General features: G+C 33.2%; 2 protein-coding genes and 1 long non-coding RNA gene across 5 annotated transcripts; all 3 read right to left on the bottom strand.

Annotated features, from left to right (window-relative positions):
• Positions 1–41,498: 41,498 nt before the first annotated feature.
• Positions 41,499–42,058, bottom strand: LOC145094873 (proteinase inhibitor-like). The gene is made up of 2 exons (XM_079032863.1): positions 41,954–42,058; positions 41,499–41,833 (listed from the first exon to the last, which is right to left on the bottom strand). The coding sequence occupies exons 1-2, from the start codon at positions 41,982–41,984 to the stop codon at positions 41,640–41,642; spliced, it is 225 nt and encodes a 74-aa protein (XP_078888989.1). The 5' UTR covers positions 41,985–42,058; the 3' UTR covers positions 41,499–41,639.
• A 1,062-nt stretch (positions 42,059–43,120) lies between these two features.
• LOC145093928 (uncharacterized) lies at positions 43,121–46,643 on the bottom strand. Of its 3 annotated transcripts, XR_013703139.1 has the most exons (6): positions 46,372–46,643; positions 45,884–46,294; positions 45,110–45,805; positions 44,943–45,011; positions 43,464–44,829; positions 43,121–43,380 (listed from the first exon to the last, which is right to left on the bottom strand). It is a non-coding gene; the product is annotated as an uncharacterized LOC145093928 (long non-coding RNA). The 3 variants fall into 3 exon arrangements; XR_013703138.1 differs by having other exon boundaries at positions 43,464–43,783; positions 45,884–46,643; XR_013703137.1 differs by having other exon boundaries at positions 45,884–46,643.
• Positions 46,644–66,477: 19,834 nt separating this feature from the next.
• Positions 66,478–69,702, bottom strand: LOC145096209 (protein FAR1-RELATED SEQUENCE 5-like). The gene is made up of 6 exons (XM_079033969.1): positions 69,615–69,702; positions 68,326–69,130; positions 68,004–68,216; positions 67,800–67,840; positions 67,487–67,740; positions 66,478–67,098 (listed from the first exon to the last, which is right to left on the bottom strand). The coding sequence occupies exons 1-6, from the start codon at positions 69,700–69,702 to the stop codon at positions 66,478–66,480; spliced, it is 2,022 nt and encodes a 673-aa protein (XP_078890095.1).
• Between the last annotated feature and the right edge of the window lie 2,387 nt (positions 69,703–72,089).

A 72,089-nucleotide genomic window follows, 5' to 3' on the forward strand; every position in this document is an offset into this window, starting at 1 on the left:
GCTAAGATTAGTGCCTCACACAATCTCTGTCTCAATGTCTCAAATGCAGCCTGCTGCTCAGGCCCCAAATGAAAGACTACGACCTTCTTCGTCAACTGTGTCAAGGGTACGACTATCTTGGAGAAATCCTGGATTAATCTCCGATAATAGCCGGCTAATCCCAGGAAACTCTGAATCTCAGATGGAGACTTCGGAACCTCCCATCTCATCATGGCCTCTACCTTTGCCGATTCGACCAGAATATCGTCCTGGTTGACAAGATGCCCAAGAAACTGCACCTCGTGCAGCCAGAACTCATACTTGGAGAACTTGGCGTACAAGCTCTCCCTCCGTAGGGTCTCCAAAACCTCTCACAAATTCTCCTCGTGCTCCTCCTGCGTCTTGGTGTAAACCAAGATATCGTCGATGAATACTATCACGGACCAATCCATACACGGTTCATGAGATCCATGAACACACCAGGAGCATTGGTGAGCCCGAAAGGCATCACCACATACTCATAGTGACCATAACGCATCCGAAAGGCAATCTTCAAGACATCCTCCTCTCTGACCCTCATCTGATGATAACCTGAATGCAAATCAATCTTGGAGAACCAAGATACTCCTTGTAGCTGGTCAAAGAGGTCATCGATCCTCGGGAGTGGGTAACGGTTCTTCACCGTTACCTTATTCAGCTCCCGATAATCTATACACATCCGATGCGACCTATCCTTCTTCTTTACAAAAAGAATCGGGGCTCCCCAGGGCGAACTGCTCGGCCTAATGAATCCCTTGTCTAACAGCTCCTATAGTTGTGTAGACAGCTCCTGCATCTCAGGAGGAGCCAACCGATACGGTGCCTTGGCTATCAGAGCTGCACCAGGGACTAGGTCGATCCAGAACTCCACCTGCCTCTCCGGAGGTAGCCCGGGAAACTCCTCAGCGAATACCTCCGAAAACTCTCGCACTACTAGCAAATCACTCACCGTCGCCCCTCCCGCCTCCTGGGTGTCCATAACATAGGCGACGTATCATGCGCAACTCTGCTGAAGGTAGCGCCTAGCTTTCCTTACTGAACATAAAGCTGGTCTGCATTGTGGCCTCTCGACCTAAATCACTAGCTCTCCCCCACATGGGGTCCTGATCCAAACCAACTGCTGCACACATTCAATCACTGCCCCAATGGGGCTTAGCCAATCCATACCAATAATAACCTTATTCCCCCTCTGATGCTCGCACAGACCGGTCGTCCGCAATCTCGACCTCTAGAGGGCAATCCAGCATGCCTGAAGACTCAGGAAACTTCTTGCTAGGATCAATAGAAACAAACGATCGGGTAGCACCCGAGCCAAATAACACTTGGTATACCATTCACATGGAACGATCGTAAACATATATATACAAAGAGTATATCAATATCAAAAACATCATATAAATAAATCAGAGGAGAAGAATCATACCCGTCACCACATCAGGTGCGGCGCGTGCCTCCTCGGTAGTCAACTGGAAGGCCCGGATCCTCACCACTGGAGCCTCTGACTTGCCCTGCCGGCCATAAGTAATCCGTAGGGTAGTTGGGGATGGCGCCTTCACTGGCGCTGCTGCTGTCAACTGGGGGCAATTGGCCTTCTTATGGCCCCTCTGGTTGTAGTGGAAACAAATCAACTCGGATGTCTGAATAGTGGGTGCAGGGCAGTACAATCCTTGCTTAAATGCCCCAACTTGCTACACTTATAACAGTCCGACGATCCCAACCTGCACGCTCCTTCATGTGACTTGCCGCATTTCCTACAGCCTCCTCAGCCCTGTTGGCCTTTTGGCCCAACGTCTGGTCCCTTGGGCTTCATCCCCAAAGCCCCAGTCATCTGTCCTTCCTTGGCCTTCCTCTTCCGGATGTGCTCCAGGTCAATCTCCCTCTCCTTTACCCTGGAAATCATGGAATCCAGGGTAGGGGTAAGCTGAAAAACTGACATGCTCCTGAAAATCGGCTCGTAGCTGATGGGTTTTAGCCATAAGAACATCCTATGTGCTCATACAAACCCTAATGCTTGGATCTAGGTTTCTCTATTGTACATGCAACGTATCCAAGACTTACAATCTTAGATCTAACATATTATAAACTGGAATTAGGGTTTAGAGAATCACCTTTGATTGTTATGTAGCAATAACAATCTCAAATCCTCCTTGTAATGACTTTAGAAAGCTTAGAGTCACAATTGTCACTCCTCTAATGGCTCACAAACACCAAGAGCAAGAGGATGAAGAATAAGGAGAGAGGAGGCTGCCCAAAACGTACAGAAACCTTAGCGAAACTCTTAGCCACATTTTTGGGGCTTAACGGTACTATATATACATGTAGGCTATTAGGGTTTTCAACTAAGATACCCTAATCTGACTGCTTAAGCCCTAAGCAACCCATGGACCCTTTTAGAATATCCCTTGGACGATTTCTAATGGGTTTCCCCGTAGAATTCGTCCAACCTATTATTCCAAGGTGATCCATAGCCCAAATGCAATTATCTTATAATTACAGTTCCACTCCCTTAAGTTTAATTAATCTCTTTTAGCCACAAAATTAATTATCAATTAACTCTTGATTACTATTAATTAAACAATATGATTTCTCCTTTAATCTATTATTCTCATAATATATTAATAAATCATAATTAATTTTCTCTCTCCATAATTCATCCTAACAAGTTGCTTTGGTGAAGGCAATCCAAAAGGACCATGCACCATCGGGTCAAGTACATACCAAAATAGTTATGGACTTAGACACTAATCCAACAGTCTCCCACTTGGATAAGTCTAATAACTATTCTGCGTATGACTTCAGATCCTGATCTACAATTGTAGCTTTCAAAAACCGCTATCAACTCTGATCCTATCAGAAGCGTGTCCTTTAGATAAGGGATCATATACTCCTCCATTCTAGATATCGTATAGACTGAGACATGGATTTAAATCATTCTCTCTGTCTATGTGTTGTTTCTCGATTTCCGATTTATGATGACTGACAACAGACTACAATTTAACACATCAAATTAGTCCCGGCTTGGCCAAGCACTTAGTGTCATCACTAAATCATCGAGGGGCCCACATATATCGCTTTCATCATACTTTAGATAAAAGGAACGGATAAACTTTGATCCAATGCTTTCTTGCACTCACTCACCGAATCACACACAACAATATGTTTTATGACACCATGTTACTGGTGCGTTTACATATTATCAATGTGTAACCGACTCACAAGATACAACTCACACATCTCGGTTTCAAGAATATAAGATATTATAGTCTCACCAATCACTCGTGATAAAATCCATGAAGTGATCCAAGTAAGCATGGCTTTAATCCAATGCTCAAATCGTATTCATAAACGCTCATGAACGTTGCAGCAAACATTTGCTTATGTCTAATACACTTTAGACAATCCACACACCAATTCACGACAGTCTTCATTCATACCTACTTCCAACATATGAACGACTGTGGTCCGTTCGAATAATTTGATTGTTCTGAACCAATTTAATTATTCAGGAACCAAAACATGCAAAGTGAAACACAAGAATAATACTAATCCCATATGGCCCCAAACTCTGGGTATAAATAAAACATTTTATTTAATCACCATATTGATTACTTATTATTTGTTGTTTCATGTAATCAACTTCTTACTTGAATTATAACTACACTTGTCTCATGCTCTCATCATGCACACAATGTTTATCTATGGTCCTTACTTTGTGAAATAGATCAAATGAACACATTTCCAATCATACTCATTTCACAATTCCCAATCCTTATCATAAGTATAAGAATATCAAATTCTTGTTACTTATGCTAGATTCTAACACTTTATGCAATGATTTTTTCATAAATTCATAGCTCAAAATCATCAAGACATGGCCAATCTCTATCAGAAACAATTGTATAGATATGATGTCTCTCATTCAAAGTATATTCCTTTGAACATCCTTCTTGCGTAATAGTTTCTAATCCAGATATAGATTCTCAATATCCAACTCCCAATATGGAAACATTTCCATATTTTCCATATGACAATTCATTCTTAATAGAATCTTATCTATTCATAATAATGTTGATATGGTCCATCCAATACCATACTTCCAACTACTCACAAGCGACTAATCCTCAGCGAGCTTTGGATTGTCCTTTGATAGCTGTTTAATTATCTTAGTCAAAACCAATTCTTTTCCTTTTTCCCTCTTAATGTTCTAGACATTTGGAAAATTTTAGAATGGTCAAATATTATAGCACTTGCAATTGATCCTTTACCCGAAGCGTATGGGACACGATGCATAATGTCTTACGTAAAGATCTGATACTTTATCAATCTTTTGCCATAATTTTATGTGTCATGTTCTCACAATTCAAACTATGAAGAGGTGTGCCATAATCATAATCGAAATTTTGAGAACACACTATGTATCTTTGACTAAATTTATTACCATCTCACAACCTAAGCCTTTAGATTTGAAATGAAGCATAATATTCTCTCCCTTAATTATAGCAAAACAACTTTTCAACCCTTACGAATTTGCAAAGTATAACTCTTGTTTTCTATAATTAATATTGCTAACTTGCAATACTTGCCTTAATAATCATACAAGCACAACATTTATGCTCCCACTATCATGATGATTATTATCATATAAGCATAACACTTATGCTCCCACTAGCTTTGACATGATAATCCTTTATCTAAGATTCTTAAACTTATACATCTTTGCCTTAGATAGCTCATATGTGTGTCTAAACAATTCGGACTAATTGCCAAATCTCACAATTTGAATTATGTAAAGGGATACCTTAACCATAATCGAATTTAAGAATACAATTTTCACAATCACTATCTTCTTAAACTCTCTTTTAGTGAAAGCATTTCCTCACAGTCATCTTCATGAAGGAGGGAATCTTATGACACTTAGATTTTAATGGTGTATGTGTTCCTATCAATGCGAATTTGTCAAAACCAAAGTTTGCGACAAATCCAAACTCATATGGACCACACTTTCTCAATCATGATTTCTTGCCTTATGGTAACACGAGTGCCCCCCATTTTTTTCAAGTAGTTAAGCAGCTCACATTTTCCTATCAATGTACTTTCCATTGATCAAGGTGCTTGCCTTTTATGCGTTCAAATGAGAACTCATAGAACTCACATGCATAGTTAACTCAATTGGAACAGCACAGAAACAAGATAGTGTCAACGCGATAGGTTGTGAACCTCAAGTCGTGTGCTAGTGATGATCGATAAGGTTGATTCTTGATTAGTTCTTGAAACTTTTCGAGACCATTAAGACTCCCACTGACTCCTTGACATATAAGATTCTCTTGTCAATAAACATTTCTCGACAAACAAATATTCAAGAGTTAGTGTTGCTTTTATCAAGACAAAACACTTCACAAAATTGGTCCTAGTTGGTCTTTGTCTTATCCAAGACATCATAACTTACCAATTTCAAATGTGCAAGAATAAGAAAACCTTTTTCCAAATTCTACATTTGATGAATGTTATAAACCTTCTTAAGACTTGTCACTCAATGTCACAATTTTACTCTAAGACTTGTTTTGGAACGAAGTATGATTGACTTCTTGATTTAACCATTTCTTCAATTCTTGATTCCTCTTCTCAGACATACAGTTGTACTAAGACTCACTTAAAGGATCAATTGAGATATGGTTCTTAATCATTAAGACCTATCATAAAACATAATAAAAGGTACTCTCCCTTCTTCTTAGAATAGAGAAACTTTTATCTTTCTGCCTACTTGATTATTCTTATTCGTTCTGCCATTGATTTAAACTCTTTTAATCAATTCAAAATTACACTTAATCTTATAAGTATAATCATAGTTACTAAACCTTTAGTAAATCATGACGAATATCTTTGTCACTCTTGTGGCGGACTTGATCAACACACAACTTTGTGTACTCGATCTCCTAGTCCTTCACTTGACACTTTGTCAATGAATTAGTCTGATTTCCAAATATGAAATTTCTCATTCATCATGCAACCAAGTTGTATGATTCCAAGTTTCTGTCTAATTGAAACTTGGGTGATGAGAAACATTCCCTATTTAATTGGTAAATTCTTGACATTTCCACAAATAACATAATTAAGAAACAAATCCATTATTGCTAATAACAGAAACATTCAAACATCAATTTTTTCATACATGCCATTGCAAGGATAAATATAAAATCAAAATCTATTTTATTGCGGAAAACTTTGTCCTTACAATGCAATTCATTGAAAAACTATGTTAATACATATTTCTTAGCAATCTATTCTAACTCTAAGTAGTAGCTCAAGAATCCAATCTTCCAGCAATGCGATCGAAATCCATTTCTTCGCGATTAGATTCTTCTCACTTCTTCCCTTAAGTTTCCTTTCCTTTCTTCGATCCTACAAAACATCAATTGTAATCTTATCATATCATGTATCAAGAATCTAGAATACGAACTTAAAAGAGTTAGTTAATGGATTTTACCTAAAGCATAGCCATACGTTTTGACTCTCCCATCTCTTAGATCTCTTAGGTAAATAGGGCAACTTCGTCTCCAATGCCCCTTCTCTTGGCAATAAAAGCAAATTGACTCTTTTGGAACAACACATGGAACTACTTTTGACTTTGCCTTTCTCTTATGATCAAACCCTTCGATCATGGCATGCCTTTAGTTGCCTATATCCACAGAAGTCTGGAAGTCAGAGCCACCAATCAACTTTGCTTTTCCAGTGCGCCAAATCATTGTTGATTCAGCAGCAATAAGCATATAGGTGAGATCAATGTGGGTTATGTCGTGGTTCATCATATAGTACTCTCTTACGAACTCACTATATGAGTCAGGAAGTGACTGAAGAACCCAGTCAACAGTCAGCTCCTCACAGACAACAGAACCCAACATTCTTAACCTATCAATGTGTGACTTCATCGATCTCTAGGATGTGTGCACAAACTGACTTTCCTTCTTCATGTTTACTTGCCAAAAGGGCTTGAGTGAGTTTGAACTTTTCAATCTTTTGAACTTGTGGGTTAGGGAGAATAATAGGAGGAGGTGGAGGAAGTGAAGCATGATCTCGTGTTCCTCGATCGAATCGTGGACTATCATCTTCATGTGAAAATCTTGTTCCACGAGATTTGGGAAGACCACAGTTCCCATACTTTGACATCTACAAAACGGGAGAAAAATTAAATTCAAGTTAGTTGATTGATTGAGTCCTTAATAAATCACCCAAATGAGATATTAAGGCTAGGACCCAACATAATACTCTACAACCTAGAAAAGGGACGACGTAATTTAATTGCAAAATATTTGAAGGTAAGTGAATGACGATTCACTAATTTCCACCATGAAAAACGAAAAAGAATTTTAAGTTTTAAATATATTGAAAATTCCTAGATCTTTTGAGATTCATTGAACTTTTCAATGGCATGTTTAAATCTCGATATGCCCCTCTAGTTTGTGACTGGGATACCGAGGATCACAAAGCGGGTGTGAATAACCATGCAGACTTACATGGTGCCCCCACATGTTACAGTCACCTATTCGATGTGCCGGTTAACCACACACACTCCACCGAACTATGAAAAACATTGAGTCACCCTTTGCTACCCTTGCTTAGAACCATTTAGTGTGCCGGTTAACCACACACGCTCCACTAACGTCTTCGCAAGGGCACAAAGTGTAATTTCATGGAATTGCATCAATTCACTTTTGCCTAAAGTAACTAAGATTGGGAATTTGTAAAAGCATTTAGTTACTTTTGTACTTCATTACACTTATAATGGAAGGTTTATGTCCTATCCTACCCATTCGGCTAACGACCCTCCACTAGTCAAGAGTGCGGTGGGTAAGAGTAGATACCCATTCAATCGCCATTTTATAGGCAATTTCCTTAAACATCCCTTATAGACCAGCTTCGTGAATGAGGTCTACTAACAGTAAGACTGACTTTTACTCATACATATATATTATACTTTTAATGTTATATATAGTATAGGGTGTATTTTACACTTTTAAAATACTTGGTGGTCAAATTTAATAATTATACACTTTAATAAATTAATAAAACCATAAGGGTGTGATTTGAACTTTTCAAAACAATACTAGGGTTTTAGAATTTAACATTTCTAAATTAAACTTTTAATCAACTTTTAAATTCCAAAACTCGAAGGCAATTTTTGAAACATTTCAAAACATTAGGGTTTCAACTATTTAAATTTCAAAACAAAACCTTTAAGTTCAAATTTAAACCATAAAACTTACATGGGCACAAATGAAACTTTTTCACAACACAAGGATCAAATAATAAATTATATAAATTAAACAATTAATTTTGTCATCATCTATATTTGACCTAATTTCAATTTCTTGCAAGATAAGTTACCCAATTAATACAAATAATCAATCTTTAATCATATAAGGAAGTTATTATCTAATCAATTGGTAATTATCTTGTGTTTTGGAAAGGATAATCTTTTAGAAACATTAAAAATCGTATTTTATAAGTTTAAAACGAATATGGTAATTATCCTTAAGCAAAAACAGCAATAAAATTCGAAATTTCCTTTGTCTGACGCTCCGACTCGCCGAGTCCATGTAGTGACTCACCGAGTCAGTTCGAACAGAAGGCCAGAATTCGATTTTCAGTTAATAATTCAACATAGCATCACATACAACAGAAACCAATCAAGGCTCTGATACCACTGATGGGTTTTAGCCATAAGAATATCCTATGTGCTCATGCAAACCCTAATTTTGGATCTAGGTTTCTCTATTCCACATGCAACGTATCTAAGACTTACAATCTTATATCTAACATATTATAAACTGAAATTAGGGTTTAGAGAATTACCTTTGATTGTTATGTAGCAATAACAATCTCAAATCCTCCTTGTAATGACTTTAGAAAGCTTAGAGTCACAATGGTCACTCCTCTAATGGCTCATAAACACCAAGAGCAAGAGGATGAAGAATAAGGCAAGAGGAGGCTGCCCAAAATGTCCAGAAACCCTAGTGAAACTCTTAGACACGTTTTTGGGGCTTAAGGGTACTATATATACATGTAGGCTATTAGGGTTTTCAACTAGGAAACCCTAATCTGACTGCTTAAGCCCTAAGCAGCCCATGGACCCTTTTAGAATATCCCTTGGATGATTTCTAATGGGTTTCCCCATAGAATTCGTCCAACCTATTATTCCAAGGTGATCCATAGCCCAAATGCAGTTATCTTATAATTACAGTTCCAGTCCCTTAAGTTTAATTAATCTCTTTTAGCCACAAAATAAATTATCAACTAATTCTTGACTAATATTAATTAAACAATATGATTTCTCCTTTAATATATTATTCTCATAATATATTAATAAATCATAATTAATCTTCTCCCTCCATAATTCATCCTATCAAGTTGCTTTGGTGAAGGCAACCCAAAAGGACCATGCACCATCGAGTCAAGTACATACCAAAATAGTTATGGACTTAGAAATTAATCCAACAGTAGCATGTCGTGATAGCGGGTCCTCCTCATATCCTCGTCTCCCGTATACTGGGGCACCAGTAACGCCCTCTCCCAAAACATGGTGGTGATCTCCGCCACTGTCTCAGTCGTCTGTCTTATATCTAGGAACTCCCGGGCCAACTGCTGGAGTTCCACCGCAGGTGCAAACTCAGCCCTGAATCGGGTCACAAAATCCGGCCATGTCATAGCCCCAATAGTCGAGGCTCCCAGAGAGTCACCAACCCACTCCCACCAATTTCTGGCTCTGTCTCTCAAGCACCTTGCTACATATCTCACATTCGACCCCTAGGGGCAAAAGTCGGTCAACTGTGCAAACTCAATGTCTGCAATCCACCACCTGGACACGATGGGGTCCTTCACCCCATGGAAGTCTGTGTGCACCACTTCCCCTGAAGTCCTTAAAGGATAGTGTGCGTGATCCTGACTAGTTGTTCGCCATGTCACTCCTAAACGCCCTGAGGCGATCCTCCATCAGTTCGATAATCCCTTCCTTGATCGACCCAAGGATGATCAGGGTCACATCAAGGATGCCTCTAGTGATCTCGGACGCGATAAACTTGCGTAGCTTCTCATCCACTGGTTTGAAACCTGAACCCGAACCCGATCCCTCTCCTGAACTGCCAACTACTGGCCTCGGACGTAGCACCACCATTCTGTAATACATAATGACAACTATCAGTGATACTGGTACATCTAGAGGGATCACATCTATCACAAGTTTCCTGGTCTCGTCTCGGCCTTCCTCGACTCAAGTACGGAGTCTCTGCTTTCTGTAGTATGGGCCCACACTACCTTCCACATCTATCTGTACATTCCTTAAGAACTGGCTTGACTCCACCAAGTCCCTTCTACTGCTACTGATCTCTGCTACTATCATCCTAGGCTTGCTGTGGCATACCTCTAACTTCACCCAAACCAGCCCTCAGGTGTTGAAGGCCTCTTTGCAATGCCAATTAGCCACCATACGGATAAAGTCACATGCCAGGAGGCTCAGATAATCCTTCGAGTAAGGGACTCATCCCTACAACGGTTAGCACTCAAACAAGATCTACGCAGTAGGATCAAAACCAACACTTTGAGATTATTCAACCCTGATAGCATGTGACCTGACGTACCCACTTAATAGCTAACTCTGATCACTCTGAGCCCCACATAGCACGAAGCAAGCAACATTTAGACAAAAAGGAAACAAGCTCAAGCAATTATGTCCACATAACAGGAATATGTACTAGCATGCGATATAAGCTCATGTAATCAAGCATAACCTAAGCAGGTTGTCCTATCTCAGTCTAATCAACATTATCATGCAGCTCAAAAGCACATATAACAGGCACATAAGGCATTCTTCCTAGATCCTTAGTCTTAATCTAGCATGTTGTTCTACTGAAACTGATAATCATAACATTAACTTGTATGGGTACTTTGGGGAAAAACTTACTTGAGCTCGTCCGGTCGCGCACATCACACACCTTGTTCTTTCTTAAAACTTTTTAACTTAGCTTTTAGAAAACCATTTTCTTTGTAAAACTCTTTTAATCCCTCGGTTTGAGTCCAGACATCCCCGAGGGTGTGTCTGAATCCCTCAAACCAGGGCTCTGATACCAACTTGTTACATCCCAATTTTCGAGTCCAAAAATTTCATTTTTTAATTAATTGATTTATAAAACTTCCATAAGAAAACATAGCGAAGACATATCATTTCATAAAACTAATATATCATGTCTTAAAACCAAATCATAAATGTAACAATGTCAGAGTAAAATCCCAAGAATCTCATAATGCCGAAATCCAACGTGTGTGTATATGATGTGTAGCTACCGTGCCAGCTCCTTCCCCTTCGCTGAAGAGGTACCTGAAACAAAACTGAAAACCGTAAGCATGAAGCTTATTGAGTTCCCCCATCGTATCACATACCATATAATCACATAACATGCATATATTGTCAGGCATATCTGGGTGCCCAACCTACCCCTTCGGCCCTCTTGACCGGATATTGCCTAGCATGTATGGGTGTTGGCCTCCCCTTCGGTCCTCTCAACTGGATACTGCCTAGCATATCTAGGTGTTGGCCTCCCCTTCGGTCCTCTCGACCGGATACTTCCTAGCATATTTGGGTGTTGGCCTCCCCTTCGGTCCTCTCGACTGGATACTGGGGGCTATTTAACCTGAAACATCCTAAAAATACAACCCAAAATTTTTTGTTTTCACATTACTAAAAACCACAACGTCAAATGTTATATAATAAAACCATGCATCATATGTCTCAAAATTCCATAGTAAATGTATCAAATCAAAACTGAAGTCAATATAATATCAAAATGTCTGAGTAAAACTCCCAGGATAAAATTGTAACTGTGGTGTGTGCCATGCCATCATCCCGAGCTCTTCCCCTTGCTAGCGGAAGTACCTGAAACCAAAACTGAAAACCATACAGTAACATACAATAACATATAAAGCAACTACTGGGCCTCGCCCACTACATCAGAACGAAGTCTAGAAATAACCAGGGCCTTGCCCTCTGAATCAGACCGAAGTCCGGAAACTGCATCGGTCCAAAGTCCAGAACTAACCAGGGCCTTGCCCTCTGCATCGGACCGAAGTCCAGAAAAAAACTGAACATAGCAGAGCATAACCATAACTACTAGCATAAACACATATATTGTATACTTCATCGAACGAAAGTCTGGAACACATAACATAAAGACATGCTTGAATCACAAAGACATCAAGCACACTGAACTACTGAATCGGACCGAAATCCGGAACTACCGCTAACTAAATGGGTCGGCATTATGGTCATAGACCCGTTCCTACTAGAAGGAAACTCACCTAGTAACACTGGCTGCTGAGATGCTAAATCTAAAATTGGCTGACTGTTGCTCCGGAACTCCCCGCTACAAATCCCACAAACACTAAATCAGATACTGATAACTGTTCTCAGGGTAAAATGACTATTTTACCCTTGGTCAAAGTCAACATCCTGGTCAAAGTCAACTTTCAGTTGACCAGACTCGCCGAGTTGGGCCGCCAACTCGCCGTGTCCCTAACACCTTTTCTAATCCTCTACCTGATTCAACTCGTCGAGTTTGGCAAAAACTCGATGTGTTCTTCTTCCATACTAACATCGAATCTAACTTCATCTGAATCGCCGAGTTGTATGAACAACTCATCGAGTTCTCCTTCATCATATGAACACGTCCAGACTGTGACTTGACGAGTTGTATGAACAACTCGTCGAGTTCCATGCATGCCATTAGCATACAATCGATTCTAGTCAATTTCATTGCATTCAATTCAAAGATTTGGGCTTCTAGAGCTGGTTTTACACGTAAAGTTTCCAAATTTACGTGCATGCACACGAGAATGCGGCTAAAACACCAAAATCATCCAACAACAAGAACTTAGGGTTTGGAACAAGGCTAAATTTGCATGAAGGTAGCTACATTGAGCTCCTAGACCTCAATAACATCCAGATCTATGGTTTCCATGCTAAGGAGAGTTCAATTCTTGAGTTTGAATCATATAAAGTTCCAAGAGAACCATAAACAAGAATAAAAGAGGGTTTAATGTAAGAATAAGCAAGGTAATAACTTTATTACCAGAATGTGTAGCAAATGGAAGCTAGATTTTGGATCTCCTTTCTCTTCTATTGGTCTTCTTTCGTCCCTTCTCTTCTACAAATTCTAAGCTATCATAAAACACTAAAGCTTAACAATAGGGACTAGGGTTTACAGAGACATGCTCTAGAGGTGCTGGAGGCTGGGCTGGGAGGCTATAATGACGTTTAAATAGGGTACAAATCCTGGGATTTAGGGTTTCATCCAGACTGGCGGACTCGCCGATATCGGGATACAAACTCGTCGAGTCGCCCACTAAAGAAGCATGCAAATCCTGTCTCTACTAGACGAGTCGGGCTACTGACTCGTCGAGTTCCTCTTAAGAAAGGGAAAATACTATATTTAATTTACATACCAGAAATGGGGCGTTACATCACCCCTCTACTACTATCACGTAACATGTAACACATAATCGTATTTTATCTATCATGACTGGGTATGACGACCCCCTTTGGCCCTATCGACCGAAAATCTTGGGGACTGTCTCCCCTACTGCTACTAGCATATAACATCATATCATACTAGCACATAACATATCAGGTAGTAGCAAACCTAGATGAATATCACAAAGACAGTCATCTAACATACGACTCCTACTGGTGGGTCGGCATTGGTGGCTTAGACCCACCGCTACTGGAAGGTAACTCACCTCGTAAGGCTGACTGCTGAAAAGCTGATCGGCAGATGTCTGACTGCTGCTCCGCTGATCCTCCGACTATAAATCTATAAATCACTTAATCAGACATTGATAACTACTCTTAGGGTAAAATGACTATTTTACCCCTAACCAAGTCAAAGTCAAAGTCAACTTTCAGTTGACCTGACTCGTCGAGTTGGGTCGCCAACTCGTCGAGTCCCTATCCTTTCATCTGACCTTCTTCACGTTTCTACTCGTCGAGTTTAGCAACGACTCGATGAGTCCTCCTTCTAAAATAACCTCGAATGAATCTTCATCTGACTCTCCAAGTTGTATGACCAACTCGTCGAGTTCATCCCGATCCTATGAACACGTCCTAACCTTGACTCGCCCAGTTGTATGAACAACTTGTCGAGTTCATCTTCAATGGGTGGTAGATTGCCTTGGACTTGCCGAGTCTGCTCATGCACTCATCGAGTCCTATGAACTCCAGGTCTATGGCTAAGTCCAATACGTTGGGCCACTCCCTTGGACCCTATAAGACCCTTCTAACACTCAACTGGGTCCCCTCGACCCTCAACAGATTTGGGGACATCAAGCCTTGGGCTCGCCGAGTCGGGGTCGTCCAACACTCATTTATCGATTACTGGTGTACAACACTTGACCAAATGATAGATCTAGGATCCTAAGATTGATCTAGCACGTAAAGTTACGAACTTTACGTACATGCATGGGACTATGAGCTAAAAAGACCCTAAAACAAACTCTTAAGTTGCATGGGGTTACCATGGGTGCAAAGGCAGTCCCTTTCTGCCTTCTAACTCCTTAAGGAGCCTGGATCTGAAGCCTCAACCCCCAACCATGCTTGCAATCATGGTTGGTCACCAAGAATGGCTTATAAAAGCCCTAAATCTCCCCCAAAAGGGATCTAATGCAAGAAGGACCAAGGTGTCAACTTTATACTTTCCAAGGACTGTAGATGATGCACAAGCTTGACTCTTTTTGGTCTCCACTTGATTCCTCTTGGTTTTTTCCTTCCTTCTTGTCACCACAAAGCACTAAAACCACCAAAAATCCCTTAGATCTTTCACAACACAGTTAGGGTTCGAAATTGAGTGTTCTAGGAGCTAAAGGGGCGATGGAGGCTATATAAGGTCTTTTAAATAAGATGCAAACCCTCAGATTAGGGTTTTGCCCAGCCAGAGCCTACTCGTCGAGTCTTGTCAACGACTCAACGAGTCCGCCACTTAACCCCCGGGTCCAACCGCTACTACTCGACGAGTTGGGCCATCAACTCGCCAAGTCTCAGTCCAAATTGCAAAAAATACTTGAATTAAATACATACCAGGAACCGGGTGCTACAGTATGTAGTTGAAAAAGAACATTATGAAGCTTGTAATGCCATACAAACAACATGTTATGAACACAATATATCAACAAACTTCATAAAAATAAGAAATGTTTGTATCTTCCCCCAAAAATCATAAAATTGTAAAATAGGGCTATAAAGACTCCTCATTGATGCGTGATCTCGATTTAGACTCGGAAGGTGGTATGGTTTTGCAAGGCTTTACGTGAGAAATCGCAAACCAACAACTCTTGAGCAAAAACAAACCATAAGGAATGTTTTTATCAAAAGAAAAGGAAAGGGGTGTTTTGATTAATTTTTACAAACTAAAGGTGGTGGACGGTGATCTCAAGGTGATTAGGAATTGGGTGATGACGGGACGACCACTGGTGCTTTGGTGGGGAAAGAAAAAGAAGGAAAAAAATACAACAAAGCTACCGTCGACTGCCATAGCAATAAGGGCTACTACAATAGCTCTTGGCTGTTCTTCTTATGTCTGGAAGGAAACATGATAGGAGGAAGGCCAGAGCAGTAGATAATCATAACAATAGGTTGGGTATTTTGGATGTAGTGTCGAAGGGAAACAAGAAAAGGAAAAAGAGGTTGTCGCCTTTTAGTTTTCACTAGAAAAACCCTCTTTGGTGGTGTGTTTCTTGGCAACAACAAAGAAGAAATAGCTAGAGACAAAGAGGAGAGTTTGAGTGATTTTCCTTTTTTGAAGTGATTAAAATTAGTTTTCCAATTAAATAGTATTGGTACTTCAATGATCAAGAGATGAATTGATGGAAGTTGAAGTGGGCAAGTAGGCCTAGGAAAGACGGTGGACTTTTTAGACCAAAATAATGATTGTACTTGGAAGAAATATGTGATAGAAGGGTAGAGAACGTAGGGGAAAGAAACAATGTGTAATGTCCCAAAAATAGAAGAAATTTTTTCAGTTTTAAAACATTAAACCCGTACAATCATTTGTTCCAAACCCAATCAGAGTAAAATGTATGTTTTTAAAAGATTAGAGTAAACATTAAAAATCAGTGCTGAAAAGCCATTAAGGGATGATGTGCAATCAAGTTGGGCCCTTCCCTACGGAACTGGAAGTACCTGAAAAATGTTTAAACCATAAGCACAATGCTTATTGAGTTCCCCGAAATACTAAACACCATACATACATTGCCTTGGGCTTCCCCCATGGTCTTGCATACAAATGTCACAGGCTACCTCCATGGGCTTTCCTTGTATTGCCATGGGCAACTCCCATGGTCTCATATACATGTGTCATGGGTTGCGCCCATAGTTTTTTCTTGAAATTCCATGGGCTGCCCCTATGGTCTAACATCCAAGTATCATGTGTTGCCCTCATGGTCTTTCATGCAAATTCCATGGGTTACCCCCGTAGACATCCATAAAAATATCATAGGCTACCCCCAGGGTCTTAAATCCAAGTATCACAAATATTGTTAGCATCCAACATAATATAGTGTGAAGACACAACTGACTCACGAGATCAATAAAACCACAGCTCAATGTTGGACAAGAGATGCTACAACACTATTATCAAAACTAACATGGTCCAACCTTAGTCTACGGACTAATTCCAGAAATCATGACCTAAGGTAAGCCTAACTCATCAAGTCAACGTTCTAAGGTAAAACCTCAAAGTCAACGACCCAAAAAAGTCACCTCAGCGAATCGCCACATCATGGCCTTTTATTAGCAATGTCGTGGCAGCATGTAGACAAAATAGTCGAGCTCTTGCCTAGTTGCCACGCCAAACTTTTCAGAAGAATTTCATACCTAGATATATTATGGGTTTTATGTACTCTAACATCCCTATGGTGCACATACAACCCTAAAGCTTTGGATCTAAGTTTTCTCTAATTATACATGCAACATTGGTTTCCAAAGCATGATGCCTAAACTAGCATACAAAATTTGACATATGAATCATAAAATAAGTTAGAAGATTACCTCTTGATGTAGCTAGTAGGACTTTGCCCTTAAGTTAGCTTAGTACCCCAAGTATTGTGCCTCAAAAAAGTCAAAAACACCAATAAACAACTAGATAATATGAGAGAGGTTTAGGAGACTAGAAATCAGATTCTCTACTTGTAATGCAAGGTGGTAACCGATTTTAGTGCCTAGGGTTACATATTTATAGTGTAGAATTCCAAGAGTCATGTGTAACCCTAATATTACACTTAAGATTATGATCCATGCATTTGATTTGGATTAATACTTCATGGATTAACCCATAACCATAGCTCATCACAAATCAATCATGGATGATTAGCCCAATCAATATGTATTACTTGATTTACATAACCAGTCCCTATTATTTCAATTAGTCTCTTTTGATCACTAAATTAATTCCAAATTAATTCTTGACCAATACTAATTAAATAATATGATTTCTCAATTAATATATTATCATCTTAATATATTAATAAATCACTAATAACCTCTTACTCAAATATCCATCTATCAATTTGTCCTGGTGAAGGCAACCCGAAATGGAACATGCTACTATCGGGTCAAGTATATACCAATTATGGTTATGGGCTTAGACACCTAATCCAAGAATATACACCATAAAAATATGTGTTTTATTGATATGCATGTACAATACATATCTCATCCAAAATAGGTCCAAACCAAGGAAGAAAAAGGGCTTAGACTTAAGCACGAGGCTAAATACAACGAGGAGTACTATATCTAGAACTTATAACTTCAAATTGATCTCTAGGATCCATGAAGTTGCCAACTTTATGAAATCCTTTCCTTCAAACTCTCACAAAATAAACAAAAGGGACAAGAACCCTATATCTCGAAGCATAAACTAGAAAAATTGGAACTTGAAAACTCACAAGGGTCCAAAATATGTTGAAGATGGTGATGATGAAGTTGCTTGTTGTATTAATGCACCAAAACACCCTCTTCTTCTTCTTTAAGGCACCAAGAATACCAAAAATGAACCAAAACTCTCTAAGGTAGGCTAGGGTTTTAAGGTAGACGGTTGGAGGCTGAAGAGGATGCCCTAATCCTATGGAAATGTTGCTTAAATATGGGAGGAAACCCTAAAATTACTGGCTTAGAGCAGAACAGATGCCACGTCATGACCAACCTGTTACCACGTTGTGCCACTCATTAGAGCACATGTTCCATTTATTACATGCCACGTCGTGGGCATCATTGCACCACGTCGTGGCACAAAGTGTTTCCCAAGACTTCATCTTTAGTCCTTGATAAATATTAAGCTAAACCAGTATGGGACATGGTTGTTATAACTCTCCCCCACTTAAATTAGATTTCGTCCTCAAAATCATTCCTTACTACTTCCTCTGGCATACCAGTCGACTCTGCCCGAACTTCCTGAATTATGATAAGATTTGAGAAGTTATCTTGTATAAGAGATCACCTTCCAACATTGCAATCAAAGCACAAAACATAGGAGCGATTTTATATCCTGAAGAAGACAGAAACCTTAACTCTCCGACCTCGATCAAGAAAAGAAGGTCCAACTACCCTGCACAAAAACTGAAAACGCTATACTATGCCTGAATTCTAGGCACACAAAACCATCATACACCACATCCTTAATAACTCCACTCTGCAACACGAACTGATTGAATCCCTCTGACCTTAATTTATCACATGATAATTGAACAGTAGATACCCCGACAGTTCACCGATGCCGATAAACTTAAACCTTAACATAAAGGTGACTCCCACCGCAAATCTCAACTATTGGTGCCAGCTCATTATATAACTCACATCCTGACAACCAAAAATTCTCATACTCGACCTATTCAAGATCTGCTGATTCCTTGTTGACCTTCTAATAAATCAGGATGTGGAATCATTACCCGTTTCCAAAGACTAACAATATCACATGTGGTCGCACAACGAGACTCCACACAATAGTCTAATAGATAATGGGTACCCTATCCTATCTGCCACACGGATCCAACCTGTTGATCACTAAACTTCCCTAATCTAAACTTTTACTAATGCCCCAAGCATGCTAGTCAATATTAAGTCCCATCCTCATGATTCATACACTTACTAATTCGGGATACACAGACATCATTTACTCCACTTGAACGTTAAGATTACAAAACAGATTGATCTTGCCATAATTCCATCACTAGCCTATAGACTCTCATCCAACACTTAATAACTCGATCATAACCTAAAACATCTGAATGGCCCGCTCACCCAAGATAACATAACCCAATACAACTCTATAGTTAACATGGACTGGAAAAATAAAAATAACTGATTCGAATCATCCTGAATGAAGGTTGTGATCCCCTTACAGTCTTATATGCATTCTTGAAATGGTCTAACTCACCCTAGGGAATGCCACAAGCCAATTCATAGACTTAAAATACCTCCACAACCGCTTGCCAACCTAGTAAAAGCTACGACTACCCCACAGTCGTACAACACTTCCACAACTACCTACAAACCTAGTGAATGATACGACTTCACCACAGTCTTACAACAGTTCCACAACTTCCTACCAACCTATTGAATGTTATGGCTACCCAACAGTCTTACAACACTTCCATAACGACCTACTATCCTATTGAATGCTACGGCTACCCCATAGTCTTACAACACTTCCGTAATTGCCTACCATCCTAGTGAAATCTACATCTACCCCACAATCTTACAAAACTTTTGAAATTGCCATCGGCCCATCCCATGGTCTTGCCAACTACCCACAAGAATACCCAACCAAAAACAATAGGAGTCACACACCCAGTTTAGTGGACCTAAATATGTGTTCGGGTCATGCTTCAAACCCCAGAGCCTTCATCAGACAAGAAGAGGCATAGAGGTTCTAACACAACCCTCAACCTTAACCTAGTCACGAACCCATAATACGCTGATATCAATGCTTCACGTCCTCGGAAGAGATAACCTAAAACTTCAGCATTTCCCTCCTTAATTACAAACGAAACAATGAACATTGTTCCTTGCATAAACTTCGTCTCGTACCACAATAATAATCGGGTCTCCAATTATCTTGGAATGTGAAATTCCATATTGATTCCCACTTAGAAATATTCCCATTAATCCAAATTATTGTCCCCTACTTAGATTCAACCGCACTCTTCCATCCTCATAACCATAGGATCTTCGAACCATATCTCAACCTCACTACTCCACCACTCTCATCATGCTTACAAAAACTAAGATTCCATGAACAGTCAATATAGGGTACACACACCCCAAAACCAGTTTGAATCCTTAGCTATTCTTGCTGAAAAATATTGCCGCATCCTAAGTACCTTCCCTTGATACAATCCCAAATCAGTGAATAACCTCAACTAATGACGATGAATGAATAAACCCACTATCAGAACTAATGGATAACCAAAGCAAACATGCATCAATCATGCCTAAAAGTTGATAGATAAACACAATTTTTTCCCTAATAATCGAAAGTGATCAGTTCAATGAGCTAACGACCCTTTAACTGACATCCAACCAGAGTGACACAAGCACCTCTAAGCTCTATCTTTGTTATACCAGAAGGGACAACCAGCTAGAATGAGGTCTTTGCCTAGAAGCCCCTGATACGAGGACCACATACCCATCCCTAGAAGAATGAATTTGACAGCAACTTACCCTGCACTCGTGTTCTTACCAAACCCTTATACCCATAAATCATGAAAGTGTTGGAAAGTGTGTCTGAGGTCATTAATTATTGGTAATATTTCTGATAATTGCAGGGTCCTTTTGGGTTGCCTTCAAGAACTAAATTGAGTAGAATGAATAAATAAATGAGAAATTATTTTATTAATTATTTTGGTTAATAATTAATTAGAAACTAACTGGAAATCTATTTTGGAAATTATTTAATAGTTTAATAAACTAAATGGTTGAATATTCACTTAATCAATAGTTGGTTGATCAGGAATATCCCAAAACCCTAAGAAGAAGTGTGGTGGATGAAAATTCCCTTATGATAAAAGGAATTTCATTCTTAGGATTATCTATCCCACATGGACTTGAGGATAGAACTCTGGAAGGCATCCACGGCTATAAATAGGATCTTAGGGTTTCATTCTTCCTTGCTCATTCTTTGGCTTGAAGTTTCGTCTCTTCTTCCTCCTCCCATAGGGACGATTCCTAACCCACTTAGAGTTTGTGACATTAACTCTTGTCCTAGTTATTTTACTCCACTCTCTGGTTTCAATGGGTGTGATACCATTAGAGAGATTCAAGTTTGGGCCCTCTCATCTAAGCAACATTGTGGAGGATGAAATCTCAAGCATGGAGATTAAGGGCTGCATAAGATGTATGTTTTTCTTCTTTATATTTTTGTTTTATAGGGTAGATGTAATTAGCATGAAACCACAGATCGATAGATTGCATGTACACTTAGGTATACTGAAGTTTCAATTTTTCTACTACCTAGTTTAGAGTGTATTTGATGCATAGAAAACCCAACAGTGGTATCAGAGCCATTGCTTCATAAGTACATTCGCCCTACATCCATGAATTATGTAGATGCTTATTTGAAATTTAATGAAAAAAGAAAGATTGAAATTTTCGTAATTAAGAGACCTTTTAATCATAGGCCACGGTGTAGGAGCCCATGGCCATGTCGTGCGGCTACCGAATTTAGGGTTTCCTTTTTTATATTTTTTCAAATTTCAAGATTTATCTTATATGGATAATTACCATATTTAAAATATGTTAAATCTAGAAAATAATAAATATTATTTAATAGTGATTTCAATTTGAATATTTATTTATTATTTGAATATTTAATATAATTTATAATAGAGATTTATAAAATTGAATACTAACCCCTCTTGTTTTATTAATTTTTACATTGCGCCCTCGCAATTAATTAGAATTAATAATAAACAAATAAATTTAAAGAGTTTTTAATTTACCCCTTATATATATATATATATATATATATATATATATATATATATATATATATTATATATATATATATATATATATATATATATATATATATATATATATATGATGGGTTTTATGCATAAGAAACATTCCTATGTGCTCATACAAACCCTAATGCTTGGATCTAGGTTTCTCTATTGAACATGCTTTGATTCAAAGACTTACAAACCCTAATCTAGCATACAAATAACAAAAACAACATGTAGAATCAGATCTAGATGTTTACCTCTTCAAATGTTGGCTTAGATCTTCTTTTCTTCTTCTCTTGAGCTTAGAGTCACAAATGCAACTCCTCTAATGGTTCACAAACCCCACAAGCAAGAAGGCAATATAAGAGAGGGAGAGAGAAGCTAGAAATCAGCTTAGGGTTCTCTTAGAATCAAGTGGTAGCCGAATTCAATGCCCCAGGGGTCATATTTATACTTACAGGCTACTAGGGTTTCAGTCTAAACCCTAATGGACAGCTTACACACTAAGCAGCCCAAGGAACCTTCTAGAATAAGGCCTTGGACGAAAATATGATGGATACCCATCATAATTTCCTTTCCCCTTAATCCCATTAGGCTTCCTTAACCCAAAACTCAACTATCATACATTTGACAGTTTATACCCCTTTATTCAATTAATCTCTTTTGGTCACCAAATTAATTCCTAATTAATTTATGACCAATACTAATTAAATAAATATGATTTCTCCTTTAATATATTATTCTTATAATATATTAATAAATCATAATACTCTCTCTTTCTCCTTAAATTACCTTGTCAGGTTGCTTTGGAGAAGGCAACCCAAAAGGACCATGCACAACCGGGTCAAGTACATACCAAATATAGTTACGGGCTTAGACACTATTCCAACAGTCTCCCACTTGGATAAGTCTAGTAACTATATCTCTTATACGACTTCAGAATCTGATTACCAATCATAGCTCTTATACTTCGCTGTCAACTCTGATCAACTTGTCCTTTAGATAAGGGATCGTATAATCCTCTGTTCTGGATATCATGCTGACAATGCTTATTGTCCAGCAGGAGTTCCTTGATTTCCGATTTGTTTGACATAGAATTTAGTTTAACACATCAACTTCATTCTGACCGGGCCCGACACATAAGTCAAACCAAATCATCAAGTGGCCAATATATCACTTTTATTCTCATAAAATGAAAGGAACAGATCAACTTCGACTCATATGCATCCATTATTTACTAATTAAATTACACACAATAATGCATTTTATAACATCAAGTTACTGATGCGTTTACACATTATCAATGCATAACCAACCAGCAAACAACAATCATATCTCAAAGTTTTAAGACTATATGATGTTATCGCTTTGCGATCACTTAAGGTGAAACACCACAAAGTGATACAACAAACTCGGGTTTATTCCAATGCTCTACTCATATTCATAAGCACTCATGAACTTTGCAGCAAACCTTTGCTATGTCCAAAACCTTTTAGACAATCTACAAACAATTCATAACAGTCTTCATTCATATCTACTTCCAAAATATGACCGACTGCGGACCCTTTTGAATAATCCTATCATTTAGGAACTCAAAACATGCAAAATGGAAACAATAGATAAATAACCAACACAAGATAGTAGCTTTACTCATAAATAACACATTTTATTTATTCATCGAATGTCAAGTACAAACTATCTATTACACATTTCCTATCTAATCCAAACTTATATCATCCTTCAGCCCAATGCTCCTAGCGTGCTGCAAGTGTTTGACCCTACTCAGTCCCTTCGTAAGGGGATCTACTGGGTTTTCTTCTGATGATACCCTCTTCACAACGATGAGTCCCTCTTCTACCCAATGTCTAATAAAATGGTATTTTCTGTCAATATGTCGAGATCTGCCATGATCTCTCGGTTCCTTGGTCAAGGCAACCGCTCCTTCAATATCACAGAAAATTTCCATCGGCTCTTTTATGGATGGCACAACTCCAAGGTCTCCAATGAAGTTCTTCAACCATATAGCCGCCTTTGATGCTTCGCTCACCGCAATATACTCTGATTCGCACGTTGAATCAGCTAAGGTCTCTTGCTTGGAACTTTTCCAAGTCATTACTCCTCTATTTAGGGTAAAGACCCAGCCCGACTGCGATCGGAAGTTATCCCGATCCGTCTGAAAACTAGCATCACTGTACCCTTGTACCCTTAAATCATCACTCCCACCGAGGACTAGAAACCATTCTTTGGTCCTCCGAAGGTACTTAAGAATATTCTTAATTGCAATCCAATGAGCTCTACCAGGATTCCCTTGATATCTGCTGACCATGCTCAAAGCGATGGCCACATCAGGGCGAGTACAATTCACAGCGTACATGATAGAGCCTACTACGGAAGCGTAAGGTACTCAGCTCATATCAGCTATCTCTGCCTCTGTACTCGGGCTCTGAGTCTTACTCAGCTTGGTATTGCTTTGGATTGGCAACTCCCCTTTCTTGGAATTTTCCATACTAAAATGCTTTAGTACCTTATCCAAGTATGTATCCTGACTGAGTCCTATCAGTCTCTTTTCCCTGTTTCTTACTATTCTTATTCCCAGAATATAAGCAGCCTCTCCGAGGTCCTTCATAGCGAAACATTTCCCAAGCCAGGATTTGACCTCCTGCAAGGTTGGGACATCATTTCCTATGAGCAGTATGTCATCGACATACAATACGAGGAAGCTCACTATACTCCCACTGGCTTTGACATACACACAAGATTCATCTTCGCTTTGTAGAAAGCCAAAATCTTTAACCTTCTCGTCAAAACAAAGATTCCATCTGCGAGACGCTTGTTTCAATCTATAAATGGATTTCTCAAGCTTGCATACTCTATTTGGATGCTTCGCATCGACAAAACTCTGGCTGATTCATGTAGACATCATCAGCCAACTTTCCATTAAGGAAAGTAGTTTTCACGTCCATCTGCCATATTTCATAATCATGAAATGCAGCTATTGCAAGCATCACCCTAATAGACTTTATCTTCGCAACTGCTGAGAAGGTCTCATCATAGTCAACTCCGGGAGTTTGAGGAAAGCCCTTCGCAACCAATCGCGCTTTATAAGTATGCACTTTCCCATCCATGTCTGTCTTCTTCTTGAAGATCCACTTGCACCCGACTGTTTTACAACCCGGTACATTATCAACCAAATTCCAAACTTGGTTGTCGTACATGGACTGAATCTCGTTTTCCATCTCCTCTTTCCATTTCGCAGACTCTGGGCCTGCCATGGCTTCCTTATAACTGCTAGGTTCATCCAAATTTACAAGTGTACTATCACTTATAAATGTATCCCCTTCAGTAGTAATATGAAAACCATAAAACTGGGGTGGAACACTAGCCCTAGTGGAACGTCGAAGAGGTAAGGACTCGTCAACAGGTTCAACAGGAGTTTCCTCCTCAAGTTGAGTGCCAGTGTCAGAGGTTCCTTCATCGTTTTGATCTTGAATCTCTTCAAGTTCAATTTGCCTCCCACTGTCTTCTTGGCTTATCAATTCCCTTTCTCGAAAAACTCCTCTTCTAGCAACGAAGACAACATTGTCACTTGGTCTATAGAAAAGGTAGCCAAAAGACTTCTACGGATAGCCGATGAAATAACACTTCTCACTACAAGGTTCTAGCTTGTTGTGAGTCTCTCATCTTACGAAAGCCTTGCAACCCCAAACCTTGATATGTGCCAACGAGGGAGCCTTCCCTGTCCACATCTCGTGAGGAGTCTTGGAAAACTTCTTGGTGGGAACTAAGTTAAGTATATGGGTGGCAGTCTCTAAGGCATACCCCGAGAAAGCTATTGGTAACGAAGTCCGACTCATGTCAGGTTGCTTTGGAGAAGGCAACCCAAAAGGACCATGCACAACCGGGTCAAGTACATACCAAATATAGTTACGGGCTTAGACACTATTCCAACAATATATATATATATATATATATATATATATATATATATATATATATATATATATATATATATTAGAATTGTGTCTATTATATGTATAAGAAAGTAACAACATGCGCCCTCCTATGTTTTAAATACTGAAAGTATTAGTTTTACCATGACTAGGCTCACCAATTCTGATGTAGGGGTTTAACAAGGTCTCTATGATTCGTAATGAGGTTGGTTTTTAATATGCTTCGTGCTTACCAGCCTGACCGCCCTATTGCATTTTAATAGTGATAATGGAGTTACAGAAAGGGTTTCATAATGATAATGGTCAATCTAAAAGTATTATTAATACAAGTATAAAACAAAATAACGTTTATTAATAGAATGTGAAGTTCAAATTATCCATGAAAATTACAAAATCTCTTTATATTATGTTGGTGGAGCTCGTGTGGTTAACCGGCACATCAATTTAGAGCATAGTTGAGAAAAAAATGGAACTCCCAATTCTCAAGGTTAACTTAAGTTGGGGACCATGTGATTTTGCATGGTTAATTAACAATATATTTAATGTGAATCTTATGTTATCTGTAAAAGTTTCACATTCTCTTTATAACTTGTTGATGGAGCTCATTTAGTTAAACAGCATGCCAATTTGAGAATATAGGTAGAGAATGATGTGGAAGTCACGAAGACCCCGTCATTGAATTTGAGATGAACATAATCAAAGATTAACTTGCCATTGATAGTCAAAGAATCTCAAAGATCTAGGAATTTTATGGTGATTGAAATTGGCAAAGGGCTTTGCCTACCTAAATTACTTTATAGTGTGTTTACGACATCCCTTTACACATCATGGAGCCAAATATGGATCCTATCCTTCTTAAATAATTTTATTTAGGGTGATTATTTTCTAAGGATAAGTGATGCAAACTATAATGGAATTTGATATTGAATGATCTCTATAATCTTATCAACTAAAATCTACTGCTATAAAACCTTTGAAACGATTAGCTATGAGGATGTTCAATCTTGTTTAGATTCATAGTTTGGGAAAAGTTCTTATAAACGAAAACGAAAGATCATGCCTTTGATAAAGCTCTTCCTGAGGTTACTCCAAACATTGCATTCTAAACTATTATAAAGACCAGTTATCAAGTGTACGTTGTAAATTGATATATTAAAGTAAAATCGAATTTCCTTTAGTTTAGATTTGACTAAGGTTAGTCTACTAGCTGATATGTACATATAATCAGTTCATTCTGATTTTTGATATGAAAAACTTGGAATTCCCACGAAGGAGTTATGTAGTATGTTAAGGTTTCTTTTTGAAACTAACATAGACAATCATAGAAATACAAAATTTGAAAACACCCCCACAAATTTAATTCATGAATAGAAGTGTTAGTAGAAGAAAAACAATTGCCTATGAGTTAAGAGGCAATTAGTGTTGGTATACCTAATCTAGCTCCAAACGCCAAGGACAAATGAAGGCTTATTCTACGACATGTTCTGATAGCAATTTGTTTCCATAAAATGAAAGGACTAAGAAAGTGTACTTGCCCAATATATACTTAAGGTTAAAGGACTAAAACATGGAGAAAGTGATTTGATCATGCGTTACAAACCCATGCTACTATCCATATGATCAAAAGATAACTAGTTCTCCTATGTTTCATGTTTAATCAGATACGTGAACTTATAATACCATTGAAAATTACTTCTAAGGATTAAGTACTGACATTTGCAAGAATGTGAACTGACTAAAATGAAGTAAAAAGACTGAAACATGAAGAAGATAATTTGATCGTGAATGCCAAGCCCTTGCAACTATTCATAGGATCAAAAGACAACTCTTTTCTAAATGTTTAGTCTTTAGTATTATAAGTGGAATTGTTTATACTATGATTCTTGAGATAGTTTTGACTTATTTAAATGTAGAGCATTCTAACATGTTAAAAGAAAGTCATAAAATCTATGAAACTATTATAGTAGCAATAGTTCAAAGTTGATTCGAATATTTGAATAAGATATATTATTGTGGTGCAAATATATGTTGAAATTATTTTACCTAATGGATTATTCAAATTAGCCATAATACTTACTGATTCAAATACATCAAAAAGGTTTAGGTGAAATATATTTGTAGAATCATAGTATTGGATACATAAAATATAAATACATTACCAAGTATCCAATTGGATCGGACTTTGGATATCATTTGACCTCGGGTCAAATGATAAATGCAAATCTTGTTTATCAAGATAGATGATGAATACATCAATGGGTGATTGGAATATCTGTTGGAATTAGTTTGAACTAATGGACCATTCAGATTAACGAAGACACATAAAGATACTGACTTCGTATGAACATGATTCTAAAAGATTTCAGGTGTTTAGAGCTCTCATAAAGAGATGTTAAGAATTAATTGGGAAATAAGATGATACACTCATAGTGAGCATCTTAGTTTAAAACTTTATCTATCATCTGAGGAATTGTGAAAGAGTTTCAGGATCTATCTCCACCTAGAACACTACCAATAGGAAGTGTTAGTTGGATACAGACACAAATCATTCATTTATTTATACTAGATTATTTGCATTATGCATACTAACAATTCATAGATTATACCATGAATAGTGTTACCACAAGTCTTTTAGTCTTGTACCATCTAAGGAGGTTCTTGAAACACTCTATGCTATGTAAAGTGAGTTTCACACCTCGCTTGCGTTTATGTAAGTCTAAGATTATGAGGCTTACACTTGTCCTGAAGCACTCAACAATCTAGAACTTAGAATATAGATGTGTTATCTTGTTGGAGAACCGATCGATAATTTTGGATAATTGTTTAACAATCCTTGTGAGAACAAAGTGTATGTTGCTCGAAGGGAAGTCTTCCAAAAGACAGAGCTGATTTCCAAAAAGGGCTAGTAGGAGCCCCATTGATCTTGATAAGACAAACCGAAGTCAATTTCAAGTTGGGTCGAATTTGAGAGTCAACCAACAAAGAGCCAAAAGTTTGACCTAGCATTCATTTCAACGTTGAAAGAGCTATTGAGAAAACTGACATATCTCCACCTCTTCCTTATAGATCTGATTGAGGACATCATACACCTAGTTATATAAGAGTTAATATTACCAAGGTAAATGAGTAACAGATATGGAGAAAACAGAGTATATCAGCTATCAGAAGCTATGGTAGGTCTTAAAGTCTACAACATGGAAGGAGGACATGGAGAGTTAGATTCAGTCCATGTATGTGAAAACTTGGTAGGTCAAGCACTTGGCCTTAACCATTAGGTATAAGTGGATCTTCAAGAGGAGACAAGCATAGATATGAACAAACACATATTCACACCAAGATAGGTTGTGAACAATGTGTAAGCTTGATAAATTCATTTATAGACCAAAATAAGCATATCTCAAGGGGGATATTTAGTTTAGTAAGAAAGTTCAAGGAGTTTGAATTTCAAGAAATAAAGATGAGACATACATATGTCAAAGCTAGTGGGAGTAATTAGAATCTTTTTTTTTAATTAGAAAGTTCAAGGAGTTTGAATTTCGAGAAACATAGATAAACCATATGTATGTCAATGCTAGTGGGATCATTGTAGTCACCCTTGTATTATACATAGATAATGTACAATTCATAGGAAACTATATTCTAACTTAGCAAGTGTAAAATCTTGTCTTGTTATGAGAATTGATTCACTATAATATACATGGGAGATATATAACACGTATATAATAAAGATCTATGGAGATAAATCAAAGTAATTCGTTTGATTAAGAAAAAGTACATGGAATCTTGAGGAAACTCGACATGCATAACTCAAAAAGGAGTTTGTTCTTATTAAAGTATACCATAACATTAGGAATTTCTAATTTCCTAGTTTAACCATTTAACTAGAGGTTATAATTCGTGCCCTACATGCTTCTGCTATAGGATCGATCACAGATCGATCACATATGTCATGACATGTACCAGATCTAACGACTTGTATGCCTTGAGCATGACAGGTTGGATTAGATCAATTTGGTGAGAATCAACGAATCAAGATCAATAACATTCGTAAGTGTCCTAGGAGGACAGAGGATATGCTCTTGATATTATGGAATAGATCATTGTAAGAGTTACATTGATGCTAAGTTCCACACTAATAAAAACGATTTTGTTCGTAGTCGAAATTCATGCTTTTACTGAATGATAATGTATTAGCTTGGAAGAGTACCAAGTAATACACCATAGTGGATTCAAAAAACTTAGAGTTTACTATAGTTGGTTAAATTGCAAAGAATAAAATGTGACTAAAAAGATTCGTCAGTGACATTTTTGTTGAAATTCAATCATTAATGGTCCTTATGAAGGTTCTTCTGACTTTAAGGGTGAACTTACCTCGAGTATGGATCCGGAGTCACATAAGCTCACATGATACATACTCAGATGTTACAACATATTTGATAGCGAAATCTAAAGACATCATAGTCAATAAGTCATATGGGAAGACAATTTCGTCGATCCAGTCCATAAGCTAATGTCGCTGACAAGCTAACAGTCAGATAAAGAAGAGAGACATTATATTAGCAAATGAATTAGCTTAAGCACTCTTAGTTTGCCTTGTTTTCAACCTGAGAACTTAAAGCAGTACAAGTGTTAATTCGATTTGGTGATTATTCGGTGGAGATCGTAATATATGATGGAGTTCTACCATTTCAATTAGGTTATTACTGCATTCTCATTTGGCATGTTTGGAACCCACTTCATGAGTATTAGTTTACTCAGACGTCCATAGTTGGTCATGCTCTTGGAAGTAAGTAATGATTCAAGACTATCATGAGCATTAGTGGATTGTCCATAGTGACTTGACATAGCGTAAAGATCGTGCTAACACTCATGAGTACTTAATATAGATTTATGTATTGTACCAACCCATGCATAGATATCGCTTCATGGATCCAGTCATGAGTAATTCTAAGATAATAATATCTTCTATTCTTCAAAACTAGATACATGTGGAGTTTTTCTCTATGATTATGATATGCATTGGTCTGCTCTAACGCTATCATGACTATTAGTTATAAAGGGTATGTCCATGTGTAACAAAAGGAAGTAGAAAAAAAACTATGTAGTCGAAGTTTATTTTTTCTTTCTGCCTTAACAGGATAAGCGATATATATGGGCTCTGTGATGATTTGGTGCTGACATCAATAGTGCTTGGTCGAGCCCTGACCAGAATTGATGTGTTTAGTTTAGTAGTTAGATGTAGTCATCATAAATCTTTATCAGGAAACATAATCTTGAATTTTGAGATTGACCATTATCAATGTCTCGAATTCATATAGATATCGGGAGAACGAAGTAATAGCTGATCGCTTATCTAAGGGCTAAATCTTGATTAGATCAAGAGTTTGGTAGTTGCATTGGATGGCTAACGCTCTATTGATTATTTGAGAAGTATTGGACCACGTATAGTTGATGACTTGTCCAAGTGGGAGACTATTGGAAAGTGTGTCCAAGGTCATTAACGAGTGCTAACATTTCTGATAACAGCAGGGTCCTTTTGGGTTTCCCTCAAGGCCCAAATTGAGTATAATAAATAAAGGATAAATTGGTTTATTAATTATTATGGTTAATAATTAATTAGAAACTAATTGGAGATATATTCTGGGAATTAATTAACAGTTTAATTAATCAAAGGGTTAAATATTCAACTAATCAATAGTTGGTTGATCAGGAATATTCCAGAACGCTAAGAAGAGGGGTGGTGGACGAAAATACCCTTAGGATAAAGGGAATTTCGTTCTTAGGGTTACCCATCCCACATGGTCTTGAGGATAGAACCATGGAAATCATCCAAGGCTATAAATAAGGCCTTAGGGATTAATTATTCCTTGTTCATTCTTTGTCTTGAAGTTTCGCCTCTTCTTCCTCCTCATATAGGATCGATTTCTAACCTTCTTATGGTTTATGAAATTGACCCTTCTCCTAGTTATTTTATACCACTATTTGGTATCATTGGGTGTGATACCATTAGAGGGATTCTGGTTTGGGTCATCTCATCCAAGTAACTATGTGGAAGATGAGATATCAAGCATGGAGATCAAGAGTTGCATAAGAGGTATGTTTTTCTTCTTCGTATTTTTTTATAGGGTAGATGTCGTTAGCATGAAACCATAGATCTATAGGTTGCATGTACACTTAGGTATATTGTAGTTTCTATTTTTCCGCTACCTAGTTTAGAGTGTATTTTATGCGTACGAAACCCAATAGTAAGATCTCAACCATCTGATTCAGAATGCATCTGATTTTTGCCCGCCAACTCTTTGTTAAAATGATTGAATCAAATATTTCATCCATTTATTTGCAAATGATGTATATTGATAAGTCTTTATACCCATTTGAAATTAGAATATGTAGTTTTGTTAATCAGATCTGGTGTTAGCCTTATGATATCTTTATATTTCTCTATTAGTTATTTCATACTTTTGATAATACAAATTCTTTAAGTATATTTAAAACCATTCTTGCAGAATTTTTACAGTATCATTCTTTCAGAATATATTCTAGCATAATAAAATTTATGTATTCTGCCAGAATATATTCTATGTATTCTACCAGAATATATAAAGTGATAGTTAATTGCAAGTAACATGTTTTTAACCATTATTAGTTTTTGTTGTGTTTGTGATATGAATGACTGGAAGAATGCGTTGAAGACCTAATATGAATAACTTGAAGAATGAATAAAGTTTGATCATACTCACATTTTAATAATGTTTTTTTAAAGAATTTTATTCATTTTTGTTGATATTCTTCTAGAATACGTATAATTATATTAAAAAATATATAAGACTTTTAGTCTGTAAGAATATGTATGAATTTGTATTTAAGTTCGGATGTATAAGAAATATATTAGAATGTTGTTATTTTTCAACCTCGGATTCAAGAATTTTGTTATTCTTCAATAATATTCTAATAGAATAAAGAATAAAATTCTGAAATGACATCATTCTAAAAAAATATGATAGAATAAAATCGATTACGTTAGAATTAAAATTGAATTAATTAAAGAAATTCAGATTTTTAAAAGTAGGAGAATTAATTATCCCTAAAAATCGGAAAATTTCCTTTTATAATTGTAGTTAATCGTCCAAAATACCCTTTTGCTAAAATTTATGTAATTATATGGTACATGATATCCCATTGTAATATCATACACTCTCAAATCATGTTCATTGATTAATTTCATTCGTTGGTCGAGATCTGTGCATTCTGGCACACAATAGTTAGTAAAAACAAAATAAGCTAAGCCTATATATATATATATATATATATATATATATATATATATATATATATATATATATATATATATATTGTAGACAAACTTTTGATGTGAAGCTTCTATTATATATATATATATATATATATATATATATATATATATATATATATATATATATAATGGATTTTGTAATGTGATATTGATTATATGGAACTTAATGATGAAATACTATTTAGTCTTTAAACTATAAATGAGTGTTTGAACTGTTGTATTAAATTGTGAATTTGTGACTAGAATTTTGTATTAAACTCTTAACTTATTGTATTAAGATGTGGATTCTATGTATTAAACTGTGAATTGATTATATTAAGTTGTGAACTTTATGTATTAAACTATGAATTAACTACGCTAAGCTGTGAATTTTGTGTATTACATTGTTATATTAACCTATGAATTTTGTGTATTAAACTGCAAAATGATTGTATTAATAGTTTAAGTTGATAATATGATTGTGAATGCATAAATTTTGTGGATTAAGATGTGAACTCTGTGTATTTAGTTGTGATTTTTAGGTTTGAAACTTTAAGTTGACTGTATTAAGTTGAGAAATTTCTATTTAAATTGTGAACTGACTTTATTAAGATGTGAATTTTGTATATGAAACTGTGATTTTTGTGCTATAAAGTGTGAATTTACTGCATTACGTTGTAAATTTTCAATTTAAGCTGTGATTTGGCTGTGAATTTTTAATGAACTTTGTGTTAAATTATGAATGTTTTTATTAATATTAATGATTATATTTATTTTTTTGTTGTATAAATATGTAAAATGTATTAGTTTTTATATTTATTTTGCATTAAACTCCTAATAAGTGAATCAATTGGTTTATTAATTTGTGAATATGGTATTTAAGTTCTTAATCAATGGTGGCATGAGTAGTTGGTGGTGACTGTGGTAGTTGGTCGTTGATGGTGGCGAGAGTTTGAGTTTGATTTCTTTAAATATGTGAATCAATGTATAATGAATTGTATTATGTTATATTGTGAATTTTATGTGTTAACTAAAAATAGACTGTATTAAGTTGTATATTTTATATAATTTTTGTGTTAAAATATGAATGAAAGTATACACGAAAATACTAAATTGAGTATTAATGAATTATTATGTTTATTAAATTGTGAATATTATTTTTTTGACTGTGAATATTTTTTATACACGATATTTTTTTTTAAAAGAATCTACAATTTAAAAAATGATTTTTTAAAGACGAAATTCTATTTTTTCTACTAAAATTTTGAATATTTTAGCCGGAAAAATAAAAAATATTACCAAAAAATTGGGCGCTAAAATGTTAATTTGTTCTATTAAGTGGTGAATACAACTAGTAAAATGCTATTGAATTTATTATTAGTTCGACGATGGTTCGACGATCTAACGATAGTTCGACGACAAATGACAATTAGTTTATAAAACTAGAACAAGTTTGCTTTATACAATATAAATGTTTGATTATCTAAAATGCTCTTAATGAAAACATTTAAAAATGGTTTTTAGGGTTTTTAACCTTTTTGGGTTCTTATTTGGACCAACGTGGAAACCAATCTTATTTTAGAAAAAAATAAAAAATTAATTAATGAAATAAAGTGTTTTGGTAAGTGACTTATAAATCAATCAATCAAATTTAAAATTGAAGCATATACTCTTGATAACTCATTTTAGATTAAGGTTTTATTTAATATTTATGTTAATATCCTTCTTCAACCCTACATCTTCATTAGTTGTACAATAAACAAAGCCTCCATCACCTCCTCCTGTTTCATGCACCATGTTCATCGTCTCCATTTAATCACTTGTGATGAATATTTCTCCATATGTCCTCCTAAACACCAAGCACGATCCACTATTTTATATCAAAAAATTTGAAGAATCGGCAATGAGGTGCATTTGAAAAGCGACAGACTTCCGACATTTGTGAAAGGAGGTTCATCTAGACCTGAGACTATGTTGCTCCGATGAAGTTTAATGAGGCTAAACATAAGGTGGATGATACAGATGTTGAGGATGAAACTGAAAACTTCCTGATTCTAGTTAAAATGGTTTGATTTCTTTATAGATGCATGTGAATAACCTGTACCAGCAAGTGCAATTATTTCTTCATACATCTAAAATCATAAGCTATGCTGCATAAAACCATCCAATATCGCATTCTAATCTCGCTTTTCCTATGATCGATTTTAGTAGACTATTTATTTTATGGGAATAATATGAGTTTCTAATAAGGGTACATCAAAAATCATTCCATGTACATTTGATTTGAGTTTTTTTATCAACTTTGTTCACATGTTTCTATATTTCAGATTACAAAATTGACTTGTCTCTTATCCCTAACATTGTTTACGAGGTATCCAAGTTATTGATTTAAAGCATACATACTAAGTTTTACAATCAATCTGACTTTGTATCCAAACTCAACTAGTTGACCTTTTTCATTCTTAAGATTTCTTCATGTTTGATTTAATCTTGTTCCATTGAAACATGGTGCAGAAGATCCCAAAAAGACACCATATATATTTTTATAAGTTTTAATGGGTGATTTTTTGTGTACTTTTCTTTGATTTTTTTTACAATATCTCTCCTTGTAGAACTTGGTGTTCCTAGAGAAGTACAACAAAAGCTTGATCTTGGACCTATCAAATCTAAGGTATGAATATATTAAATTCAAACCTTATTCATTTATTTCGAATGGTACAATAAACGTAAATGAATCCATTTTAACATTTTAAAAATATGAATCCTTTTTATGCTTGAGTTTTGTTTCTCTATTCTCAAATTTTGATTGTTTGCCTTTAATATAGTTCAAATTAGTGCTTGGTTGATTGCTTAAATGATAATGCATTTTTCAGAAATACGAAAGTTGTTTTATTATTTTTCATAAAATCATTCTCACATAATGTTATTCTTACATAATTTAATTTCATGGCAGTTATTCTCATAGAATATATAAAGGAAACATGATGATCAAGGGTCTAAAGGTTGGATGAATGATGGTGTGTAATGGAGATGAAAATTGTCAATGATCTTCCAATAAAGAAAACACTATTTGTTATTTTATTATGACAGAATAATCTACAATAGAATAATAAAAATATATGTAATAGTATATTATGATAGAATGATCTACAAATTATGTTTGTTTGTTATTAGTAAGTATTTCATTCTCATAGAATAATATATGAAGTTTTTATATTTAAGAATGTGATGACAACTTGTATCCAAGAAATTAGTTATTTTTTTCAAGTTCAATCAATCAAAATATGTATTCTTTTATAATATGTATTCTTTTGTGGTTCAAGAAATTATTATTTTTCAAAATACTCAAAAATATATTATATTAGAATGTTCGAATTAAAAGAATTATTATCTTTAAAGTGAGATATTTATAATTAAGAGAATTTATTATCCCTTAAAATTTGTAAATTTCTTTTTTAAAATCTAACTTAATCGACCAAAATATATTTATAATGAAATTTAGGTGATTATAAGCTACATGTCATTAAATTTTGAATAACATAGACCCTCAAATTATAGTCATTCATTGATTTCATCAATTGATTTAGAATTGTCCTTCCGATCATACAATAGATGTCATCCACATTGTAACGCATATATATATATATATATATATATATATATATATATATATATATATATATATATATATCATACATACTTATAAAGCTAGCATTAGCATTTTTCCTTGAACCTCATACATTTTAAACCCCCATAAAAATTTTCAAAGACCTCATGCATTTGAAACCTCCTATTTTAATGAATACCCCTCAAAATTCTCTTAATAGTAATTAACAATTCAAAGGTTTTATAACTTATATAATATATTTAATAAATAATTAATGAATACTCTACTATAAAAAGTTCAATCTTTTTGATTAGACACACAAATACAAATCACATACAAAACTCACAAAGAAAACAAGTTTAAAGTTTTTTGTATTGGTTTGAGGGCTTTGAACAATTTTTCGAGCCATGTTATTATGTTGAAGTTTTTAATTTGTAAGTTTGTTATATACTAATTCTTTTTTGAATTTTCTTGATTTAAGTATTCTTTTAAGAATATTATTGTATGTTGTGGTTGAAATTTTAATATAAATTAGATTAAATTCATGTTATCGATCATATGTTATGGAAGGTGATATATATAATATTTAATTAACTATTGTATACATGTTTGTATGTTCATGTTGCTTCAAAACAATAATTAATTAAAAATCATGGATATGTCATATTATCCATGTAAGCATTTTTTTTAAATGCAAATTGTCTATCTTATCACCTTTTTAGTATATGTTTAACATTTTAATTATAATAATAAGTGTTTTTTTTAAAGTTTCTTTCACTTATTAATAATAACAAGTGGTTTTCAAATTAATAAGCAATAATTGTAAATAATAAAATCAAATTACATGGTATGTCATATTATCCATGCAAGACTCTTTTGAAATGCAAATTGTCTATCTTAGCACTTTATTATTTAGTGTATGTTTCACATTTTAATAATAATATTAAGTGTTTCTTAAAAGTCTTCTTTAACTTATTATTAATAATAAGTGGTTTAAAATTAATGAATGACAATTTTAAATGATAATAACATCAAATTATAAATTACATTTAGCTATAAATAAGTTGAATTTTAAATGAACATCATTATTGAAATTAGAAAATGATTGCATAAGTAAAAATATAATTAATCAATAATAATAATTGTTAAAGATAATACTAAGTAGATAATTATATTTAATTCTATTAATGAGGAATGTAGGTTGATGTCAATGAATATTATTATTTAAAATAATAGAGATTATATATATATATATATATATATATATATATATATATATATATATATATATATATATAAATTAGTGTAAAAATATCATCTTAAAGTTAATGACAATAACATAACCATTTTAAACATATATTTTAAATATTTTAACAATATATTTATAATCTTCGTAACGCAACACGCGGGAATCACAGGCGAGGCTACCTTGAGACCAAGGGTGTCCATGCACACCCCTTACTTCGAAAATTTTTTAGTATGTCATATGGTAAAATTTATGGGGACACCTGTGAAAACAAAAAATGGACACCCATGGGAAACAAATAAAAAGAAAAAAAATTGAACCATTGTGAAATCTTCATATAATCCCGATGTATAAGGGATTTAACCAAACAAATCTCTTCTATATATCATAATCTTATTTTAAAATGTTAAACAAGTAGAATACTATAACACCGTAAAAATTAAAACAATTTTTCACTTTTGAAAACACATTTTTAATTAAACAATTCATTCACAAAACGTTATAACATCAAGTTTTCAAACCACAATGTCTCCCAAGATCAAAATACATCCAATTCCCATATGTGTGTACGAATCAAGCCGGCGCCTTCCCGCGATCATCACTGGTACCTGAAACACATAACACTGAACATTGTAAGCATAAGCTTAGTGAGTTTCCCTAAAATACCACAATAATCACATAATAGCCACTCGAGGCTATAACTCTGTTGACCCTCTGGTCAATGTGTCTCAGTGGGGCCTTCCAGCCCCAACTCTCTGTGGGCCCTCTGGCCCTAACTCTAGGGACCCGAAAGTCGCAACTTTGTAACTCTGAATCATGCATATCACATATCACAATAAATCACAACACATAATAACATGCAATCACACTGGCATATAACTCTATAATACTCTATCTCTTAACACTGTTACCACACTAGGTAAAGTATAGTGAGAAGACTCACCTCGGGTATCTCGGTAAATCTCTGACTCGGTAAATGTTGGCCTAGCCTCCGTCTAATCATATAAAATAATACTCTATTTAGTATAATTCTCAAGGCTAGACTATGCTCTCTTATGACACTCTTAGAAGGGTAAAAGACCATTTTACCCCTCCCATAGCTCAAAGGCCCCACAATAGACCATACCCTAAAAGTCAACTCTCCGGGTTACGCTGCGCATACCAGATGTGTACGCTGGGCGTACCCGGCTGCACCACAGAATCGAGGAGCGCCTCCCAATATGCGGCGCGTACTAGGAATTACGCTCGGCGTACTCCCCTGCATCAGCCCTCTTGCTCTTGAGGTCTTAATCAGTTAAGACCTACATCCATATTTTAGATCTGACCCCTTCTAAGACCTTTAATCCATAAAGTTGATGACTTTAAGCCTTTGCATGGCTGAACAAGTCACTAACTCCCAAAATGATCCAACCTTCAACTCTAGAAGGCTTAAAACACATGCATGACTCCAAAGTAACATCTAAGATGGGAACTTTATGGCTCTACATCACTAATAACACTGAAAAGGGACAGATCTCGGACCATGGAGTACTTTACACTCATAAAGTCTCCACCTTTGGGGTTTTAGCTCTAAAAATGACACATACAACAACAACCAAAAGAAGAGGAAAGTTTTGAACTTTATACCTCCAAGAGTAGCTCTTTCCTCTGTAGATCTCAGATCTAAAATGGCACCTCAAGCTTTAGCCTCCAAGTTCTCCTTTCCTTCTTCTTCACCAAGCCTCTAAAGCACCAACAAGCTCAAATCAACACTCTCACACACTAAGAACGATGGGGCTCTCTTTTAGGGTTTCACTCACTGATATGGAGGCTAAAGAATGAGCCATAACACCCTTTAAATAGTGCACAAGGATGATTAGGGTTTTTGCACCTGGGTCGGGTACGCCCGGCGTAACTCTAGGTACGCCCAGCGTACCTTGCCGATTCCGCGTCCAAATTAAGCGCGTGAGTACGAGCAGCGTACCCCCTTGGTACGCCCAGCATACTCACTTGCTATACATTCTCCACTCAAGGACTAAACATGACAATACAATAAAGAACAAGGATGAAAGATATGCACCTGAATCTCGGGGTGTTACAAATACAATTGTAAAAGAATAAATAAAAGAAGCGTATTGAAAAAGCGAAACCCTAAAAGAACGAAGTTCACAATAAATTTATTTTCACCGGAAGACACTGCTCATCCTTAACCTCCTTTCAACGCCACAAATAACCTCGTTATTGGTTTTCTCGGAATCATGTCACTTACCTTGCCAAACCATATCATCGGTTCCTTTGGTCGTCATTTGTTTCAAGGATTTCGCCCAACTCCCCTTATCTCCAACAGGTGCGTCTTCACATTATTTGGTTGTTTTGTTGTTGAGATCTAACTTTCCAGATCTTGTATCTTTCTCTTTTAAGTTAGTATTTACATTGGCAAGATAAATTATATAAAAAGTCATTCTAAGTCAAATTATAGTCTAGTGTATAGAAAATAAAAGTAATTTAGTGTGGTTAGTATTGAAATTGACAACACCCTCATAAAGTTGTGGTGAAACTCAAAACATGGAATAGAGATCATAAATTACACGTTTCATTTCCCTTTTATTTTTTTATTTTTTTCAAACATTGCATGTAAATTTATTTTCTTGATTTGATAATTTATTAAGATCTATGTTATATAATATTAGCAATAATATATTTATAGGTTGTTTTTATAGTATAAAAACTCCTTTTAAATAATTATAAGAGATATTATCTGTTTTTATAAATTTATGTTGGATTTTTGGTAATCAATTTAATATTATACTTGCATTAAATAATATTTTCGGCAACCCGATCCGACAACAAAATTTTTATAGGTAGTTTATTTTGTTGTATCATTCAAATTGGACATACGTAAGTTTAAGTCTTGGATTCGCTACTGACGGGAATTCGTCTAGTATATATATATATATATATATATATATATATATATATATATATATATATATATATATATACACACGCGTAAGTTAAAGTCTTGGATTCACTACTGACGGGAATTCGTCTAGTATATATATATATATATATATATATATATATATATATATATATATATATATATATATATATAGAGAGAGAGAGAGAGAGAGAGAGAGAGAGAGAGAGATTTCTATCAGTTAAGAGGTTATGGATAAGGAGAAAATAATATAGCCGTGTAATATGACAGACAAACTGAAAAGGTAAGTGGATACACCCAAGACCTAAATGAAATCATTTAGAGAAAATCTCTTGTAATGAGAGGCCTCATAACCATACGACTATACCGCCCATACCACTACACCGCCCGTAACTCATAAATAATTAAATAGCATGGTTTATAATAATATATGAAAAAAAAACACACACACAATATTCTTATTCCAAACAAATTAGACGAAGACAAGATTACAACACATACATGAGATATATATCTTTATTTTCTGATGCAAACTTCACTAGTAAATAAAGAGAACAAACGCACATTTTTAGCTAGCCAACCATAGGGCTACTTACGACAATATCGTGTTCATTTATCCAAACAAGAACCCTATCACATCTGTATATCTCGGGTATTGCCGTTCCTTCTATGATAGTTTGTGCATTAACCAACGTATTTTCTTTTTCTATTGTCATTATCGCACATTCTCCGTCCTCCCCGACCAACTCCGGCCATGATGTTTTACCTAAAAATGCATGAAGACAAAATTAAATTTAAAAAAACTCGTTTAAAAGTATATTTATAAAAGAGATTGATAGAATATAAAAAGCTTTTTATGTCAAAATAAATAAAAATAAAAAAATACCTTCCATTACTTGTTCGCATATGGATGCCATGTCTTTGTTATTATACAATGTATGTGCTTCGTAGTGTATTTGGTATTTCGGGTCAAGTGTTAATTGGCTATTTATAGGGCCGATGGTTTCGGCTTTTTATCTTTATTTTTTATTTAGTATTCTTTTTCCGTTTTTGGTTGCGGCCATCTATGGGTAAGATTGATGTGTCATACGTCGAAGATTTGCCAAACTTTTTTGGATTGAAATGCATGATGATTAACTTTGATTAATTATAACCAATTTAACAAAAATAGTTATTTGAAGCAACACTTTAGAACATTTTTATTCAAGGCAATTATATAATTATTACAATTACCAAATTTTCAACATAAGGTATGTCCGGAGTCCAAACCCAACATCTCTAATTAATTTTATTTATGGGTTAATATATAAATATATCTATATTAAATTATTAAATTTATGTTTATTTGATTTTTTGTTTAAATCGTAAAATATCAACAAGTTTTTATTTTTATTTAAAAATGGTCGTTGAACATAGTATAACTATAATGACATATACAAAAGTCAAAGTCTTTTTTAATATATAATTTTTAAAATAAAAAAGTACGATCCTTTTATATCTATGTTTCTTCTTATCCAAAACACGATTCACAAATCTTGTATAATAGCTTAACAATCTAATGTTCTACACTATTGTGAAATCTAAAAAACATGTATAACTAGAACATGACATCTCTATATTAATAAAAGAGTAGTCTTTATGTCAAGTGTCATAATATTAGAACTCCTAATTAATATGATGCCACTTGTCATTCTATTAATTCTCTATTTTAAATTCATTAAACCTCCTAATTAATGTGATGTTATTTGTCAATCTATTTATTCTTTATTTTAAATTTTATATTATTGTTTTCATTAGTCCACAAATAAAAATATGATAAATTAATTCCACATATTTATTTGAATCAATAATTATAATTTTATATTGCTAATAAAAAAATCTCTTAATTAATAATGTATTTAAAATTTTATATAAAATAATTGATTAATAATTTTGAATTTTTTACTATGAATATTTAATTAATTTTGTAACCGTGGTTTTCACGGGTTATAAAGTAGTTTAATAGTAATAAACTAGAGAAGAAACCCTGCTATGCGGGGTTAGAAACGGTAAATGACACAAAAGAGATCGACTTTATTAAAGGTCTAAATTAACGTTTTAAATTACCACAATAAATAAAAAGGTAACATGATTAATACATTAAATTGAACAAAATAATAATAAGCTCATAAGTATTTCGGTTAAGGTAAAAAACAAAAACTACCCATGTCATCTTCTTCACTTATAACATATTGCCTTAAATAGAACTTCAATCGATCAGGAAATTTAAAGAATGCAGAATGGTATAAATGTTGTTTCATGTCTTCAATGGACCTGAAAAAACAATGAACATAAATTTTGATAGATGTCCATTGTGTAATTGCAGGTTAAAAGTCAGATGAGAATTGGAATGTTACCATTCGGCAAACTTTTGTTCTTGCCTAGACAACCTAGTCTAAAAGTTCAACATTTTTTTGATGTGTTACAATCTCATTATTGCATTTTCATTCAAAATCAAGAGTACCACTCGAGCCTAAAAAGGCTTTGCTTGGATTTTATGGTAATATACGGAACATGTGGAATATGGAAATGATGTGTTGATAAATAGAGATCTTCATTTGATGCTTTGATAACTTTATATTTCTGACTCCAATGGCATTTTCGAGAAACAATTTAGATTCTTTGTATAGTGGATGTCTACATATGTTCAAATACCAATCTGATTCTCAAGTCAAATCTGTAGAGATTTTAAAGAGAACATCAAGAACACTGATATTATGTAGTTAATCGATAAGAACAATAATTAGTTCCCCTAATAAGAAGAGACAAATCTGCCACATTCTTTATTCTAGTAAACATGGATTAAATGTATGGCAACCCTCCTTGGAAATATGCAAGTGACTGTGCGAGAAGCTAGCGGTAAACTTGGAATAAAAGAATAGTTAGTTCTCACTTCTTTCAGTAGAATCTAAAAAGGACGAATGATAAAGTAAAACAAAGCAATTATGATGTTTGATAAGGAATCAAACAGATTTCCTCTAAAGTTTATCATATTAAATGAAATTAAGAATAAAAAAAAATTAATTTTTCAAACTGCAAGTTCAACCCAAACAAACTATTTGATCCCGCTTAAAAATTAGTATAACTCTTAAAAATTAGCATACTGAGTAAACCTTTTATTACATATTGCTTGTGTTGAAGAGAAAGCTTATCAGTTGTTGGCTCGCCAACTGGGTGAGACTTAGCTTGATTATCCTATAAACATTAAATTGTAAAGGTATTTTAATCTAAAAATAAAATTAAAAAAAAACTTTTGTTTCTGTAAAAAAATCTCAAAAATGCTAAAATTGGTTTAAATGTTAAGTATTGCAAGAAAGAGAAAATAGTTAAATTGATTTGTTTATCATAGCAACCTACTTTCAATTATTATTAAAGGATTGTACTCCAAATAAATATATCTAATTATGTCAATGTCATCGAAAAATAAAAGAATTTTCTCTGATATGATTTCATAGATTTTCGAAGTACAATTTGCTAATAAGGAAAAAGCTGGAAGTACATTGTTATAACTTGTTAGATCTTTCAAAGTGCAATGCCTTGATAAAGAAAATTTGAAATATAATGAAATAATTAGATAAAACAGCATCATTAATGGAAAAAAAAAACCCTTCTGTCGCCATTATCACATGATACTTTAGACATGTGAACAAACTATAAATAGAAAAAATCATATCTTATAAATAAAACCACATCACTAGCCTTTAGCCTTTAGCCTTTTTGCACCTACAAACATACTACACCCCATAAATTTATGAAATAAGTAATTAAAACTTGATTAAAGAAACATGTTTCTTTTACATATATTTGTCGTTAAAAATATTTAATTTAACACTAACCTGAATTTCATTTTATAGAGAGTAGACATAATTAATAACTTCCTCTAAAATAAGAACTTTTCATGTTCGCTGGTTATAAAAATATGAAAAAAAAAATATCAGTTATCCATAATCTAATATTCATTCATATTTAAAAATAAAAACAACTTAAAACTAATTGATTTTACCTTATCACACCTTGGAATAATGACTTGTAATGCCTTCATCTTGTATGGAAATTGAAGAATATAGATAGTACCCTTTCAACAAGAGTATGACCATCTGTTTCATGCTCTAACATAAACATACCCAATTTATCCTAATTTTGAGTATCTCGTCTTCTTGTTTTTTGGGATTTTGATATAAAAGTCCTTAAGTTTTTCAGGTCTTATTGGTTTTGCCCTTGTGACAACTTTTTGTTCGTTAATGTCCAAAATTTGCAAAGTTTTTTTTCACTTTTGTCATTTTTACAAATCTTTGATGTTTTTAGTATGTTTTTCAAATTTGCAAAAAAAACCCTCAAGTTTATAAATCCTATATGTTTTTATCCTAAGTATCTTTTCCAAATTTGACATTAAAGTCCTTAAGTTTGTTAAATTTTATCGGTTTTGTACCTAGACAGCTACTATTATAGGTAGCAAAGGCAAAAATGAAAAAACTTGGAAAATTTTGGACATTAACGAACAAAAAATGGTCATAGGGACAAAACACAAAATTCTGACAAACTTAAGGACTTTTAAGTCAAAAGCCCCCTTTTTTTGCTTAATATTGTTTTTATTTTGATCCCTCCATTTTTGGCAAGTGATTTTGGTGATACCTTACAAAACTATAAAATAAAATCAAGTTGCATTTCAAAAGCTGTAATTGTATCCCGCTAAGCAAGCCTGATGAAAATAAGAAAATAGATGATCAAACAAATATAGTCGACTAATGAATAAGATAAAGTAAGGCGGACAGAATACCTTAATTGGGTCGGACATTTCAGTGAACACCTTACATGCATGTTTCTCATCCAAAACCCACTTCCCAAACCTGAAGTTAGGAGGTTCTCCCCTTTCTCATGTTCAATTACATGATTCTCCAAGTGCGACGGTTGCAAAGCTGAAAGACCGACATTTAGCGAGAACCCGTTCGGGTTTAGCCTTGATTTTGCGGTTGCTGTTGGTCATGTTTGATAAACTGGTATAAACCCAAATACATTTGTGAAGATCATTATATAAACAACATAAGAAGAAGAAGAAGAATAAATACGCCAAGAAATCATAAACTCATCAGATTTTTGCTTTAAGACTTTGTTCAAGCTTGTTTCGGCATCTGAGATCCATTCTCTTCATGTAAACATTAACCGAATCATAGGAACCTGGGACAAAGAGCTTGTAGGGACGATGAAAAATCAGGGAAGCTGGTGATGTCTAAATCGGTGAAAATATAGAAGAAGTGGAGCATGCACCATCAATTTAGACCAGTAACATCAACATGGTGGCAGTGGCTGTGGCTGAACCGGTGGCCTTGGCGATGAACATCGACTTCTGCATCTGGTGCTAGAGATGGAAGTGGGAAGCAAAACGAAGGCAGTGAAGGAAGTAGATAAAGAAGAATAGAGAGATGGGGCGGTAGAAGATTGGCGGTAGAGGGGGCAGCTTCGAGGAGGTGTCTGTATTTGAGGTGGTGGATCAGTTAACCCTAAAACACGTAGCCACTAGATATCCTAACGCCACCACGTGTACAGGAACGCTCTCAAACCAAGGTGACGGGTAAAGTTAAACAAAAATTAAAATAAGAAACAAAAAGAGGGACAGACTACTAAAAAATGAAAAAAAAAAAATAGATCAATCAAAATGAAGAACTATTCATAAAGATGCCTTACAATTACTATATTATATAATTAGCAAATAGTCTTTTTATATACTAATGGAAGTTATGTTATATATATATATATATATATATATATATATATATATATATATATATATATATATACTAGTCGTTACCCGCGCAAAGCGGCGACGACGAATAATTTCTTTCAGAAATTGGATGATTGATTCAAAATTTAACGTAAAGCTTAAATGTATAGGAAATTTATAGGATTTGTATGTTTAATTCACATAAATTATTAATCATGAATGAAAGAGTAAAGGTTATGGGAGTTAAATTTCATACATCTTTTTATTACGGATGTCCGAAATTTCAATATTTGATATGCAGTACATCATCGTTCATTCATGTTTGTATTTACACCTTTAATTTGTGTTTACACCTTTAATTTCAACAACTAAATTGATAGTCTTCAAGTAACAACCTAAATAACACAAACAAACCAAAGATACAGGTAAACAATTTGCACAACTAAACGAACTATCTATATGAGAGAGAGAGAGAGAGAGAGAGAGAGAGAGAGAGAGAGAGAGAATATTACTATTGCATTCATTGCATATAAGGATTTCTTTCCTCTGCTTCTAAATCACTAAAAAGTAAAAGAAAGTAGTCAACCACATCAAAACTCAGAAAATAATCAACCAAAGCAAATAGATGATGCACCTATACATGAAATGTAAAGAAATGAGAAAATATAAAGCTATAATGACATGTAGATAAAAGTATGAAAGTAGATTCTATTTATGGCATTTAACCCTAACTAAATGCAAGAAATAGCAACTTACTTCAATTTCATTCTATAAAGAGCCAGACTATATGTTTCTTATAAAACACTAAAATTTTGAAAGTACAATGATTTAAATGGGTGGATGTTTTCTACATAAGTGGACTTTTATTTTTTATTTTATTTAGTAACAAATTACATTATTGTCCCCGTGGTTTGTTGATTTTTACCGATAAAGTTGGGTGTTTTCATTTTTAATCTTTTTCACCTTAAACAACATTGTTATCTCATTTTTCATCTCTTAATTCAACACTGCTTATTTTAGGTCAAAATCGCACAATAAACAACATCCATTTCAGGGACTAAATAAGCATGAAAAAGAACTTTGCAAGGATGAAAAAAATTTAAGATAAAAGAACCAACATATCCATAAAAAAAAAACAACAAACCCCATGGATTAAAAATGTAATTACTTTGGGAAATGTATGTGGGTTATTTGGTATTGAAATAAAAGAGGAGAAATGAAATACATCACACTGATCATGAAAAATTCCGGCGGATTTAAAGTCCATTCATTAGCAACCATCAAAGAATACAATCTTTCTAGGAGCTTATGAATTACATAGTAATTCCTTTTGGAAAATGTATGTTGTGAAAAAATGGGGAAAATACTATGAGACATACTCAAATAGCTTGTCAACATGAAAAAACCAAGGTTTTTAGTTAACCAATATACCAAGACTATGATTATTCTTGAATTCGACACAAATTTATAGAGAAAGGCACACTACCACCAAAGCTATCATTGTTTTCCCAACGTCCAAAGTCGCCTTATCCACCAGGAAGATCACAACTAAAATGTATTGAGTGACCATATAACTGTACAATTTTAAATTATAAAAATTTGGGGAGAAATTTTTGTAGGTCTCCTTTGGACTCGACTCTTCAGTTTACTGGAAGTATCCATTGACTGGATGTCTGTTGTTGCTGTCTTGCCTCCAATAAAGCACAATGCTCGAACCAGGTGCATTTTTCAGTTACACATGATGTTGTATGTACTTTGCCAACATGATCTCCTTGTGTTATATGACCCTAAATATATAAAAAAGAAACCAAGTAATCACTTGTAAATATATCAAAACTAATAAAGTCTTCCTAGTATGACATGATAGTACCTGTTGAGGAGCATTATAGCCCGATAAGCCCACGGAGATCTTGAATTCAAATATAGTTACTCTAAAGTTGTTTAAATTATAAAATTGAAAGAAGCCAAGACCTGCCAAGTTTTTTCCACTAAAATATTTGAAAAAAATCATAAAGATAATCATCTTGAATTATGTGGCAATTAAAAATGGACATTAAATTCGGTTGTTTAAGTCGTTGGGTATCAGGTTCTATGTGTAGGTTTCCTTGACATGTCCTACCATAACCGAATTATGCAAGTATCAATGGTTTAAGGTTTTTGTTGCAATTTTAAAATTACAGCAAATATTTGACCATTTTCTAGGCATACTCCAAAAGAATGATTTACATAATCAACTTAAATGTTCGTTGGCTATGTGTTTAACCCCATCAATCCCTAAATTGATTATAAAACGTGATTTATGATAGTGCAAATGATTAAAATGGTTTGGTGTTTAGATCATCATAAGCATAATAAGAAAAAATCCAACCAAAATAGCAAGACCATTTTATAAGAAAATTACCAAATTCATTACCCCTAAACATAAAGAGCTCACCATTTGTGATTGTAGGAAACTGGCATAGGGTTTAATGTGGTGATGAGTGGTGTAAAAAAATAGAGACAAAGTAGAGGGATAAGGCGTAGAGATCGAGCAAGCAGTGAGTCATGTCACTTGTGAGATCAGGAATGGGAGGTGTATATACCCTAGGTATTCATGGTGTCAAATTCAATACACTCTGAACTGGAAAAACACATAAACATATCAGAGTTGTTAATGACTACTTCAATTTGAATTAAATACTATGAATATATATCATAAATAGAAAAAAAGACTTATAGATGACCGGTTGCAAATCAAAGAGCGATGAGTGTTTTTCTTAAAGAGCGAGAAGGGAGTGAGAGAGAAATAGAAGGTAGTGATGGTAGTAAACATCATTCAAGTTAGGGGAGGAACAAAAGGTGTATATCCTAAGTAGTAAACATCATTCAAGATAAGGGAGGAACAAAAGGTGTATATCTTAACTCGTTGTACTCTAGAAATCATCTTGGTACCCTGCAACAAAAAAGAACAAGAAAACATAAGTCATGAACCTACCTTGCTTTAAAAACATACCACACTAGTTGGAGTCTATGTTTCATCCAACCGGCTTCTCCATACCTTCGAATATGAACAAATATCTTATAATTAAAAAAACAACAAACATATGTTTAGTTCATAAAACACCTGAGTGATAAAGAGGCCGGGGAGGATTCTTTTATGTCATTCCTGATGGGTTTTAGGCATAAGAACAATCCTATGTGCTCATACAAACCCTAATGCTTGGATCTAGGTTTCTCTATTGTACATGCTTTGAATCCAAGACTAATAAACTTAGATCTAACATATTATGAACTGAATTAGGGTTTAGAGAATTACCTTTGATTGTTATATAGCAATAACAATCAATTCCTTGCTTGGATTGGCTTCAAAAGCTTAGTGCCTCAAGTGCTGCACCTCTAATGGAGTCACAAACACCTTATGCAACTTGGATGAAGAGGAGAAGAAGAGAGGCTGCCCAAAAATGACTAGAAACCCTAGAGAATCAGTTGTCCGCGTTTTTGGGGCCTAAGGGGTCCTTTATATACTTGTGTGGGCTGCTAGGGTTTCAGTCAAAACCCTAATGGACAGCTTAAACTCTAAGCAGCCCATGGAACCTTCTGGATAAGGCTCTGGACGAAAATATGATGGGCTTCCATCATAATTTCGTTCACCCCTTGTTCCTTTAGCATTCCTTAGCCCAATAACTCAATTATCCAATAATTGCAGTCCAGTCCCCTAAATTTAATTAATCTCTTTTAGCCACAAAATTAATTATCAATTAATTCTTGACTAATATTAATTAAGCAATATGATTTCTCCTTTAATATATTATTCTCATAACATATCAATAAATCATATTTAAACCTCTCTCTCCTTAATTCATCCTACATATTGCTATGGTGAAGGCAACCCAAAAGGACCATGCTCATAATCGGGTCAAGTACATACCAAAATAGTTATGGACTTAGACACTAATCCAGCAGTCTCCCACTTGGATAAGTCTAATAACTATTTTCCGTATGACTTCAGAACCTGATCAGCAATCGTAGCTTTCAAAAGCCGTTGTCAACTCTGATCTTATCAGATAGTGTGTCCTCTAGATAAGGGATTATATATTCCTCCATTCTCAAGATATCGTATAGACAAAAGACATGAATTTCAATCATTCTCTCTATACTGTTTCCCGACTTCTGATTTATGACGACTGATAACAGACTACAATTGAACACATCAACTTAGTCCTAGCTTGGCCAAGCGCTTAGGTGCCATCACTAAATCATCGAGAGGCCCATAGATATCGCTTTTGTCCCACTTTGGGTAAAAGGAATGGATAAACTTCGACTCAAATGCTCGCTTGCATTTATTGATCGAATCACACACAACAATAAGTTTTATAACACCAAGTTACTGGTGCGTTTACTTATTATCAATGTGCAACCGACCAACAAATAACAACTCACATGTCTCGGTTTCAAGAATATACAATATTATCGTCTCACTAATCACTCGTGATAAAACCATGAAGTGATCCAAGTGAGCGTAGGTTTAGTCCAATACTCTAATCTTATCAAAGCACTCATGAACTCTGCAGCAAACTTGTGCTATGTCTAAACCTTTCAGACAATCTACAGACTCTTCATGACAGTCTTCCTTCATACTTACTTCCAACGTATGACCGACTGTGGATGTTTGAATAACCTAGTTATTCTGGAAGTCAAAACATGCAAATTGAAACATAACAATAATACTTAATCCTATACGGCCTCAAACTTGTGAGAGTAAATAAAACACTTCTATTTAACCACCATATTGATTACTCATTATTATCGTTTACTGTTTCAGAAAATCAACTTATTACTTGAATTACAACAACAATTGTCCCATGCTCTAAACATGCAAACTTTGTTTCATATGGTCCATGCTTTGTGAAATAGATCAATTGAAAAACCTTTTCAATGATGCTCATTTCACAATTCCTTAATCCCCATTGTTAGTGTAAGAACACAAGGTTCTTGCCACTACTAGAATATGCTAGATTCTAACATTTTACGCAATGATCCTTTTGTAAAGTCATAGCACAAAAGTCACCAAGACTTGGCTAATGAAATTACAAAGTACTTTCTTAGAAATTGTTACAAGACAATTCCATAGATGTGAAGTCTCACATTCAAAGTGCATTCCTTTGAACATCCTTCTTGCATAAAAATTTCTAATCTAGACATAGATTCTCAATATCCAACTCCCAATATGGAAACATTTCCACATTTGCCATATGACAACTCATTCTTAATACAATCTTATCTATTCATAATAATGTCGATATGGTCCATCCAATACCATACTTCCAACTACTTACAAGCGGCCAATCCTCAGCGAACTTTGGATCATCCTTTGATAGTTGTTTAATCATTTTAGTCAAAACCAATTCTAGTCCTTTTTCCCTCTTAATGCGCTAGACATTTGGAAAATATTTTAGAATGGTAAAATATTATAGCATTTTCAATCGATCCTATACCCGAAGCGTATGGGACACGATGCATAATGTCTTACATAAAGATATGATACTTTACCAATCTTTTGCCATAATATTTTATGTGTCATGTTCTCACAATTCGAACTATGAAGAGGGATGCCGTAATCATAATTGAAATTTAAGAACACACAATGTATCCTTTGACTAAAGATATTAAAATTTCTCAATCTAAGCTTTAGATTTTGAAATGAAGTATAATATTCTCTCCCTTAATTATGTCAAAACAACTTTTCAACTCATGCAACTTTGCAAATTGAATCTTTGTTTTTCTATAATTAATATTGCTAACTTGCAATACTTGCCATAATAATCATACAAACATAACACTTATGCTCCCACTATCATGATGATTATCATATAAGCATAACATTTATGCTCCCACTAGCTTTGACATGTATTCAAATGAACTTCTAGAAAACAATGCCTATTGAATTTCTGAAATTCATATTTCTAATACCAGATGCTTCGATAAGCCTTTATCTAAGCTTCTTAAACTTATACACCTTTGCCTTAGATAGCTCATATGTGTGTTTAAACAATCTAGAACTTATGTTACTAAGTTCCAAATATTCAAACTAATTGCCAAATCTCACAATTCGAACTATGGAAAGGGATGTCGTAACCATAATCGAATTTGAGAATACAATTTTCACAATCGCTATCTTCTTAAAACCTCTCTTAGTGAAAACATTTCCTCACAGTCATTTTCATGAAGGAGGGAATCTTATGACACTTAGATTTTATGGTGTATGAGTTCCTATCCATGTGAATTTGCCAAAACCAAAGTTTGTGACAAATCCAAATTCATATGGACTGAACTTTCTTAATCTTGATTTCTTGCCTTATGGTAACACGAGTGCCCACCATGTCTTCCAAGTAGTTTAGCAACTTATCCTTACACATCAATGTACTTTCCATTGATTAAGGTGCTTTGTCTTTTATGCATTCAAATGAGAACTCATAGACCTCACATGCATAATTAACTCAATTGGAATGGCACAGAAACAAAATAATGTCAGCACGATAGGTTGTAAACCTCAAGTCGTGTGCTAGTGATGATCTATAAGGTTTATTCTTGATTTGTTCTTGAAACCTTTCAAGATCGTTAAGACTCCCACTGACTCCTTGATATATAATATTCTCTTGTCAAGAAACATTTCTTGACAAAGCAAATATTCAAGAGTTAGTGTAGTTCTTATCAAGACAAAACACTTCACATAATTGGTCCTATTTGGTCTTTGTCTTATCCAAGACAACACAACTTACCAATTTCAAATGTGCAAGAATAAGAAAACTTTTCCAAGTTCCACATTTGATGAGTGTTATAAACCTACTTAATACTTTTCACTCAATGTCACAATCTTGACTCTAAGACTTCATATTGGAACGAAGTACGATTGACTTATTGATTTAACCATTTCTACAATACTCGATTCCTCTTCTTAGACATGTAATTGCACTAAGACTCACTTAGAGGATCTATTGAGACATGGTTCTTAATCTTTAAGACTTATCATAAAACACAATAAAAGGTACTCTCCCTTCTTCTTAGAAAGGAGAAACTTTTATCTTTCTACCTTCTTGATTCTTCTTTATTCATTCTACTATTCATTGAAACTCTTTCAATCAACTCAGAATTACACTTAATCTTATAAGTATAATCATATTTACTAAACTTTAGTAAATCATGACGAATATCTTTGTCACTCTTGTGGTGGACTTGATCAACGCACAACCTAGTGTACTTGATCTCCTAGTCCTTCAATTGACACTTTGTCAAAGAATTAGTCTAAGTTTCCCAAATGTGAAAGTTTTTCATTCATCATACAATACACATTGCATGATTCCAAGTTTCTGTCCAATTGAAACTTGGGCGATGAGAAACTCTCCCTATTTGGTAAACTTTTGACATTTCCACAAATAACATAATTAAGAATCAAATCCATTGTTGCTAATAATAGAAACATTCAAACATCAATTCTTTCATACATGCCATTGCAAGGATAAATAAATAAGATAAAGTCAAAATTCATTTTATTGCGAAAAAAATTTGTCCTTACAATGCAATTCAATTGAAAAACTATGTTATTACATATTTCTTAACAATCTATTCTAACTCCAAGTAGTAGCTCAAGAATCCATTCTTCAAGTAATGCGATCGAAATCCATTTCTTCATGATTAGATTCAGCTCACTTCTTCCCTCAAGCTTCCTCTCTTTTCTTCGATCCTACAAAATGTAATCTTATCACATCATGTATTAAGAATCTAGAATAGGAACTCAAAAGAGTTAGATAATGGATTTTACCTGAAGTAGAGCCATACGTCTTGACTCTCCCATCTCTAAGATCTCTCAGGTAGTTAGGGCAGCTTCATCTCCAATGCCCCTTCTCTTGGAAATAAAAGCAAATGGACTCCTTTGGCACAGTACATCGAACAATCATAGACTTAGTTCTTTCTGGACTTCCGATGTTGCCAATGTCCATTGAAGTTTGGGAGTTTGATTTACTAGACAAATTTGCTTGACCAGCACGCCAAATCATTGCTGATTCAGTAGCTATAAGCAAATAGGTGAGATTGATGAGGGTCACGTCGTGGTCCATCATATAGTACTCTCTAACAAACTCACTATATGATTCAGGAAGTGACTGAAGAACCCAGTCAACAGTCAACTCACTTGAAATCTTGACACCCAACAACTTTAACCTATCAATGTGTGACTTCATCTCTAAGACGTGTGCACACACAGGTTTCCCATCTTTGTGTTTACTTGCCAAAAGGGCTTGAGTGAGCTTGAACTTTTCAAGCCTTTGAACTTGCGGGTTAGGGAGAACAATTGGAGGAGGTGGAGGAAGTGAAGCATGACTCTTATTTCCTTGATCGTATCTCGGAACGTCATCTTCATTTGGAAAGCTTGTTCCAAAGGATTTGGGAAGACCATTGTAAGATGTAGACATCTACAAAACGGGAGAAAATTCAAGTTAAGTTGATTAGAGTTCTTGATGCAACACCCAAATGAAACATCAAGCTAGGATCCAACACAATACTCTACAACCTAGAAGAGGGATGCCGTAATCTAGTTGCAAAATATTTGAAGGTAGGTAAATGACGATTTACCAATTTCCACCATGAAAAACGAAAAGGAAGAGTAAGTTTTAAATGAATTGAAACTCCTAGATCTTTTGAGATTCATTGAACTTTTCAATGGCATGTTTAATCTCGATTATGCCCTATTATTTGTGACTGGGATGCCGAGGATCACAAATAAGGTGTGAATAACCATACGAATAACGTGGTGCACCCAATGATACAATCACCTAATCAATGTGCCGGTTAGCCACACACGCTCCATTGATCTATGACAAACATCGAGTCACCCTTCGCTACCAATATCATCCCCAAATTAGTGTGCCGGTTAACCACACACGCTCCACTAACGTTTGACAGGGGTACGAAGTGTAATTCTATGGATTAGCATACAATTTCACATTTTTCCTAAAGTAACTATGATTTGGGAATTTGAAAAAGCATTTAGTGACTTTGTACTTCATTATACTTATAATGGAAGGTTTCTGTCCTATCCTACCCGTTCGGCTAACGACCCTCCACTAGTCAAGAGTGCGGTGGGTAAGAGTGGATACCCATTCAATCGCCATTTTATAGGCAATTTCCTTAAACACCCCTTATAGACCAGCTTCGTGAATGAGTCCTACTAACGGTAAGACTGACTGTTTACTCATACATATATAATACTAGACTTTTAATGTTATATATAGTATAGGGTGTATTTTACACTTTTAAAATACTAGGTGGTTTAACTTAGTAAATTATACTTTTAATTTAATTAAATGTAAACCAAAACTTTATGGATTTATTAAATCACTTTTAATTATACACTTTAATTAATTAATAAAACCATAAGGGTGTGATATGAACTTTTCAAATTACTAGGGTTTTAGAATTTAACATTTCAAAATTTAAAATTTTAATCAACTTTTAAACTCCAAAACTTGAGGGCAAGTTTTGAAACATTTCAAAACATTAGGGATCAAACAACAAATAATTCAAATTAAACAATTAATTACATAATTATCTATATTTGACCTAATCTTATTTTAGTCATTAGATAATTACCAAATAACTTTAAATAATCCATATTTATCACATAAACAACCAATATTTAAAAGATTTGAAATTATCTATTGTTTTGGCAAGGATAAACATATAATTAAGATAAAATTCGGATTTTAACTTCATAAAACAATTTAAGCATCAAATCCAAGTCAAAACAGTAGCTAAATCCCGAAATACCCTCTGCCTGACCCACTGACTCGCCGAGTCAGACCTGGACTCGCCGAGTCCAGATACTGACTCGCCGAGTTGAGTCGGGCAGAGGCAAAAAAACTCATTTTTCAGCAAATAATTCAACATAGCATCACATACAACTGAAACCAATCAAGGCTCTGATACCACTGATGGGTTTTAGGCATAAGAACAATCCTATGTGCTCATACAAACCCTAATGCTTGGATCTCGGTTTCTCTATTGTACATGCTTTGAATCCAAGACTAATAAACTTAGATCTAACATATTATGAACTGAATTAGGGTTTAGAGAATTACCTTTGATTGTTATATAGCAATAACAATCAATTCCTTGCTTGGATTGGCTTCAAAAGCTTAGTGCCTCAAGTGTTGCACCTCTAATGGAGTCACAAACACCTTATGCAATTTGGATGAAGAGGAGAAGAAGAGAGGCTGCCCAAAAACGACTAGAAACCCTAGAGAATCAGTTGTCCACGTTTTTGGGGCCTAAGGGGTCCTTTATATACTTGTGTGGGCTGCTAGGGTTTCAGTCAAAACCCTAATGGACAGCTTAAACTCTAAGCAGCCCATGGAACCTTCTGGATAAGGCTCTGGATGAAAATATGATGGGCTTCCATCATAATTTCGTTCACCCCTTGTTCCTTTAGCATTCCTTAGCCCAATAACTCAATTATCCAATAATTGCAGTCCAGTCCCCTAAATTTAATTAATCTCTTTTAGCCACAAAATTAATTATCAATTAATTCTTGACTAATATTAATTAAGCAATATGATTTCTCCTTTAATATATTATTCTCATAACATATCAATAAATCATATTTAAACCTCTCTCTCCTTAATTCATCCTACATATTGCTATGGTGAAGGCAACCCAAAAGGACCATGTTCATAATCGGGTCAAGTACATACCAAAATAGTTATGGACTTAGACACTAATCCAACAATTCCCTCACAACCACTGTTTTCCATCGTTACCTTGAACTTCACATCTTTGATAATATGCAAATGGCATAAAAGAATCTTCCCCCGACGTCTTTATCACTCGGGTGTTTTATGAACTAAACATATGTTTTGTTGTTTTTTTTAATTATAAGATATTTATTCATATTCGAAGGTATGCAGAAGTCGGTTGGATGAAACATAGACTCCAACAACTGTGGTATGTTTTTGAAAGCAAGGTAGGTTCATGACTTATGTTTTCTTGTTCTTTTTTGTTGTAGGGTACCATGATGATTTCTAGAGTACAACGAGTCAGGATATACACCTTTTGTTCCTCCCCTATCTCGAATGAAGTTTACTACCATCACTGCCTTCTATTTCTCTCTCAGTCCCTTCTCGCTCTTTAAGAAAAACACTCACCGTTCCTTGATTTGTAACCGGTAATCAGTAAGTCTGTTTTTCTATTTTCGATATATATTCATAGTATTTACTTCAAATTGAAGTAGTCATTAACAACACTGATATGTTTATGTGTTTTTTCCAGTTCAGAGTGTATTGAATTTCACACCATGAATACCAAGGGTATATATAACTCTGATATGTTTATGTGTTTTTTCTAGTTCAAACTGTAGCGGTGGTGATTATGGAGAGATAGAAAGGGGGGGGGGGGAGAAAATATAGAGGGTTATTGTGGTGGTCATGGTCGTGCATTTTATTGAAATAAAGAGAATAATAAAGTTTTATTGGTAGTGGTAATGCGATGCTAGTCTGTTTTGAAGAGTCTCCTATGTGTGCGTCATTTTATTTCAGTTGAAGATAAAGGATTTACTTGAGATAAGGGCGAAATACTTGGTCAAATGCCGATATATTTGTCAAGACTTTCAACATTCCGTCACATTGATATTTAAAATTTGAATATTCAAATTGTCTATATATGGGAAAGATAAGGAATCGGATAACACTTTTGAATATGTGATTATTAGAATATTAAAATTTATTATGTATCAAGGGTTTGTACTTATTGTATTAATGTATTATTATTTGTAAGATTTCTATTATAATATTATTATATTAATAATTTGTTGTAGTTTAAGCTTAAACACTTGAACGTCTTAAATCTATTTTTAGAAATAATAATTTTTATATAATAATATAGTAAGATATATATATATATATATATATATATATATATATATATATATATATATATATATATCCCTATTCTAATAAAAGAATTGTTTTATTCTCCATTTGACATGTGTCACCTTATTAGCTTCATAATTAATGCATATTTTATTCCTCTTTTGTCATGTGTCATCTTATTATCCCATCTAATTAATGAATGTCACTTGTCAACATATTGATTCTCCATTTCAAATTTCAAAATTTGAAAATTTCACCCTAATTAATTCAATTTAATAACAATAGAATAAAAATTAATAAAAATTATAAAATGATATATTTCACATATTTATTTAAATCAATGATTATAATTCTATATAACTAAAAAATCTCTTAATTAATAACATATTTAAAATAACTGATTAATAATTTTAAGTTTTTACTATAAAAGTTTAATAAATTTTATAACTGTGGTTTCTACTGGTTATAAACTAGTATATATATATATATATATATATATATATATATATATATATATATATATATATATATAGAGAGAGAGAGAGAGAGAGAGGGTTCAATTGAGAAAAAAAAGGTTGAGAATGAGGGAACCATTCTCAGCCAATCATTTAATGACCTTAAAAAATGCACGGTGGCAAACTTGTAAATAATCCAAATACATTAATGAGCGGTGGCAAAATTGTAAATAATCAAAAAACATTAAACCGTCAGGGCACTTGAGTAATTTGATATCACGTCAAATATTGACAGAAAAGTACCATTTCCCTCTTCGATACACCATAACTCGAAAACCATTTGAAGAACAATCGACAAGAAGAAACACATTTGCAGAAGCATCAAATAACATAAACGAAGAAAAATGTCTTCCGATGAAAACATGAACGAGACCATTTCCTCACTCTTGACAATGAAAGGTAACCATCGGCGTTTTTTCTCGAGTTTTTAACGATTTCGAATCATTTCTAAAATTATCACTTGATTACTTGAAATTTCTCGTAATGTTCGAAAATTATTAGTTGATTTATAACTAAAAACATTGTTCTCACACTGTTCATTCTTCAAAAAAGGTTGTTTACTTCAATTTTACTTGAAATTTATGATACTCGTTCATTCTCGTAACCCTCCTTCGTTATTACTTTATTTACTTGAAATTTTTGTAAGAATCATCCATTATTATTTGATATATAAATGATTTTATATCATCTCTTAATTTTTCATCTTTATTCAAAACTATTCTGTCAAAATACAAACGTTACTTAACATTTTGCTTATGTTTTCCTAATATTAACTACTTACCCTTACAGAAACGACAACAACAGTGAAGAATACATATAAACGAAAACCAAGAACAAATCAAAGAGGTAAATAAAATATGTTTTGTTTACTTCTGAACACAAGCAAAACTAATATTCATTCGTGAATATGTATAGCTTGCTGTCATACATACATTATTAATATGTGAATACAACAAGAATTACTTATGTATGTTCTATTCACATATGAATATAACAAAACATATTCATATGTGAATAAAGAAAATAAGAATACATATGTTTTATTCAAATATTCATTCATGAATATGTATGTTATATTAACATAGAACATAACTTACTGCCATACATACATTATTCATATGTGAATACAACAAGAATTACTTACATATGTTCTATTCACATATGAATATAACAAAACATATTCATATGTGAATAAAGAAAATATGAATACATATGTTTTATTCAAATATTCATTCGTGAATATGTATGTTATATTCACATACGAATAGAACATAACTTGCTGCCATACATACATTATTCAAATGCGAATACAACAAGAATCACTTACATATGTTCTATTCACATATGAATATAACAAAACATATTTATACGTGAATAAAAAAATATGAATACATATGTTTTATTCAAATATTCATTCGTGAATATGTATGTCATATTCACATATGGATAGAACATAGCTTGCTGCCATACATACATTATTCAAATGCGAATACAACAAGAATCACTTACATATGTTCTATTCACATATGAATATAACAAAACATATTCATACGTGAATAAAAAATATGAATACATATGTTTTATTCAAATATTCATTTGTGAATATGTATGTTATATTCACATATGAATAAAACATAGCTTGCTGCCATACATACATTATTCAAATGTGAATACAACAAGAATCACTTACATATGTTCTATTCACATATGAATATAACAAAACATATTCATATGTGAATAAAAAAATATGAATACATATGTTTTATTCAAATATTCATTTGTAAATATCAAACTCATTTATCTTATACTTACTATTGAATGAAGGTAAGAACACTAACATTTCCGATAAAGATTCACCAACAATGAGAGAAACAAGATCAATGCAGAAGAGGAAAAATGCGAAAGGTACAAAATTCCTATCATATCTAATATATTCATATATAATAAAATTGTATATATTAGTTATATTTTTGAAATAAATAAATATTATTAAATCAACGAGCATATATCATATTCATATATCAGTAACTTATTCAAATATTATATGTTTTCATTTCCCAGATAAAAAAGAAACAAAAGTACCAAAGAAAATGAAGCATCAAAGCAGGAAAAGTCCATCAAAAAGGAAAACTCCTGAAAAACAAAAACTACAAGATTCAGACTCTGATTTTGAAAGTAGTCATCCATCGAAGAAGGAAAAAAAGAAAAGGGAGTCACCAATCAAAAAAGACAAAAAAAACCAATGGTAAAAGAATTTTACTCAATGAAAAACAGATGTTCACCAGAGGCATTACTATCTATAATCCTTGGGATGAGCAAAGAACAAAATGAATCTGTAAGGTCTATGGGTTTTGGAGCTTTGTTAAAAATGAAAATCACGGATATACCACTGAAGCTGGGATTTTATGTTCTTCAAAAATTTGATTCTGAGAGAATGGTGATAGATATTGAAGGAAAGGAATTGAAAGTAACAGTAGAGTCTGTTCATGACATGTTAGGCATACCAATTGGTGGAACCAAACTTACACAACTGGATCAATGGCCTAAGGATGATACAAGTTATGATGAATGGAAGCAACAATTTAAAAAATATTCAATCATCCGACTGAGTGCAATCAAAAATGTTATTGTTTCTACCACACAAGCTGATTTCAATTTCAAATTGAACTTCTTAGTTCTTTTTGTCAACACTTTTTGCGAGTCAACATCAATGGGAAGATGCAACCTGTTTCCCTTGAGTTATATTTCAAGAAAAACAGATATCAGCAACATAGACTGGTGCATCTATGTTTTGGACTGTCTTGTCAGAATAAAAAACTCATACATACCATACTCAGATAACAGCTTCTTTGTTGGACCTTCAGCTTTCTTGGTGGTAAGTTATTATAATGTTTATACTCAATTTTTAATAATATTGATTATTCATAATCTAATAGCAAATATTCATATATGAATAAGAAAAATATATTTGTTCACACATAATGCTTTACATTACTTATTCATTTATGAATAAGTAAAAAATAATATTACTTGTTCATATATGAATATCAATTAGTTATCATTTATGTGCAGTTGTTCTATGCTGATAACATCCACTTGGAGGCTTTAACAGTAACACGTAAACGTCCTACAATTTGTGATTGGAGTTCAGAGAAGATTAGATATCGAGAGACATTTGAACAAGAAAAAGGTAGATTTGGAGTTGGAGAATTAAACGAAGAATTTGTTAATGAACAAAATGAAGGAGATACAGATCTCGAAGACAGTGATTCTGATAAAGATGAAGATCATTCTGTTGAGGTAATTAGTTTTAACATGTTAATAATATATGATTACATTAAATTATTATATTAAATTCTAATCATATACTTCTTTTTGTTACATAGGCATATGAATCAAAAATATCAAAAATGATTAATAGTTTTGAGAGGATGAAGGAAAAGCTGAATTCAAAGCTTAATGATGCGATGACAAAGTTCCCTGAAAAGGAAAGTTTTAGAATTTTCAAAGAAAAGATGAAAAATATGATTGTTGAAGAAAAAACTGAAAGCACAACACTTTTTAATTTTCCAATTAACGAAATTGGAGTTGAAGGAATCAATTTGACACCAATAATGGGTCAAAAAACAAATGATCAAACAGAAAATGAAGATAAAGAGAGAAATGGTGAAGAAGACAGTGGTAATGGTGCAAGTCAACCAGAACTAGATTATTTGCTTGATTCAAATGAAGCAGATAATGAAGGAATAAGGAATGATGCAGATAAGAATCAAAAAGAAGGTGAAATTAGAGTAAAAGAGAAAGATGCAAAGAGGAATGAAAATCAGAATGATGAAGAAGAAAAAGATGATCATGCTGAGGAAACAAATAATCATGAAGAGACTATTCAACAAACTAAAAATCAAAATTTGTTGGATAAAGTTGTTGACAACATTGTGGACAATGTCCTTGGAATTGGAGTTTCAAGTTTAAATATTCAAGAAGATGAAATCTGGAATCACCCTGAAATGGAAACTATTTTCGATAATATTGATATAGGTAAATTTTATTTTAAAAATATATATAAAAATATCAATACACAATAACAATTTTGTTTGTTAAATTTTGACCAGGGTCACCAATGAGTACAGGTAAAACTAATACTCTTGCAGAAAAGGAAAAATTAGAAGGTGTACATGAACAAGGAACAAAAGTTGAAAAAACAAAGGGAGATGATACAAGTAAATGAATGATTTAAAATATATGACAATATTTATATTGATTTTTTTAATAACATTGTGTATTCATAAATGAATAATATACTATATAAATGAATAAAAAATAAAAAATATTCATATATGATGTATATGTTTCAGGCAAGGAAAACTCTGAAGATAGAAATGAAGGAGGAACGGAAGCTAAGAACACGAAAGATGGATGTGAAGAAAAACAAACAGAAATTGAAAAAGGAAATGCAGAAGATAGAGGTAAATAGTTGATTCACTAATAAATGAATATAGTAAGTTTTATTATTCATAAATGAATAACACAATATATGAATAAATAAAAAATATAGTATTACTTATTCATAAATAATAATATGTATTACTTATTCATAAATGAATACATTACTTATTCACATATGAATTACTTAATCACATTTCTTTATCTTTCAGGAAAGAAAAAGTCAGAAATTCAAAACAAGAAAGGAGAAAAAGCTGACAAGACAAAAGGAAATAAAGGAGGTAACAATTTGGATAAACATTTCAAAATATAAACTCAAATATTATAATTAACTTACAACTATTTATATGATAAATCTCCTGGCACGCAGATACTCATCCAAGCTTTAGTCTAGGTCTCAGTCAAGATTCAGATCAAACTTCAAGTAAAAAATCTAATGAATCTTCACCAAAAAAAGCACTTACAAAGAAACAAATCAAAGACGACCATCAGAAGGTTGTTATCAGATTAGCAAAGAAAAATGTTCTTAATCCAAATCCAATCTCTGTATCAATTCCTACTGAAGTAGGACCATCAAAGCATGATCTGGATCAACCAAAAGAGAAGAAGCGTGCTGATGCTTTCAAATCACCTTTCAAATTCAGAATAACAGACACAAAACCCAAACTGACACATCAGGAAAGTATTGTCTATGAATGGTTGTTCAAATTACAAGGCAATACATCGTAAGTAACTTTATTTTATATATATATATATATATATATATATATATATATATATATATATATATTCATATATGATTATTATATAGATAATAATCTATGACATTTTGATTATATACTTGCAGAGATGTGGTTGTCCAGACAAAATATGGTCAGATAGCAGAAAGAGCAGTTATGGAAAGTCTATATGCAAACACAGAGATTTTTGGAGAAGTTTTAGACACTTGGTCTGATTTACTTAACCACCAAGAACTGGAAAGGGATTTTGGAAATTCACCATACAGACTCTTCTTGAAAGTTGGAGTTTCTGTAAGTTTATGTTCTAACCTTAATTCCTTCCTTATTCATAAATGAATACACCAATATGATGTATTCATTTATGAATATTATATTTTTTTACAACTTAAATTCACATATGATTATACAAATATGATGTATTCTTTAACATAATTATATATATTCAATCGAAATTCACATATGATTATATTGGTTACAGACTGCTTATCTAACTTCAACATTGTCTGATGAAAGAAAGTATGAAAAATTCAAGGAGAACTTTCATGACAGTACCAATGGGTACAAAAAAATCTTGAACGTAAAAGATATTGACATGGTATGTTAATTAAAGTTGTTTTTTTATATATATTTTATCAACAAAATACTTACCATTATATACATAAAAACAGGTATTCTTTCCAGTTGTTAAAAGTGCTCATATTTTTGTGACTGTCTTCAACTTAAAGAAACCGTCAATTGAAATTCTAGACAATAGTGCAGTTGAGGGGGATTATGAAGGGAAATACGGAGTAATAATGAAACCTTTGGTATGTACCCAGTTCACAACAACATAAAAGAACCAATTTATTACATATCTAACTTTTATTTTATTTAATGATCAGAAAAATTTGTTTGTGAGATACTTTAAAGAAATAAACCATCCAAGAGCAAATGCAATCTCAAAAGAAAGTATCTAACCCCAACGACTTGAAATGTCATGGAGAACAGTTAAAAACAAAGTTGATTGTGGGGTCTTTGCAATGAGACATATGGAGACCTATATGGGACAACCACTCTCAAAGTGGAAACCAGGTCTTCATAAAGAAAGTGCAGTTCAGCAAACTACTTTAGAGAAGCTCAGGCAAAGATATGCACACATAATGCTAACTTCTGAAATTAACATGTTGAAGGCTAAGGTGTTGGATCTTGCAGAAAAATATCAAAAAGTTGAATTCAAAGTGCGTACTGATCATGCATACAAAGCTATGCAAACAATTCAAAAAAGGTTAAAAGAATATTAATGATTGCTTGTGAAGATGAAAGAATGTTGAAGTGTGATGCTATAGAACAGTTTGTGTTGAAGATGAATGGATTTGAAGTACATGTAAGATGATTCTGCGAAACAAGTTTTAAATGGTTTGTTAAATATTGTTGAACATCGTTTTAATATTTTGTGAAAGTCTTATGAACAACTTTTATTATCTTGTGTTGAATGATTATGTAATAGAAACAACTTCGCTTATTTCTGTCAGTTTTTTATATTTAAATATTTTCAAATTTTATTTATGTTTATTCATAAATGAATACGAATATGATATCTTCATTTATGATTAAATTAGGAGTAATATGTCAGTATAACAAAGTTCATATATGAATATAACAAATTTCAAATATGAATATAACTAACTTATTAGTAGAAACACGTTTGCTTATTTATGTCATTTTTTTATATTCAAATATTTTCAAATTTTATTTTTATTTATTCATAAATGAATACGAATATGATATATTCATTTATGAATAAGTTCAAAGTAATATGTTAGTATAACAAAGTTCAGATATTAACATAAAAAATTTCAGATATGAATATTACTTATTTATTAGTATAACAGATTTCACATATTTATATTCATTTATAAATAATTCACAATATCAATATAACTTATTTTATAGTAATTTAAAAAACAAATATCAACATATCAATTTACCATATCAATATAAATGTGTATTATTCATACATGAATATTATTGTTTATTGTTTTTATCTGCATATATTCATAAATGAATAAAAAAAATCCCTAACTGTCTTTTGCTAATTTAGCAGCTCCAACTCTTTCTGGACAAGTACGTAAATTGTGTGGAACTCGCTTTCCACATCCTGAACACATTCTATGTTCTTTTTTAGAATTTTCATATGCTACTTCACCTGCACTTGGAATTCTTTTCTTGATTCCAGAACCTTTATTGCTTTGAACTTCAGGAACATGAATATTAATCTCTTCTGGAATAGGAATAGTAACACCCAAAAGCTTGCATACGACTTCACCATCTGTCTTGCTTTTCAATCCAGGAGAAATATAATCACTCTCAAATTCCTTCAACAACATTTGTTGTTTCTCAGCAAACAAAGCCAATCTCTTTTTGTCATCTCTTACAATATCCAAACATGATTCAAAACTATAATATGAATCATTGACTAGCTTTACATTTTCACAATCACCTGAATCGGATTGAACAGAACTAAAACGATAATTTCTTGATATCACATCCTTTATCCATCTCTTCAAAATGTACCTTTCAGGAATTTCTTTAACACCACATCTCATCATTATTGTAAAAGCATGTCTGCATAAAACACCCATACACTTAAAATGTTCACAACTACAATTTATTTCTTTCTCTTCAGCTTTTATTTCAACCTGATACAAAAACAAAATTTACACATTTACATTCATATAAGACTACTCATATCAACACTCATATATATTCATATAATATTCATATATGAATATTGATATTCATATATGAATATTATCATATTTATATATATGAATATTATTACATTTTTCATAAAAAAAAACAAGTAAAATTACCTTAAATATTTTTAAAATCACTTTTACTGTTGTTGTGCTGCACAATGTAAACTTCCCAACCATCTTCAATACCAACATATGAGTAAGTACAGAAAAAACATGCTTTATATATTTCTTTTTGCACCTCAAAAAATAATGTACTTGTATAAACCTTTGATGCTTGTAGTTCTATTTCTCGAGGTGTTTACATTTTATATGATGCTTTCTTTGATGCCCTATCAAGCTCTCGTTGAGTATTCCTTTGCTTTTGAATGGCAGTGTCGTAATTCATCATGAAATTCAAAAGTAAGTTCCCACTTTCTGAATATGTATTAAAGAATGAATTCATACTCTCTGACCTCGATGTAGTCTTCATCAAACCACACATTGGAATATCACTAAAATATCCAGGTATCCATGAATCACGTATTGTAAACATGTCTTTAAACCATCTTGTGTCTTCAAGATTGAATTCCTTCATAAGCAAACCTCACTTCACCTCAAAAACATCAGGTTTCATATTAATGTCCCAAACAAGCTTCGAAAACCTTTTTCTAAAGTCTGTGTTTGTAAATAAATCATTTGATATCTGTATTAAAACAAAAATATTCATAAATGAATAAATAATAATAAGTAAAATAACAATCAATATTCATAAATGAATATACTAATAAGTAATATATTTCAAATATATTAAAATAATACCTTTTTTTTTCAACTTTTTCATTATATGCCACATACATAATCAGTACTTTGAATTACGAAACACATTCTCAACAGCTTGTTTTATTGCAGCATCTTGATCAGTTAAAACAAGTGTTGGTTCTTTCCCATGAGTTTTAAGAAATGCTTTAAGCAACCAAGAGTAAGACTCAATGCTTTCATTGCTTAGCAACCCACATCCAACAGTAACCGATTTTTTATGATGGTCAATAGCAGTAAACGGAACAAAAACCATTCGATACCTAACACAAAAAAATGTTCATTAGAGTCAATTTTTGATGTATTAATAAGTGAATAGAAAAATATTTATATATGAATAAGCTATAAACAAAAGTAGATAAAATAACTTACTTGTTTGTTCGGAAAGTCGCATCAAACGAGATAACATCACCAAATTCAGCATAATATACCTTCTCCATTTCATCAGCCCAAAACATACAGTCCAAAACATCATCTTGACAATTAAACTCAAATGAGTAATTTGGATAGTGAGCTCGACGGTCATTCATTGTGTTTACTATCATTTGGGTATCTTTATAACCAATAACCCTGTTGATATCTCTCCTTAAATTTTTATAGTCAACTACTTTGGGCTTTACAAACTCATACCCACCTCTCAGACTTGCCCTCAACTTATGAGCCATAGTTGGACCTATTTTTGATGTGGAAGCACGCACAATAAACTCTTTTTTTGAATATGACATTTGTCTCGCCTTTTTTAATTCGCTTCTCTTCTCAAGTGGATGGTTGTGAAGTTCATCAAACTGAAAAACTTTATAATCGGAAGTTCCATACACAGGTTCAAATGTAATCTTTGCTTGACAACCAATAGCTCTTGAATTTGAATTTCGTTTCCTCCTAACACCACTTGTACCTAATGTGTCACAAGATTTCTTTTTCTGTTTACCACCACGATTACATATAACATGTTTCTTCTTTATAATCTTGTTATCAAACCTTGACTGTGTGCTCAGTCTAACATCAAAACCACCAATTTCAGCATACTCAGAATACATTTTGATAGCCAACTTTAATGATTTGAAGATTAAACCCTTAAAAGGACTAAGTTGAACAGGTACATCTGGCTTATAGACATGTTCTCCAATTATATCATCAAAATATTGTGCATCATGTACTGAACTTGAAGATTCACCACCTAAAATAATAATGCATGAATAAAACAATAATATATATATATATATATATATATATATATATATATATATATATATGAATACATAAAACTCATATAAATAAAACAAAAAACTTCATATATGAATAAAACATTCATATATGAATACATAAAATTCATGAGGATTCAAAATATATATAATAAAACATAACTTATTCATATATGAATAAAACGAAAAAAATAATAAATTCGAAATTACAATTAATACACGTTTATTCATAATATGAATAAGACAACAATTTATTCATTTTAACATATTCATATGTAAATAAAACATAACTAATTCATATATGAATAAAACGAAAAAAATAGTAAATTCGAAATTATAATTATCACACGTTTATTCATATATGAATAAGACAACAATTTATTCATATTAACATATTCATATGTAAATAAATGATAATCAATAAAATTAAAAACAACAAAATAATTCAATAACTGATACCTTCAAAAAATGAGTTCTCAACATCTTCTTCTTCACTCTCACTCATAGAAGAATACAAATCACCATCAATAACACTAGAATTCGACATAATACACCAAATGATATATATAAATAAACAAAAACAATCTTAATATCGAATATATCTCACAAAAAAAGTCGTAAATATGAAAACCTGGTTAATTACGAATATATCTCACCTCAACGTACAAAATATCGAAAGAAACTTAAATCATATATGATCATATGATGTAATTAAGCAATCTCTCTCAGTATAGAACGTAAAAACTACAACGATATAACTGATGAAATAAATATCTCAAACTACTTAACAAAAATCAGGTGAAATAACTCCAATACATATTCGAAACTTGATAATCTTGATAATGAACTCCGATGAAACAACTCCAAAAGGAATATAATAAGCGTAATTCAAAATAAATTATAAAAAGCAATAATCTTGATAATGAACTCCGATCTATCCGATTCAAACGATATACATACCTGATCAAATCGGAAACTCAAAACGAAGTAGAAAACTGAAACACAGATGTGAAACTTCACGATTAATTGAATGAAAACGTATAATTGCTAACGAGTTATATAAATAACTCCGATCTATCCGATTCAAACGATATACATACCTGATCAAATCGGAAGCTAATAACGAAGTAGAAAACTGAAACACAGATGCAAAACTTCACGATTAATGGAATGAAAGCGTATAATTGCTAACGAGTTATATAAAGAAAATAATCTTGATAATGAATTCCTCATATTCGATTCAAACGATATAAAGATATCATCAAATTGGAACCTGATAACACGAACATGTAAGTTCTATGTAAAAAAGTTACTAATTTACAAAGATACCCTTAATGAAAATCGACACGCGTATTTTTTTAATTTGAACATGTTAGATAAATGATTGGTTGAGAATGATTCCCCCATTCTCAACCATTTTTATTTTCTCAATTGAACCCACCTCTCTCTCTCTCTCTCTCTATATATATATATATATATATATATATATATATATATATATATATATATATATATATATATATATATATATATATATATATATATATATATATATATATATATATATAGGGTTAGGTTCATGTAAGACGGCCTAATTTTGTGAGACCGTAAGACGCATTTTTTTTATTTTTTTTTTATTTTTTTTAGTTAATTCAAGTTCCGAAAATAATATTTAAAAAAAGAATTTTTGGATTTTTCCATTTATTTTGCATTTTAAAATGATTTTTTAGAATATGTACAGTGTAATATTGTATTAGAATATTTCACGTATTTTTAAAAAAAAATGGAATTTTTTTTAATTTTTTATATTTTTTATTATTTTTTTTACTTAATTCAAGTTCCGAAAATAATATTTAAAAAAAGAATTTTAGATTTTCCCATTTATTTTGCATTTTAAAATTATTTTTTAGAATACGTCAGTCTACTATTTTATTAGAATATTTCACGTATTTTTCAAAAAAAATGAGATTTTTTTTATTATTTTTATTATTTTTTATTTTTTTTAGTTAATTCAAGTTCCGAAAATAATATTAAAAAAAAGAATTTTTTGATTTTTCTATTTATTTTGCATTTTAAAATTATTTTTAGATTTGGTCTTACGGTCTCACAAAATTAGAATGGGTCTCAAATTAACCTGAACCTATATATATATATATATATATATATATATATATATATATATATATATATATATATATATATATATATATATATATATATATATATATATTGGGTAAAGTGAATATACCTAACAACCTTATATAAGCTTAGGTATCTAACCTCATCAAACTACGTCATTTTGCATTAAATTTTCATTGCAATCATCCAAGATTCTTAAACTTCATCCCTAAACTTGATTTACATAAAAAAAATTTGGAAATTCATCATTATATTTGTCCTACATCCTTTCATTTGTAGCGGTAGGATATGAAGCCCATAAGGTGGTATTCGATAGAAAGATGTGATGTAAAAGAAAGATATTGTTGAAAGTCCAATGATTTTGGAAGTAATCAAGTTATGTGGTTGAAGTTTAAGAACCTTAGGCAATTACAATGTAAATATGATACAAACTGATGTAGTATTATGGAGTTAGGTACCTAAGCTTATATAAGGTTGTTAGGTATATTCACTTTACCCATATATATATATATATATATATATATATATATATATATATATATATATATATATATATATATATATATATATATATATATATATATATATATATATACCAGAAAAAAAATTTAGATCGTCCTTAAAACATTGTCTTGCATACTTTAAAAGAGTTTTGATGCACCTTGCTGACCTGTAAAAGCAAACCATGATGATCTTATAATTGGCAACTTCGCATGGGGCTGCTTAACATATTTCGACACCACCTAACTTTGAAATTTTCAGTATGTTTTCCAAAATAGGATAAGGACGCGTTTT

The sequence above is a fragment of the Lactuca serriola genome, chromosome 3 (genome assembly GCF_051521515.1).
Source record: "Lactuca serriola cultivar US96UC23 chromosome 3, Lser_US96UC23_V15, whole genome shotgun sequence".
Lineage (NCBI taxonomy): Eukaryota > Viridiplantae > Streptophyta > Magnoliopsida > Asterales > Asteraceae > Lactuca > Lactuca serriola.

Excerpts from the sequence above, each read along its gene's own strand:
- LOC145094873 (XM_079032863.1), bottom strand. The coding sequence starts at position 41,984 with ATGGCATCCATATGCGAACAAGTAATGGAAG. Across the intron at positions 41,834-41,953 it reads ATGCGAACAAGTAATGGAAG|GTAAAACATCATGGCCGGAG; the intron begins GTATTTTTTTAT and ends ATGCATTTTTAG.
- LOC145096209 (XM_079033969.1), bottom strand. The coding sequence starts at position 69,702 with ATGTCGAATTCTAGTGTTATTGATGGTGATTTGTATTCTTCTATGAGT. Across the intron at positions 67,841-68,003 it reads AATGTGTTTCGTAATTCAAA|ATATCAAATGATTTATTTAC; the intron begins GTACTGATTATG and ends GTTTTAATACAG. Across the intron at positions 67,741-67,799 it reads AACACAGACTTTAGAAAAAG|GTTTGCTTATGAAGGAATTC; the intron begins GTTTTCGAAGCT and ends AGGTGAAGTGAG.